We start from the raw sequence: 72,089 nt of genomic DNA, 5'->3' as shown, positions 1-72,089 counted from the left end.
CCCACAAACACTCAAGCCACACCCACAAACAATCAAGCCACACCCACAAACAATCAAGCCACACCCACAAACAAGCCACACCCACAAACAATCAAGCCACAACCGCAAACAATCAAGCCACACCCACAAACAAGCTACACCCACAAACAAGCCACACCCACAAACAAGCCACACCCGCAAACAATCAAGCCACACCCACAAACAATCAAGCCACACCCACAAACAATCAAGCCACACCCACAAAAAACAAACCACACCCACAAACAATCAAGCCACACCCACAAACAAACCACGCCCACAATCAAAACACGCCCACCAACAATCAAGCCACACCCACAAACAAACAAACCACACCCACAAAAAATCAAGCCACACCCACAAACAAACCACGCCAATCACGCCTATGAAATACAGCGTAGGACGTAGCGTGGGACGTAGGTCTCTACAGCGTAGGACGTAGGTCTCTAAAGCGTAGGACGTAGGTCTCTACAGCGTAGGACGTACATCTCTAAAGCGTAGGACGTAACGCAGGACGTAGGTCTCTACAGCGTAGGACGTAGCGTAGGACGTAGGTCTCTAAAATGTAGGACGTAACGTAGGACGTAGGTCTCTAAAATGTAGGACGTAACGTAGGACGTAGGTCTCTAAAACGTAGGACGTAGCGTAGGACGTAGGTCTCTAAAATGTAGGACGTAACGTAGGACGTAGGTCTCTAAAGCTTAGGATGTAGGTCTCTAAAGCATAGGACGTAGGTCTCTACAGCGTAGGACGTACATCTCTAAAGCGTAGGACGTAACGCAGGACGTAGGTCTCTACAGCGTAGGACGGAACGTAGGACGTAACGTAGGACGTAACGCAGGACGTAGGTCTCTACAGCGTAGGACGTAACGTAGGTCTCTAAAGCGTAGGACGTAGATCTCTAAAGCGTAGGACGTAACGCAGGACGTAGGTCTCTACAGCGTAGGACGTAACGTAGGACGTAACGCAGGACGTAGGTCTCTAAAACGTAGGACGTAGCGTAGGTCTCTAAAGCGTAGGATGTAGGTCTCTACAGCGTAGGACGTAACGTAGGACGTAGGACTCTACAGCGTAGGACGTAACGTAGGTCTCTAAAGCGTAGGACGTAGGTCTCTACAGCGTAGGACGTAGATCTCTAAAGCGTAGGACGTAACGCAGGACGTAGGTCTCTAAAGCGTAGAACGTAACGTAGGACGTAACGCAGGACGTAGGTCTCTAAAACGTAGGACGTAGCGTAGGTCTCTAAAGCGTAGGACGTAGGACTCTACAGCGTAGGACGTAACGTAGGTCTCTAAAGCGTAGGACGTAGGTCTCTACAGCGTAGGACGTAGATCTCTAAAGCGTAGGACGTAACGCAGGACGTAGGTCTCTACAGCGTAGGACGTAACGTAGGTCTCTAAAGCGTAGGACGTAGGTCTCTACAGCGTAGGACGTAACGTAGGTCTCTAAAGCGTAGGACGTAGGTCTCTAAAGCGTAGGACGTAGGTCTCTACAGCGTAGGACGTAGATCTCTAAAGCGTAGGACGTAACGCAGGACGTAGGTCTCTACAGCGTAGGACGTAACGTAGGACGTAACGCAGGACGTAGGTCTCTACAGCGTAGGACGTACGTCTCTACAGCGTAGGACGTAGATCTCTAAAATGTAGGACGTAGCGTAGGACGTAGGTCTCTAAAGCGTAGGACGTAGGTCTCTACAGCGTAGGACGTAACGTAGGACGTAGGTCTCTACAGCGTAGGATGTAGGTCTCTAAAGCGTAGGACGTAGGTCTCTACAGCGTAGGACTTACGTCTCTACAGCGTAGGACGTAGATCTCTAAAACGTAGGACGTAGCGTAGGACGTAGATCTCTAAAGCGTAGGACGTAACGCAGGACGTAGGTCTCTACAGCGTAGGACGTAACGTAGGTCTCTAAAGCGTAGGACGTAGGTCTCTAAAGCGTAGGACGTAACGCAGGATGTAGGTCTCTACAGCGTATGACGTAACGTAGGACGTAGGTCTCTACAGCGTAGGACGTAACGTAGGTCTCTAAAGCGTAGGACGTAGGTCTCTAAAGCGTAGGACGTAGGTCTCTACAGCGTAGGACGTAACGTAGGACGTAGGTCTCTACAGCGTAGGATGTAGGTCTCTAAAGCCTAGGACGTAGGTCTCTACAGCGTAGGACGTACGTCTCTACAGCGTAGGACGTAGATCTCTAAAACGTAGCGTAGGACGTAGATCTCTAAAGCGTAGGACGTAACGCAGGGCGTAGGTCTCTACAGCGTAGGACGTAACGTAGGTCTCTAAAGCGTAGGACGTAGGTCTCTAAAGCGTAGGACGTAACGCAGGATGTAGGTATCTACAGCGTAGGACGTAACGTAGGTCTCTAAAGCGTAGGACGTAAGTCTCTAAAGCGTAGGACGTAACGCAGGACGTAGGTCTCTACAGCGTAGAACGTAAGTCTCTAAAGCGTAGGACGTAGATCTCTAAAGCGTAGGACGTAACGCAGGACGTAGGTCTCTACAGCGTAGGACGTAACGTAGGTCTCTAAAGCGTAGGATGTAGGTCTCTAAAGCGTAGGACGTAGGTCTCTAAAGCGTAGGACGTAACGTAGGTCTCTAAAGCGCAGGACGTAGCGTAGGACGTAGATCTCTAAAACGTAGGACGTAACGTAGGACGTAGGTCTCTACAGCGTAGGACGTAACGTAGGTCTCTAAAGCGTAGGACGTAGGTCTCTACAGCGTAGGACGTAGATCTCTAAAGCGTAGGACGTAAGTCTCTAAAGCGTAGGACGTAACGCAGGACGTAGGTCTCTACAGCGTAGGACGTAGATCTCTAAAGCGTAGGACGTAACGCAGGACGTAGGTCTCTAAAACGTAGGACGTAGCGTAGGTCTCTAAAGCGTAGGACTCTACAGCGTAGGACGTAACGTAGGTCTCTAAAGCGTAGGACGTAGGTCTCTACAGCGTAGGACGTAGATCTCTAAAGCGTAGGACGTAACGCAGGACGTAGGTCTCTACAGCGTAGGACGTAACGTAGGACGTAACGCAGGACGTAGGTCTCAACAGCGTAGGACGTAACGTAGGTCTCTAAAGCGTAGGACGTAGGTCTCTACAGCGTAGGACGTAACGTAGGTCTCTAAAGCGTAGGACGTAGGTCTCTAAAGCGTAGGACGTAGGTCTCTAAAGCGTAGGACGTAGGTCTCTACAGCGTAGGACATAACGCAGGACGTATGTCTCTACAGCGTAGGACGTAACGTAGGTCTCTAAAGCGTAGGACGTAGGTCTCTACAGCGCAGGACGTATGTCTCTACAGCGTAGGACGTAACGTAGGTCTCTAAAGCGTAGGACGTAGGTCTCTACAGCGTAGGACGTAGGTCTCTACAGCGTAGGACGTAGGTCTCTACAGCGTAGGACGTAGATCTCTACAGCGTAGGACGTAACGTAGATCTCTAAAGCGTAGGACGTAGGTCTCTACAGCGTAGGACGTAATGTAGGTCTCTAAAGCGTAGGACGTAGGTCTCTAAAGCGTAGGACGTAGGTCTCTAAAGCGTAGGACGTAACGCAGGACGTAGGTCTCTACAGCGTAGGACGTAACGTAGGTCTCTAAAGCGTAGGACGTAGGTCTCTAAAGCGTAGGACGTAGGTCTCTAAAGCGTAGGACGTAAGTCTCTAAAGCGTAGGACGTAACGCAGGACGTAGGTCTCTACAGCGTAGGACGTAACGTAGGTCTCTAAAGCGTAGGACGTAGGTCTCTACAGCGTAGGACGTAGGTCTCTACAGCGTAGGACGTAGATCTCTAAAGCGTAGGACGTAACGTAGGTCTCTAAAGCGTAGGACGTAGGTCTCTAAAGTGTAGGACGTAGGTCTCTACAGCGTAGGACGTAAGGTAGATCTCTAAAGCGTAGGACGTAGGTCTCTACAGCGTAGGACGTAATGTAGGTCTCTAAAGCGTAGGACGTAGGTCTCTAAAGCGTAGGACGTAGGTCTCTAAAGCGTAGGACGTAACGCAGGACGTAGGTCTCTACAGCGTAGGACGTAACGTAGGTCTCTAAAGCGTAGGACGTAGGTCTCTAAAGCGTAGGACGTAGGTCTCTAAAGCGTAGGACGTAAGTCTCTAAAGCGTAGGACGTAACGCAGGACGTAGGTCTCTACAGCGTAGGACGTAACGTAGGTCTCTAAAGCGTAGGACGTAGGTCTCTACAGCGTAGGACGTAGGTCTCTACAGCGTAGGACGTAGATCTCTAAAGCGTAGGACGTAACGTAGGTCTCTAAAGCGTAGGACGTACGTCTCTACAGCGTAGGACGTAGATCTCTAAAATGTAGGACGTAGCGTAGGACGTAGGTCTCTAAAGCGTAGGACGTAGGTCTCTACAGCGTAGGACGTAACGTAGGACGTAGGTCTCTACAGCGTAGGATGTAGGTCTCTAAAGCGTAGGACGTAGGTCTCTACAGCGTAGGACTTACGTCTCTACAGCGTAGGACGTAGATCTCTAAAACTTAGGACGTAGCGTAGGACGTAGATCTCTAAAGCGTAGGACGTAACGCAGGACGTAGGTCTCTACAGCGTAGGACGTAACGTAGGTCTCTAAAGCGTAGGACGTAGGTCTCTAAAGCGTAGGACGTAACGCAGGATGTAGGTCTCTACAGCGTATGACGTAACGCAGGACGTAGGTCTCTACAGCGTAGGACGTAACGTAGGTCTCTAAAGCGTAGGACGTAGGTCTCTAAAGCGTAGGACGTAGGTCTCTACAGCGTAGGACGTAACGTAGGACGTAGGTCTCTACAGCGTAGGATGTAGGTCTCTAAAGCCTAGGACGTAGGTCTCTACAGCGTAGGACGTACGTCTCTACAGCGTAGGACGTAGATCTCTAAAACGTAGCGTAGGACGTAGATCTCTAAAGCGTAGGACGTAACGCAGGGCGTAGGTCTCTACAGCGTAGGACGTAACGTAGGTCTCTAAAGCGTAGGACGTAGGTCTCTAAAGCGTAGGACGTAACGCAGGATGTAGGTATCTACAGCGTAGGACGTAACGTAGGTCTCTAAAGCGTAGGACGTAAGTCTCTAAAGCGTAGGACGTAACGCAGGACGTAGGTCTCTACAGCGTAGAACGTAAGTCTCTAAAGCGTAGGACGTAGATCTCTAAAGCGTAGGACGTAACGCAGGACGTAGGTCTCTACAGCGTAGGACGTAACGTAGGTCTCTAAAGCGTAGGATGTAGGTCTCTAAAGCGTAGGACGTAGGTCTCTAAAGCGTAGGACGTAACGTAGGTCTCTAAAGCGCAGGACGTAGCGTAGGACGTAGATCTCTAAAACGTAGGACGTAACGTAGGACGTAGGTCTCTACAGCGTAGGACGTAACGTAGGTCTCTAAAGCGTAGGACGTAGGTCTCTACAGCGTAGGACGTAGATCTCTAAAGCGTAGGACGTAAGTCTCTAAAGCGTAGGACGTAACGCAGGACGTAGGTCTCTACAGCGTAGGACGTAGATCTCTAAAGCGTAGGACGTAACGCAGGACGTAGGTCTCTAAAACGTAGGACGTAGCGTAGGTCTCTAAAGCGTAGGACTCTACAGCGTAGGACGTAACGTAGGTCTCTAAAGCGTAGGACGTAGGTCTCTACAGCGTAGGACGTAGATCTCTAAAGCGTAGGACGTAACGCAGGACGTAGGTCTCTACAGCGTAGGACGTAACGTAGGACGTAACGCAGGACGTAGGTCTCAACAGCGTAGGACGTAACGTAGGTCTCTAAAGCGTAGGACGTAGGTCTCTACAGCGTAGGACGTAACGTAGGTCTCTAAAGCGTAGGACGTAGGTCTCTAAAGCGTAGGACGTAGGTCTCTAAAGCGTAGGACGTAGGTCTCTACAGCGTAGGACATAACGCAGGACGTATGTCTCTACAGCGTAGGACGTAACGTAGGTCTCTAAAGCGTAGGACGTAGGTCTCTACAGCGCAGGACGTATGTCTCTACAGCGTAGGACGTAACGTAGGTCTCTAAAGCGTAGGACGTAGGTCTCTACAGCGTAGGACGTAGGTCTCTACAGCGTAGGACGTAGGTCTCTACAGCGTAGGACGTAGATCTCTACAGCGTAGGACGTAACGTAGATCTCTAAAGCGTAGGACGTAGGTCTCTACAGCGTAGGACGTAATGTAGGTCTCTAAAGCGTAGGACGTAGGTCTCTAAAGCGTAGGACGTAGGTCTCTAAAGCGTAGGACGTAACGCAGGACGTAGGTCTCTACAGCGTAGGACGTAACGTAGGTCTCTAAAGCGTAGGACGTAGGTCTCTAAAGCGTAGGACGTAGGTCTCTAAAGCGTAGGACGTAAGTCTCTAAAGCGTAGGACGTAACGCAGGACGTAGGTCTCTACAGCGTAGGACGTAACGTAGGTCTCTAAAGCGTAGGACGTAGGTCTCTACAGCGTAGGACGTAGGTCTCTACAGCGTAGGACGTAGATCTCTAAAGCGTAGGACGTAACGTAGGTCTCTAAAGCGTAGGACGTAGGTCTCTAAAGTGTAGGACGTAGGTCTCTACAGCGTAGGACGTAAGGTAGATCTCTAAAGCGTAGGACGTAGGTCTCTACAGCGTAGGACGTAATGTAGGTCTCTAAAGCGTAGGACGTAGGTCTCTAAAGCGTAGGACGTAGGTCTCTAAAGCGTAGGACGTAACGCAGGACGTAGGTCTCTACAGCGTAGGACGTAACGTAGGTCTCTAAAGCGTAGGACGTAGGTCTCTAAAGCGTAGGACGTAGGTCTCTAAAGCGTAGGACGTAAGTCTCTAAAGCGTAGGACGTAACGCAGGACGTAGGTCTCTACAGCGTAGGACGTAACGTAGGTCTCTAAAGCGTAGGACGTAGGTCTCTACAGCGTAGGACGTAGGTCTCTACAGCGTAGGACGTAGATCTCTAAAGCGTAGGACGTAACGTAGGTCTCTAAAGCGTAGGACGTACGTCTCTACAGCGTAGGACGTAGATCTCTAAAATGTAGGACGTAGCGTAGGACGTAGGTCTCTAAAGCGTAGGACGTAGGTCTCTACAGCGTAGGACGTAACGTAGGACGTAGGTCTCTACAGCGTAGGATGTAGGTCTCTAAAGCGTAGGACGTAGGTCTCTACAGCGTAGGACTTACGTCTCTACAGCGTAGGACGTAGATCTCTAAAACTTAGGACGTAGCGTAGGACGTAGATCTCTAAAGCGTAGGACGTAACGCAGGACGTAGGTCTCTACAGCGTAGGACGTAACGTAGGTCTCTAAAGCGTAGGACGTAGGTCTCTAAAGCGTAGGACGTAACGCAGGATGTAGGTCTCTACAGCGTATGACGTAACGCAGGACGTAGGTCTCTACAGCGTAGGACGTAACGTAGGTCTCTAAAGCGTAGGACGTAGGTCTCTAAAGCGTAGGACGTAGGTCTCTACAGCGTAGGACGTAACGTAGGACGTAGGTCTCTACAGCGTAGGATGTAGGTCTCTAAAGCCTAGGACGTAGGTCTCTACAGCGTAGGACGTACGTCTCTACAGCGTAGGACGTAGATCTCTAAAACGTAGCGTAGGACGTAGATCTCTAAAGCGTAGGACGTAACGCAGGGCGTAGGTCTCTACAGCGTAGGACGTAACGTAGGTCTCTAAAGCGTAGGACGTAGGTCTCTAAAGCGTAGGACGTAACGCAGGATGTAGGTATCTACAGCGTAGGACGTAACGTAGGTCTCTAAAGCGTAGGACGTAAGTCTCTAAAGCGTAGGACGTAACGCAGGACGTAGGTCTCTACAGCGTAGAACGTAAGTCTCTAAAGCGTAGGACGTAGATCTCTAAAGCGTAGGACGTAACGCAGGACGTAGGTCTCTACAGCGTAGGACGTAACGTAGGTCTCTAAAGCGTAGGATGTAGGTCTCTAAAGCGTAGGACGTAGGTCTCTAAAGCGTAGGACGTAACGTAGGTCTCTAAAGCGCAGGACGTAGCGTAGGACGTAGATCTCTAAAACGTAGGACGTAACGTAGGACGTAGGTCTCTACAGCGTAGGACGTAACGTAGGTCTCTAAAGCGTAGGACGTAGGTCTCTACAGCGTAGGACGTAGATCTCTAAAGCGTAGGACGTAAGTCTCTAAAGCGTAGGACGTAACGCAGGACGTAGGTCTCTACAGCGTAGGACGTAGATCTCTAAAGCGTAGGACGTAACGCAGGACGTAGGTCTCTAAAACGTAGGACGTAGCGTAGGTCTCTAAAGCGTAGGACTCTACAGCGTAGGACGTAACGTAGGTCTCTAAAGCGTAGGACGTAGGTCTCTACAGCGTAGGACGTAGATCTCTAAAGCGTAGGACGTAACGCAGGACGTAGGTCTCTACAGCGTAGGACGTAACGTAGGACGTAACGCAGGACGTAGGTCTCAACAGCGTAGGACGTAACGTAGGTCTCTAAAGCGTAGGACGTAGGTCTCTACAGCGTAGGACGTAACGTAGGTCTCTAAAGCGTAGGACGTAGGTCTCTAAAGCGTAGGACGTAGGTCTCTAAAGCGTAGGACGTAGGTCTCTACAGCGTAGGACATAACGCAGGACGTATGTCTCTACAGCGTAGGACGTAACGTAGGTCTCTAAAGCGTAGGACGTAGGTCTCTACAGCGCAGGACGTATGTCTCTACAGCGTAGGACGTAACGTAGGTCTCTAAAGCGTAGGACGTAGGTCTCTACAGCGTAGGACGTAGGTCTCTACAGCGTAGGACGTAGGTCTCTACAGCGTAGGACGTAGATCTCTACAGCGTAGGACGTAACGTAGATCTCTAAAGCGTAGGACGTAGGTCTCTACAGCGTAGGACGTAATGTAGGTCTCTAAAGCGTAGGACGTAGGTCTCTAAAGCGTAGGACGTAGGTCTCTAAAGCGTAGGACGTAACGCAGGACGTAGGTCTCTACAGCGTAGGACGTAACGTAGGTCTCTAAAGCGTAGGACGTAGGTCTCTAAAGCGTAGGACGTAGGTCTCTAAAGCGTAGGACGTAAGTCTCTAAAGCGTAGGACGTAACGCAGGACGTAGGTCTCTACAGCGTAGGACGTAACGTAGGTCTCTAAAGCGTAGGACGTAGGTCTCTACAGCGTAGGACGTAGGTCTCTACAGCGTAGGACGTAGATCTCTAAAGCGTAGGACGTAACGTAGGTCTCTAAAGCGTAGGACGTAGGTCTCTAAAGTGTAGGACGTAGGTCTCTACAGCGTAGGACGTAAGGTAGATCTCTAAAGCGTAGGACGTAGGTCTCTACAGCGTAGGACGTAATGTAGGTCTCTAAAGCGTAGGACGTAGGTCTCTAAAGCGTAGGACGTAGGTCTCTAAAGCGTAGGACGTAACGCAGGACGTAGGTCTCTACAGCGTAGGACGTAACGTAGGTCTCTAAAGCGTAGGACGTAGGTCTCTAAAGCGTAGGACGTAGGTCTCTAAAGCGTAGGACGTAAGTCTCTAAAGCGTAGGACGTAACGCAGGACGTAGGTCTCTACAGCGTAGGACGTAACGTAGGTCTCTAAAGCGTAGGACGTAGGTCTCTACAGCGTAGGACGTAGGTCTCTACAGCGTAGGACGTAGATCTCTAAAGCGTAGGACGTAACGTAGGTCTCTAAAGCGTAGGACGTACGTCTCTACAGCGTAGGACGTAGATCTCTAAAATGTAGGACGTAGCGTAGGACGTAGGTCTCTAAAGCGTAGGACGTAGGTCTCTACAGCGTAGGACGTAACGTAGGACGTAGGTCTCTACAGCGTAGGATGTAGGTCTCTAAAGCGTAGGACGTAGGTCTCTACAGCGTAGGACTTACGTCTCTACAGCGTAGGACGTAGATCTCTAAAACTTAGGACGTAGCGTAGGACGTAGATCTCTAAAGCGTAGGACGTAACGCAGGACGTAGGTCTCTACAGCGTAGGACGTAACGTAGGTCTCTAAAGCGTAGGACGTAGGTCTCTAAAGCGTAGGACGTAACGCAGGATGTAGGTCTCTACAGCGTATGACGTAACGCAGGACGTAGGTCTCTACAGCGTAGGACGTAACGTAGGTCTCTAAAGCGTAGGACGTAGGTCTCTAAAGCGTAGGACGTAGGTCTCTACAGCGTAGGACGTAACGTAGGACGTAGGTCTCTACAGCGTAGGATGTAGGTCTCTAAAGCCTAGGACGTAGGTCTCTACAGCGTAGGACGTACGTCTCTACAGCGTAGGACGTAGATCTCTAAAACGTAGCGTAGGACGTAGATCTCTAAAGCGTAGGACGTAACGCAGGGCGTAGGTCTCTACAGCGTAGGACGTAACGTAGGTCTCTAAAGCGTAGGACGTAGGTCTCTAAAGCGTAGGACGTAACGCAGGATGTAGGTATCTACAGCGTAGGACGTAACGTAGGTCTCTAAAGCGTAGGACGTAAGTCTCTAAAGCGTAGGACGTAACGCAGGACGTAGGTCTCTACAGCGTAGAACGTAAGTCTCTAAAGCGTAGGACGTAGATCTCTAAAGCGTAGGACGTAACGCAGGACGTAGGTCTCTACAGCGTAGGACGTAACGTAGGTCTCTAAAGCGTAGGATGTAGGTCTCTAAAGCGTAGGACGTAGGTCTCTAAAGCGTAGGACGTAACGTAGGTCTCTAAAGCGCAGGACGTAGCGTAGGACGTAGATCTCTAAAACGTAGGACGTAACGTAGGACGTAGGTCTCTACAGCGTAGGACGTAACGTAGGTCTCTAAAGCGTAGGACGTAGGTCTCTACAGCGTAGGACGTAGATCTCTAAAGCGTAGGACGTAAGTCTCTAAAGCGTAGGACGTAACGCAGGACGTAGGTCTCTACAGCGTAGGACGTAGATCTCTAAAGCGTAGGACGTAACGCAGGACGTAGGTCTCTAAAACGTAGGACGTAGCGTAGGTCTCTAAAGCGTAGGACTCTACAGCGTAGGACGTAACGTAGGTCTCTAAAGCGTAGGACGTAGGTCTCTACAGCGTAGGACGTAGATCTCTAAAGCGTAGGACGTAACGCAGGACGTAGGTCTCTACAGCGTAGGACGTAACGTAGGACGTAACGCAGGACGTAGGTCTCAACAGCGTAGGACGTAACGTAGGTCTCTAAAGCGTAGGACGTAGGTCTCTACAGCGTAGGACGTAACGTAGGTCTCTAAAGCGTAGGACGTAGGTCTCTAAAGCGTAGGACGTAGGTCTCTAAAGCGTAGGACGTAGGTCTCTACAGCGTAGGACATAACGCAGGACGTATGTCTCTACAGCGTAGGACGTAACGTAGGTCTCTAAAGCGTAGGACGTAGGTCTCTACAGCGCAGGACGTATGTCTCTACAGCGTAGGACGTAACGTAGGTCTCTAAAGCGTAGGACGTAGGTCTCTACAGCGTAGGACGTAGGTCTCTACAGCGTAGGACGTAGGTCTCTACAGCGTAGGACGTAGATCTCTACAGCGTAGGACGTAACGTAGATCTCTAAAGCGTAGGACGTAGGTCTCTACAGCGTAGGACGTAATGTAGGTCTCTAAAGCGTAGGACGTAGGTCTCTAAAGCGTAGGACGTAGGTCTCTAAAGCGTAGGACGTAACGCAGGACGTAGGTCTCTACAGCGTAGGACGTAACGTAGGTCTCTAAAGCGTAGGACGTAGGTCTCTAAAGCGTAGGACGTAGGTCTCTAAAGCGTAGGACGTAAGTCTCTAAAGCGTAGGACGTAACGCAGGACGTAGGTCTCTACAGCGTAGGACGTAACGTAGGTCTCTAAAGCGTAGGACGTAGGTCTCTACAGCGTAGGACGTAGGTCTCTACAGCGTAGGACGTAGATCTCTAAAGCGTAGGACGTAACGTAGGTCTCTAAAGCGTAGGACGTAGGTCTCTAAAGTGTAGGACGTAGGTCTCTACAGCGTAGGACGTAACGTAGATCTCTAAAGCGTAGGACGTAGGTCTCTACAGCGTAGGACGTAATGTAGGTCTCTAAAGCGTAGGACGTAGGTCTCTAAAGCGTAGGACGTAGGTCTCTAAAGCGTAGGACGTAACGCAGGACGTAGGTCTCTACAGCGTAGGACGTAACGTAGGTCTCTAAAGCGTAGGACGTAGGTCTCTAAAGCGTAGGACGTAGGTCTCTAAAGCGTAGGACGTAAGTCTCTAAAGCGTAGGACGTAACGCAGGACGTAGGTCTCTACAGCGTAGGACGTAACGTAGGTCTCTAAAGCGTAGGACGTAGGTCTCTACAGCGTAGGACGTAGGTCTCTACAGCGTAGGACGTAGATCTCTAAAGCGTAGGACGTAACGTAGGTCTCTAAAGCGTAGGACGTACGTCTCTACAGCGTAGGACGTAGATCTCTAAAATGTAGGACGTAGCGTAGGACGTAGGTCTCTAAAGCGTAGGACGTAGGTCTCTACAGCGTAGGACGTAACGTAGGACGTAGGTCTCTACAGCGTAGGATGTAGGTCTCTAAAGCGTAGGACGTAGGTCTCTACAGCGTAGGACTTACGTCTCTACAGCGTAGGACGTAGATCTCTAAAACTTAGGACGTAGCGTAGGACGTAGATCTCTAAAGCGTAGGACGTAACGCAGGACGTAGGTCTCTACAGCGTAGGACGTAACGTAGGTCTCTAAAGCGTAGGACGTAGGTCTCTAAAGCGTAGGACGTAACGCAGGATGTAGGTCTCTACAGCGTATGACGTAACGCAGGACGTAGGTCTCTACAGCGTAGGACGTAACGTAGGTCTCTAAAGCGTAGGACGTAGGTCTCTAAAGCGTAGGACGTAGGTCTCTACAGCGTAGGACGTAACGTAGGACGTAGGTCTCTACAGCGTAGGATGTAGGTCTCTAAAGCCTAGGACGTAGGTCTCTACAGCGTAGGACGTACGTCTCTACAGCGTAGGACGTAGATCTCTAAAACGTAGCGTAGGACGTAGATCTCTAAAGCGTAGGACGTAACGCAGGGCGTAGGTCTCTACAGCGTAGGACGTAACGTAGGTCTCTAAAGCGTAGGACGTAGGTCTCTAAAGCGTAGGACGTAACGCAGGATGTAGGTATCTACAGCGTAGGACGTAACGTAGGTCTCTAAAGCGTAGGACGTAAGTCTCTAAAGCGTAGGACGTAACGCAGGACGTAGGTCTCTACAGCGTAGAACGTAAGTCTCTAAAGCGTAGGACGTAGATCTCTAAAGCGTAGGACGTAACGCAGGACGTAGGTCTCTACAGCGTAGGACGTAACGTAGGTCTCTAAAGCGTAGGATGTAGGTCTCTAAAGCGTAGGACGTAGGTCTCTAAAGCGTAGGACGTAACGTAGGTCTCTAAAGCGCAGGACGTAGCGTAGGACGTAGATCTCTAAAACGTAGGACGTAACGTAGGACGTAGGTCTCTACAGCGTAGGACGTAACGTAGGTCTCTAAAGCGTAGGACGTAGGTCTCTACAGCGTAGGACGTAGATCTCTAAAGCGTAGGACGTAAGTCTCTAAAGCGTAGGACGTAACGCAGGACGTAGGTCTCTACAGCGTAGGACGTAGATCTCTAAAGCGTAGGACGTAACGCAGGACGTAGGTCTCTAAAACGTAGGACGTAGCGTAGGTCTCTAAAGCGTAGGACTCTACAGCGTAGGACGTAACGTAGGTCTCTAAAGCGTAGGACGTAGGTCTCTACAGCGTAGGACGTAGATCTCTAAAGCGTAGGACGTAACGCAGGACGTAGGTCTCTACAGCGTAGGACGTAACGTAGGACGTAACGCAGGACGTAGGTCTCAACAGCGTAGGACGTAACGTAGGTCTCTAAAGCGTAGGACGTAGGTCTCTACAGCGTAGGACGTAACGTAGGTCTCTAAAGCGTAGGACGTAGGTCTCTAAAGCGTAGGACGTAGGTCTCTAAAGCGTAGGACGTAGGTCTCTACAGCGTAGGACATAACGCAGGACGTATGTCTCTACAGCGTAGGACGTAACGTAGGTCTCTAAAGCGTAGGACGTAGGTCTCTACAGCGCAGGACGTATGTCTCTACAGCGTAGGACGTAACGTAGGTCTCTAAAGCGTAGGACGTAGGTCTCTACAGCGTAGGACGTAGGTCTCTACAGCGTAGGACGTAGGTCTCTACAGCGTAGGACGTAGATCTCTACAGCGTAGGACGTAACGTAGATCTCTAAAGCGTAGGACGTAGGTCTCTACAGCGTAGGACGTAATGTAGGTCTCTAAAGCGTAGGACGTAGGTCTCTAAAGCGTAGGACGTAGGTCTCTAAAGCGTAGGACGTAACGCAGGACGTAGGTCTCTACAGCGTAGGACGTAACGTAGGTCTCTAAAGCGTAGGACGTAGGTCTCTAAAGCGTAGGACGTAGGTCTCTAAAGCGTAGGACGTAAGTCTCTAAAGCGTAGGACGTAACGCAGGACGTAGGTCTCTACAGCGTAGGACGTAACGTAGGTCTCTAAAGCGTAGGACGTAGGTCTCTACAGCGTAGGACGTAGGTCTCTACAGCGTAGGACGTAGATCTCTAAAGCGTAGGACGTAACGTAGGTCTCTAAAGCGTAGGACGTAGGTCTCTAAAGTGTAGGACGTAGGTCTCTACAGCGTAGGACGTAAGGTAGATCTCTAAAGCGTAGGACGTAGGTCTCTACAGCGTAGGACGTAATGTAGGTCTCTAAAGCGTAGGACGTAGGTCTCTAAAGCGTAGGACGTAGGTCTCTAAAGCGTAGGACGTAACGCAGGACGTAGGTCTCTACAGCGTAGGACGTAACGTAGGTCTCTAAAGCGTAGGACGTAGGTCTCTAAAGCGTAGGACGTAGGTCTCTAAAGCGTAGGACGTAAGTCTCTAAAGCGTAGGACGTAACGCAGGACGTAGGTCTCTACAGCGTAGGACGTAACGTAGGTCTCTAAAGCGTAGGACGTAGGTCTCTACAGCGTAGGACGTAGGTCTCTACAGCGTAGGACGTAGATCTCTAAAGCGTAGGACGTAACGTAGGTCTCTAAAGCGTAGGACGTACGTCTCTACAGCGTAGGACGTAGATCTCTAAAATGTAGGACGTAGCGTAGGACGTAGGTCTCTAAAGCGTAGGACGTAGGTCTCTACAGCGTAGGACGTAACGTAGGACGTAGGTCTCTACAGCGTAGGATGTAGGTCTCTAAAGCGTAGGACGTAGGTCTCTACAGCGTAGGACTTACGTCTCTACAGCGTAGGACGTAGATCTCTAAAACTTAGGACGTAGCGTAGGACGTAGATCTCTAAAGCGTAGGACGTAACGCAGGACGTAGGTCTCTACAGCGTAGGACGTAACGTAGGTCTCTAAAGCGTAGGACGTAGGTCTCTAAAGCGTAGGACGTAACGCAGGATGTAGGTCTCTACAGCGTATGACGTAACGCAGGACGTAGGTCTCTACAGCGTAGGACGTAACGTAGGTCTCTAAAGCGTAGGACGTAGGTCTCTAAAGCGTAGGACGTAGGTCTCTACAGCGTAGGACGTAACGTAGGACGTAGGTCTCTACAGCGTAGGATGTAGGTCTCTAAAGCCTAGGACGTAGGTCTCTACAGCGTAGGACGTACGTCTCTACAGCGTAGGACGTAGATCTCTAAAACGTAGCGTAGGACGTAGATCTCTAAAGCGTAGGACGTAACGCAGGGCGTAGGTCTCTACAGCGTAGGACGTAACGTAGGTCTCTAAAGCGTAGGACGTAGGTCTCTAAAGCGTAGGACGTAACGCAGGATGTAGGTATCTACAGCGTAGGACGTAACGTAGGTCTCTAAAGCGTAGGACGTAAGTCTCTAAAGCGTAGGACGTAACGCAGGACGTAGGTCTCTACAGCGTAGAACGTAAGTCTCTAAAGCGTAGGACGTAGATCTCTAAAGCGTAGGACGTAACGCAGGACGTAGGTCTCTACAGCGTAGGACGTAACGTAGGTCTCTAAAGCGTAGGATGTAGGTCTCTAAAGCGTAGGACGTAGGTCTCTAAAGCGTAGGACGTAACGTAGGTCTCTAAAGCGCAGGACGTAGCGTAGGACGTAGATCTCTAAAACGTAGGACGTAACGTAGGACGTAGGTCTCTACAGCGTAGGACGTAACGTAGGTCTCTAAAGCGTAGGACGTAGGTCTCTACAGCGTAGGACGTAGATCTCTAAAGCGTAGGACGTAAGTCTCTAAAGCGTAGGACGTAACGCAGGACGTAGGTCTCTACAGCGTAGGACGTAGATCTCTAAAGCGTAGGACGTAACGCAGGACGTAGGTCTCTAAAACGTAGGACGTAGCGTAGGTCTCTAAAGCGTAGGACTCTACAGCGTAGGACGTAACGTAGGTCTCTAAAGCGTAGGACGTAGGTCTCTACAGCGTAGGACGTAGATCTCTAAAGCGTAGGACGTAACGCAGGACGTAGGTCTCTACAGCGTAGGACGTAACGTAGGACGTAACGCAGGACGTAGGTCTCAACAGCGTAGGACGTAACGTAGGTCTCTAAAGCGTAGGACGTAGGTCTCTACAGCGTAGGACGTAACGTAGGTCTCTAAAGCGTAGGACGTAGGTCTCTAAAGCGTAGGACGTAGGTCTCTAAAGCGTAGGACGTAGGTCTCTACAGCGTAGGACATAACGCAGGACGTATGTCTCTACAGCGTAGGACGTAACGTAGGTCTCTAAAGCGTAGGACGTAGGTCTCTACAGCGCAGGACGTATGTCTCTACAGCGTAGGACGTAACGTAGGTCTCTAAAGCGTAGGACGTAGGTCTCTACAGCGTAGGACGTAGGTCTCTACAGCGTAGGACGTAGGTCTCTACAGCGTAGGACGTAGATCTCTACAGCGTAGGACGTAACGTAGATCTCTAAAGCGTAGGACGTAGGTCTCTACAGCGTAGGACGTAATGTAGGTCTCTAAAGCGTAGGACGTAGGTCTCTAAAGCGTAGGACGTAGGTCTCTAAAGCGTAGGACGTAACGCAGGACGTAGGTCTCTACAGCGTAGGACGTAACGTAGGTCTCTAAAGCGTAGGACGTAGGTCTCTAAAGCGTAGGACGTAGGTCTCTAAAGCGTAGGACGTAAGTCTCTAAAGCGTAGGACGTAACGCAGGACGTAGGTCTCTACAGCGTAGGACGTAACGTAGGTCTCTAAAGCGTAGGACGTAGGTCTCTACAGCGTAGGACGTAGGTCTCTACAGCGTAGGACGTAGATCTCTAAAGCGTAGGACGTAACGTAGGTCTCTAAAGCGTAGGACGTAGGTCTCTAAAGTGTAGGACGTAGGTCTCTACAGCGTAGGACGTAACGTAGATCTCTAAAGCGTAGGACGTAGGTCTCTACAGCGTAGGACGTAATGTAGGTCTCTAAAGCGTAGGACGTAGGTCTCTAAAGCGTAGGACGTAGGTCTCTAAAGCGTAGGACGTAACGCAGGACGTAGGTCTCTACAGCGTAGGACGTAACGTAGGTCTCTAAAGCGTAGGACGTAGGTCTCTAAAGCGTAGGACGTAGGTCTCTAAAGCGTAGGACGTAAGTCTCTAAAGCGTAGGACGTAACGCAGGACGTAGGTCTCTACAGCGTAGGACGTAACGTAGGTCTCTAAAGCGTAGGACGTAGGTCTCTACAGCGTAGGACGTAGGTCTCTACAGCGTAGGACGTAGATCTCTAAAGCGTAGGACGTAACGTAGGTCTCTAAAGCGTAGGACGTACGTCTCTACAGCGTAGGACGTAGATCTCTAAAATGTAGGACGTAGCGTAGGACGTAGGTCTCTAAAGCGTAGGACGTAGGTCTCTACAGCGTAGGACGTAACGTAGGACGTAGGTCTCTACAGCGTAGGATGTAGGTCTCTAAAGCGTAGGACGTAGGTCTCTACAGCGTAGGACTTACGTCTCTACAGCGTAGGACGTAGATCTCTAAAACTTAGGACGTAGCGTAGGACGTAGATCTCTAAAGCGTAGGACGTAACGCAGGACGTAGGTCTCTACAGCGTAGGACGTAACGTAGGTCTCTAAAGCGTAGGACGTAGGTCTCTAAAGCGTAGGACGTAACGCAGGATGTAGGTCTCTACAGCGTATGACGTAACGCAGGACGTAGGTCTCTACAGCGTAGGACGTAACGTAGGTCTCTAAAGCGTAGGACGTAGGTCTCTAAAGCGTAGGACGTAGGTCTCTACAGCGTAGGACGTAACGTAGGACGTAGGTCTCTACAGCGTAGGATGTAGGTCTCTAAAGCCTAGGACGTAGGTCTCTACAGCGTAGGACGTACGTCTCTACAGCGTAGGACGTAGATCTCTAAAACGTAGCGTAGGACGTAGATCTCTAAAGCGTAGGACGTAACGCAGGGCGTAGGTCTCTACAGCGTAGGACGTAACGTAGGTCTCTAAAGCGTAGGACGTAGGTCTCTAAAGCGTAGGACGTAACGCAGGATGTAGGTATCTACAGCGTAGGACGTAACGTAGGTCTCTAAAGCGTAGGACGTAAGTCTCTAAAGCGTAGGACGTAACGCAGGACGTAGGTCTCTACAGCGTAGAACGTAAGTCTCTAAAGCGTAGGACGTAGATCTCTAAAGCGTAGGACGTAACGCAGGACGTAGGTCTCTACAGCGTAGGACGTAACGTAGGTCTCTAAAGCGTAGGATGTAGGTCTCTAAAGCGTAGGACGTAGGTCTCTAAAGCGTAGGACGTAACGTAGGTCTCTAAAGCGCAGGACGTAGCGTAGGACGTAGATCTCTAAAACGTAGGACGTAACGTAGGACGTAGGTCTCTACAGCGTAGGACGTAACGTAGGTCTCTAAAGCGTAGGACGTAGGTCTCTACAGCGTAGGACGTAGATCTCTAAAGCGTAGGACGTAAGTCTCTAAAGCGTAGGACGTAACGCAGGACGTAGGTCTCTACAGCGTAGGACGTAGATCTCTAAAGCGTAGGACGTAACGCAGGACGTAGGTCTCTAAAACGTAGGACGTAGCGTAGGTCTCTAAAGCGTAGGACTCTACAGCGTAGGACGTAACGTAGGTCTCTAAAGCGTAGGACGTAGGTCTCTACAGCGTAGGACGTAGATCTCTAAAGCGTAGGACGTAACGCAGGACGTAGGTCTCTACAGCGTAGGACGTAACGTAGGACGTAACGCAGGACGTAGGTCTCAACAGCGTAGGACGTAACGTAGGTCTCTAAAGCGTAGGACGTAGGTCTCTACAGCGTAGGACGTAACGTAGGTCTCTAAAGCGTAGGACGTAGGTCTCTAAAGCGTAGGACGTAGGTCTCTAAAGCGTAGGACGTAGGTCTCTACAGCGTAGGACATAACGCAGGACGTATGTCTCTACAGCGTAGGACGTAACGTAGGTCTCTAAAGCGTAGGACGTAGGTCTCTACAGCGCAGGACGTATGTCTCTACAGCGTAGGACGTAACGTAGGTCTCTAAAGCGTAGGACGTAGGTCTCTACAGCGTAGGACGTAGGTCTCTACAGCGTAGGACGTAGGTCTCTACAGCGTAGGACGTAGATCTCTACAGCGTAGGACGTAACGTAGATCTCTAAAGCGTAGGACGTAGGTCTCTACAGCGTAGGACGTAATGTAGGTCTCTAAAGCGTAGGACGTAGGTCTCTAAAGCGTAGGACGTAGGTCTCTAAAGCGTAGGACGTAACGCAGGACGTAGGTCTCTACAGCGTAGGACGTAACGTAGGTCTCTAAAGCGTAGGACGTAGGTCTCTAAAGCGTAGGACGTAGGTCTCTAAAGCGTAGGACGTAAGTCTCTAAAGCGTAGGACGTAACGCAGGACGTAGGTCTCTACAGCGTAGGACGTAACGTAGGTCTCTAAAGCGTAGGACGTAGGTCTCTACAGCGTAGGACGTAGGTCTCTACAGCGTAGGACGTAGATCTCTAAAGCGTAGGACGTAACGTAGGTCTCTAAAGCGTAGGACGTAGGTCTCTAAAGTGTAGGACGTAGGTCTCTACAGCGTAGGACGTAACGTAGATCTCTAAAGCGTAGGACGTAGGTCTCTACAGCGTAGGACGTAATGTAGGTCTCTAAAGCGTAGGACGTAGGTCTCTAAAGCGTAGGACGTAGGTCTCTAAAGCGTAGGACGTAACGCAGGACGTAGGTCTCTACAGCGTAGGACGTAACGTAGGTCTCTAAAGCGTAGGACGTAGGTCTCTAAAGCGTAGGACGTAGGTCTCTAAAGCGTAGGACGTAAGTCTCTAAAGCGTAGGACGTAACGCAGGACGTAGGTCTCTACAGCGTAGGACGTAACGTAGGTCTCTAAAGCGTAGGACGTAGGTCTCTACAGCGTAGGACGTAGGTCTCTACAGCGTAGGACGTAGATCTCTAAAGCGTAGGACGTAACGTAGGTCTCTAAAGCGTAGGACGTACGTCTCTACAGCGTAGGACGTAGATCTCTAAAATGTAGGACGTAGCGTAGGACGTAGGTCTCTAAAGCGTAGGACGTAGGTCTCTACAGCGTAGGACGTAACGTAGGACGTAGGTCTCTACAGCGTAGGATGTAGGTCTCTAAAGCGTAGGACGTAGGTCTCTACAGCGTAGGACTTACGTCTCTACAGCGTAGGACGTAGATCTCTAAAACTTAGGACGTAGCGTAGGACGTAGATCTCTAAAGCGTAGGACGTAACGCAGGACGTAGGTCTCTACAGCGTAGGACGTAACGTAGGTCTCTAAAGCGTAGGACGTAGGTCTCTAAAGCGTAGGACGTAACGCAGGATGTAGGTCTCTACAGCGTATGACGTAACGCAGGACGTAGGTCTCTACAGCGTAGGACGTAACGTAGGTCTCTAAAGCGTAGGACGTAGGTCTCTAAAGCGTAGGACGTAGGTCTCTACAGCGTAGGACGTAACGTAGGACGTAGGTCTCTACAGCGTAGGATGTAGGTCTCTAAAGCCTAGGACGTAGGTCTCTACAGCGTAGGACGTACGTCTCTACAGCGTAGGACGTAGATCTCTAAAACGTAGCGTAGGACGTAGATCTCTAAAGCGTAGGACGTAACGCAGGGCGTAGGTCTCTACAGCGTAGGACGTAACGTAGGTCTCTAAAGCGTAGGACGTAGGTCTCTAAAGCGTAGGACGTAACGCAGGATGTAGGTATCTACAGCGTAGGACGTAACGTAGGTCTCTAAAGCGTAGGACGTAAGTCTCTAAAGCGTAGGACGTAACGCAGGACGTAGGTCTCTACAGCGTAGAACGTAAGTCTCTAAAGCGTAGGACGTAGATCTCTAAAGCGTAGGACGTAACGCAGGACGTAGGTCTCTACAGCGTAGGACGTAACGTAGGTCTCTAAAGCGTAGGATGTAGGTCTCTAAAGCGTAGGACGTAGGTCTCTAAAGCGTAGGACGTAACGTAGGTCTCTAAAGCGCAGGACGTAGCGTAGGACGTAGATCTCTAAAACGTAGGACGTAACGTAGGACGTAGGTCTCTACAGCGTAGGACGTAACGTAGGTCTCTAAAGCGTAGGACGTAGGTCTCTACAGCGTAGGACGTAGATCTCTAAAGCGTAGGACGTAAGTCTCTAAAGCGTAGGACGTAACGCAGGACGTAGGTCTCTACAGCGTAGGACGTAGATCTCTAAAGCGTAGGACGTAACGCAGGACGTAGGTCTCTAAAACGTAGGACGTAGCGTAGGTCTCTAAAGCGTAGGACTCTACAGCGTAGGACGTAACGTAGGTCTCTAAAGCGTAGGACGTAGGTCTCTACAGCGTAGGACGTAGATCTCTAAAGCGTAGGACGTAACGCAGGACGTAGGTCTCTACAGCGTAGGACGTAACGTAGGACGTAACGCAGGACGTAGGTCTCAACAGCGTAGGACGTAACGTAGGTCTCTAAAGCGTAGGACGTAGGTCTCTACAGCGTAGGACGTAACGTAGGTCTCTAAAGCGTAGGACGTAGGTCTCTAAAGCGTAGGACGTAGGTCTCTAAAGCGTAGGACGTAGGTCTCTACAGCGTAGGACATAACGCAGGACGTATGTCTCTACAGCGTAGGACGTAACGTAGGTCTCTAAAGCGTAGGACGTAGGTCTCTACAGCGCAGGACGTATGTCTCTACAGCGTAGGACGTAACGTAGGTCTCTAAAGCGTAGGACGTAGGTCTCTACAGCGTAGGACGTAGGTCTCTACAGCGTAGGACGTAGGTCTCTACAGCGTAGGACGTAGATCTCTACAGCGTAGGACGTAACGTAGATCTCTAAAGCGTAGGACGTAGGTCTCTACAGCGTAGGACGTAATGTAGGTCTCTAAAGCGTAGGACGTAGGTCTCTAAAGCGTAGGACGTAGGTCTCTAAAGCGTAGGACGTAACGCAGGACGTAGGTCTCTACAGCGTAGGACGTAACGTAGGTCTCTAAAGCGTAGGACGTAGGTCTCTAAAGCGTAGGACGTAGGTCTCTAAAGCGTAGGACGTAAGTCTCTAAAGCGTAGGACGTAACGCAGGACGTAGGTCTCTACAGCGTAGGACGTAACGTAGGTCTCTAAAGCGTAGGACGTAGGTCTCTACAGCGTAGGACGTAGGTCTCTACAGCGTAGGACGTAGATCTCTAAAGCGTAGGACGTAACGTAGGTCTCTAAAGCGTAGGACGTAGGTCTCTAAAGTGTAGGACGTAGGTCTCTACAGCGTAGGACGTAAGGTAGATCTCTAAAGCGTAGGACGTAGGTCTCTACAGCGTAGGACGTAATGTAGGTCTCTAAAGCGTAGGACGTAGGTCTCTAAAGCGTAGGACGTAGGTCTCTAAAGCGTAGGACGTAACGCAGGACGTAGGTCTCTACAGCGTAGGACGTAACGTAGGTCTCTAAAGCGTAGGACGTAGGTCTCTAAAGCGTAGGACGTAGGTCTCTAAAGCGTAGGACGTAAGTCTCTAAAGCGTAGGACGTAACGCAGGACGTAGGTCTCTACAGCGTAGGACGTAACGTAGGTCTCTAAAGCGTAGGACGTAGGTCTCTACAGCGTAGGACGTAGGTCTCTACAGCGTAGGACGTAGATCTCTAAAGCGTAGGACGTAACGTAGGTCTCTAAAGCGTAGGACGTACGTCTCTACAGCGTAGGACGTAGATCTCTAAAATGTAGGACGTAGCGTAGGACGTAGGTCTCTAAAGCGTAGGACGTAGGTCTCTACAGCGTAGGACGTAACGTAGGACGTAGGTCTCTACAGCGTAGGATGTAGGTCTCTAAAGCGTAGGACGTAGGTCTCTACAGCGTAGGACTTACGTCTCTACAGCGTAGGACGTAGATCTCTAAAACTTAGGACGTAGCGTAGGACGTAGATCTCTAAAGCGTAGGACGTAACGCAGGACGTAGGTCTCTACAGCGTAGGACGTAACGTAGGTCTCTAAAGCGTAGGACGTAGGTCTCTAAAGCGTAGGACGTAACGCAGGATGTAGGTCTCTACAGCGTATGACGTAACGCAGGACGTAGGTCTCTACAGCGTAGGACGTAACGTAGGTCTCTAAAGCGTAGGACGTAGGTCTCTAAAGCGTAGGACGTAGGTCTCTACAGCGTAGGACGTAACGTAGGACGTAGGTCTCTACAGCGTAGGATGTAGGTCTCTAAAGCCTAGGACGTAGGTCTCTACAGCGTAGGACGTACGTCTCTACAGCGTAGGACGTAGATCTCTAAAACGTAGCGTAGGACGTAGATCTCTAAAGCGTAGGACGTAACGCAGGGCGTAGGTCTCTACAGCGTAGGACGTAACGTAGGTCTCTAAAGCGTAGGACGTAGGTCTCTAAAGCGTAGGACGTAACGCAGGATGTAGGTATCTACAGCGTAGGACGTAACGTAGGTCTCTAAAGCGTAGGACGTAAGTCTCTAAAGCGTAGGACGTAACGCAGGACGTAGGTCTCTACAGCGTAGAACGTAAGTCTCTAAAGCGTAGGACGTAGATCTCTAAAGCGTAGGACGTAACGCAGGACGTAGGTCTCTACAGCGTAGGACGTAACGTAGGTCTCTAAAGCGTAGGATGTAGGTCTCTAAAGCGTAGGACGTAGGTCTCTAAAGCGTAGGACGTAACGTAGGTCTCTAAAGCGCAGGACGTAGCGTAGGACGTAGATCTCTAAAACGTAGGACGTAACGTAGGACGTAGGTCTCTACAGCGTAGGACGTAACGTAGGTCTCTAAAGCGTAGGACGTAGGTCTCTACAGCGTAGGACGTAGATCTCTAAAGCGTAGGACGTAAGTCTCTAAAGCGTAGGACGTAACGCAGGACGTAGGTCTCTACAGCGTAGGACGTAGATCTCTAAAGCGTAGGACGTAACGCAGGACGTAGGTCTCTAAAACGTAGGACGTAGCGTAGGTCTCTAAAGCGTAGGACTCTACAGCGTAGGACGTAACGTAGGTCTCTAAAGCGTAGGACGTAGGTCTCTACAGCGTAGGACGTAGATCTCTAAAGCGTAGGACGTAACGCAGGACGTAGGTCTCTACAGCGTAGGACGTAACGTAGGACGTAACGCAGGACGTAGGTCTCAACAGCGTAGGACGTAACGTAGGTCTCTAAAGCGTAGGACGTAGGTCTCTACAGCGTAGGACGTAACGTAGGTCTCTAAAGCGTAGGACGTAGGTCTCTAAAGCGTAGGACGTAGGTCTCTAAAGCGTAGGACGTAGGTCTCTACAGCGTAGGACATAACGCAGGACGTATGTCTCTACAGCGTAGGACGTAACGTAGGTCTCTAAAGCGTAGGACGTAGGTCTCTACAGCGCAGGACGTATGTCTCTACAGCGTAGGACGTAACGTAGGTCTCTAAAGCGTAGGACGTAGGTCTCTACAGCGTAGGACGTAGGTCTCTACAGCGTAGGACGTAGGTCTCTACAGCGTAGGACGTAGATCTCTACAGCGTAGGACGTAACGTAGATCTCTAAAGCGTAGGACGTAGGTCTCTACAGCGTAGGACGTAATGTAGGTCTCTAAAGCGTAGGACGTAGGTCTCTAAAGCGTAGGACGTAGGTCTCTAAAGCGTAGGACGTAACGCAGGACGTAGGTCTCTACAGCGTAGGACGTAACGTAGGTCTCTAAAGCGTAGGACGTAGGTCTCTAAAGCGTAGGACGTAGGTCTCTAAAGCGTAGGACGTAAGTCTCTAAAGCGTAGGACGTAACGCAGGACGTAGGTCTCTACAGCGTAGGACGTAACGTAGGTCTCTAAAGCGTAGGACGTAGGTCTCTACAGCGTAGGACGTAGGTCTCTACAGCGTAGGACGTAGATCTCTAAAGCGTAGGACGTAACGTAGGTCTCTAAAGCGTAGGACGTAGGTCTCTAAAGTGTAGGACGTAGGTCTCTACAGCGTAGGACGTAACGTAGATCTCTAAAGCGTAGGACGTAGGTCTCTACAGCGTAGGACGTAATGTAGGTCTCTAAAGCGTAGGACGTAGGTCTCTAAAGCGTAGGACGTAGGTCTCTAAAGCGTAGGACGTAACGCAGGACGTAGGTCTCTACAGCGTAGGACGTAACGTAGGTCTCTAAAGCGTAGGACGTAGGTCTCTAAAGCGTAGGACGTAGGTCTCTAAAGCGTAGGACGTAAGTCTCTAAAGCGTAGGACGTAACGCAGGACGTAGGTCTCTACAGCGTAGGACGTAACGTAGGTCTCTAAAGCGTAGGACGTAGGTCTCTACAGCGTAGGACGTAGGTCTCTACAGCGTAGGACGTAGATCTCTAAAGCGTAGGACGTAACGTAGGTCTCTAAAGCGTAGGACGTACGTCTCTACAGCGTAGGACGTAGATCTCTAAAATGTAGGACGTAGCGTAGGACGTAGGTCTCTAAAGCGTAGGACGTAGGTCTCTACAGCGTAGGACGTAACGTAGGACGTAGGTCTCTACAGCGTAGGATGTAGGTCTCTAAAGCGTAGGACGTAGGTCTCTACAGCGTAGGACTTACGTCTCTACAGCGTAGGACGTAGATCTCTAAAACTTAGGACGTAGCGTAGGACGTAGATCTCTAAAGCGTAGGACGTAACGCAGGACGTAGGTCTCTACAGCGTAGGACGTAACGTAGGTCTCTAAAGCGTAGGACGTAGGTCTCTAAAGCGTAGGACGTAACGCAGGATGTAGGTCTCTACAGCGTATGACGTAACGCAGGACGTAGGTCTCTACAGCGTAGGACGTAACGTAGGTCTCTAAAGCGTAGGACGTAGGTCTCTAAAGCGTAGGACGTAGGTCTCTACAGCGTAGGACGTAACGTAGGACGTAGGTCTCTACAGCGTAGGATGTAGGTCTCTAAAGCCTAGGACGTAGGTCTCTACAGCGTAGGACGTACGTCTCTACAGCGTAGGACGTAGATCTCTAAAACGTAGCGTAGGACGTAGATCTCTAAAGCGTAGGACGTAACGCAGGGCGTAGGTCTCTACAGCGTAGGACGTAACGTAGGTCTCTAAAGCGTAGGACGTAGGTCTCTAAAGCGTAGGACGTAACGCAGGATGTAGGTATCTACAGCGTAGGACGTAACGTAGGTCTCTAAAGCGTAGGACGTAAGTCTCTAAAGCGTAGGACGTAACGCAGGACGTAGGTCTCTACAGCGTAGAACGTAAGTCTCTAAAGCGTAGGACGTAGATCTCTAAAGCGTAGGACGTAACGCAGGACGTAGGTCTCTACAGCGTAGGACGTAACGTAGGTCTCTAAAGCGTAGGATGTAGGTCTCTAAAGCGTAGGACGTAGGTCTCTAAAGCGTAGGACGTAACGTAGGTCTCTAAAGCGCAGGACGTAGCGTAGGACGTAGATCTCTAAAACGTAGGACGTAACGTAGGACGTAGGTCTCTACAGCGTAGGACGTAACGTAGGTCTCTAAAGCGTAGGACGTAGGTCTCTACAGCGTAGGACGTAGATCTCTAAAGCGTAGGACGTAAGTCTCTAAAGCGTAGGACGTAACGCAGGACGTAGGTCTCTACAGCGTAGGACGTAGATCTCTAAAGCGTAGGACGTAACGCAGGACGTAGGTCTCTAAAACGTAGGACGTAGCGTAGGTCTCTAAAGCGTAGGACTCTACAGCGTAGGACGTAACGTAGGTCTCTAAAGCGTAGGACGTAGGTCTCTACAGCGTAGGACGTAGATCTCTAAAGCGTAGGACGTAACGCAGGACGTAGGTCTCTACAGCGTAGGACGTAACGTAGGACGTAACGCAGGACGTAGGTCTCAACAGCGTAGGACGTAACGTAGGTCTCTAAAGCGTAGGACGTAGGTCTCTACAGCGTAGGACGTAACGTAGGTCTCTAAAGCGTAGGACGTAGGTCTCTAAAGCGTAGGACGTAGGTCTCTAAAGCGTAGGACGTAGGTCTCTACAGCGTAGGACATAACGCAGGACGTATGTCTCTACAGCGTAGGACGTAACGTAGGTCTCTAAAGCGTAGGACGTAGGTCTCTACAGCGCAGGACGTATGTCTCTACAGCGTAGGACGTAACGTAGGTCTCTAAAGCGTAGGACGTAGGTCTCTACAGCGTAGGACGTAGGTCTCTACAGCGTAGGACGTAGGTCTCTACAGCGTAGGACGTAGATCTCTACAGCGTAGGACGTAACGTAGATCTCTAAAGCGTAGGACGTAGGTCTCTACAGCGTAGGACGTAATGTAGGTCTCTAAAGCGTAGGACGTAGGTCTCTAAAGCGTAGGACGTAGGTCTCTAAAGCGTAGGACGTAACGCAGGACGTAGGTCTCTACAGCGTAGGACGTAACGTAGGTCTCTAAAGCGTAGGACGTAGGTCTCTAAAGCGTAGGACGTAGGTCTCTAAAGCGTAGGACGTAAGTCTCTAAAGCGTAGGACGTAACGCAGGACGTAGGTCTCTACAGCGTAGGACGTAACGTAGGTCTCTAAAGCGTAGGACGTAGGTCTCTACAGCGTAGGACGTAGGTCTCTACAGCGTAGGACGTAGATCTCTAAAGCGTAGGACGTAACGTAGGTCTCTAAAGCGTAGGACGTAGGTCTCTAAAGTGTAGGACGTAGGTCTCTACAGCGTAGGACGTAACGTAGATCTCTAAAGCGTAGGACGTAGGTCTCTACAGCGTAGGACGTAATGTAGGTCTCTAAAGCGTAGGACGTAGGTCTCTAAAGCGTAGGACGTAGGTCTCTAAAGCGTAGGACGTAACGCAGGACGTAGGTCTCTACAGCGTAGGACGTAACGTAGGTCTCTAAAGCGTAGGACGTAGGTCTCTAAAGCGTAGGACGTAGGTCTCTAAAGCGTAGGACGTAAGTCTCTAAAGCGTAGGACGTAACGCAGGACGTAGGTCTCTACAGCGTAGGACGTAACGTAGGTCTCTAAAGCGTAGGACGTAGGTCTCTACAGCGTAGGACGTAGGTCTCTACAGCGTAGGACGTAGATCTCTAAAGCGTAGGACGTAACGTAGGTCTCTAAAGCGTAGGACGTACGTCTCTACAGCGTAGGACGTAGATCTCTAAAATGTAGGACGTAGCGTAGGACGTAGGTCTCTAAAGCGTAGGACGTAGGTCTCTACAGCGTAGGACGTAACGTAGGACGTAGGTCTCTACAGCGTAGGATGTAGGTCTCTAAAGCGTAGGACGTAGGTCTCTACAGCGTAGGACTTACGTCTCTACAGCGTAGGACGTAGATCTCTAAAACTTAGGACGTAGCGTAGGACGTAGATCTCTAAAGCGTAGGACGTAACGCAGGACGTAGGTCTCTACAGCGTAGGACGTAACGTAGGTCTCTAAAGCGTAGGACGTAGGTCTCTAAAGCGTAGGACGTAACGCAGGATGTAGGTCTCTACAGCGTATGACGTAACGCAGGACGTAGGTCTCTACAGCGTAGGACGTAACGTAGGTCTCTAAAGCGTAGGACGTAGGTCTCTAAAGCGTAGGACGTAGGTCTCTACAGCGTAGGACGTAACGTAGGACGTAGGTCTCTACAGCGTAGGATGTAGGTCTCTAAAGCCTAGGACGTAGGTCTCTACAGCGTAGGACGTACGTCTCTACAGCGTAGGACGTAGATCTCTAAAACGTAGCGTAGGACGTAGATCTCTAAAGCGTAGGACGTAACGCAGGGCGTAGGTCTCTACAGCGTAGGACGTAACGTAGGTCTCTAAAGCGTAGGACGTAGGTCTCTAAAGCGTAGGACGTAACGCAGGATGTAGGTATCTACAGCGTAGGACGTAACGTAGGTCTCTAAAGCGTAGGACGTAAGTCTCTAAAGCGTAGGACGTAACGCAGGACGTAGGTCTCTACAGCGTAGAACGTAAGTCTCTAAAGCGTAGGACGTAGATCTCTAAAGCGTAGGACGTAACGCAGGACGTAGGTCTCTACAGCGTAGGACGTAACGTAGGTCTCTAAAGCGTAGGATGTAGGTCTCTAAAGCGTAGGACGTAGGTCTCTAAAGCGTAGGACGTAACGTAGGTCTCTAAAGCGCAGGACGTAGCGTAGGACGTAGATCTCTAAAACGTAGGACGTAACGTAGGACGTAGGTCTCTACAGCGTAGGACGTAACGTAGGTCTCTAAAGCGTAGGACGTAGGTCTCTACAGCGTAGGACGTAGATCTCTAAAGCGTAGGACGTAAGTCTCTAAAGCGTAGGACGTAACGCAGGACGTAGGTCTCTACAGCGTAGGACGTAGATCTCTAAAGCGTAGGACGTAACGCAGGACGTAGGTCTCTAAAACGTAGGACGTAGCGTAGGTCTCTAAAGCGTAGGACTCTACAGCGTAGGACGTAACGTAGGTCTCTAAAGCGTAGGACGTAGGTCTCTACAGCGTAGGACGTAGATCTCTAAAGCGTAGGACGTAACGCAGGACGTAGGTCTCTACAGCGTAGGACGTAACGTAGGACGTAACGCAGGACGTAGGTCTCAACAGCGTAGGACGTAACGTAGGTCTCTAAAGCGTAGGACGTAGGTCTCTACAGCGTAGGACGTAACGTAGGTCTCTAAAGCGTAGGACGTAGGTCTCTAAAGCGTAGGACGTAGGTCTCTAAAGCGTAGGACGTAGGTCTCTACAGCGTAGGACATAACGCAGGACGTATGTCTCTACAGCGTAGGACGTAACGTAGGTCTCTAAAGCGTAGGACGTAGGTCTCTACAGCGCAGGACGTATGTCTCTACAGCGTAGGACGTAACGTAGGTCTCTAAAGCGTAGGACGTAGGTCTCTACAGCGTAGGACGTAGGTCTCTACAGCGTAGGACGTAGGTCTCTACAGCGTAGGACGTAGATCTCTACAGCGTAGGACGTAACGTAGATCTCTAAAGCGTAGGACGTAGGTCTCTACAGCGTAGGACGTAATGTAGGTCTCTAAAGCGTAGGACGTAGGTCTCTAAAGCGTAGGACGTAGGTCTCTAAAGCGTAGGACGTAACGCAGGACGTAGGTCTCTACAGCGTAGGACGTAACGTAGGTCTCTAAAGCGTAGGACGTAGGTCTCTAAAGCGTAGGACGTAGGTCTCTAAAGCGTAGGACGTAAGTCTCTAAAGCGTAGGACGTAACGCAGGACGTAGGTCTCTACAGCGTAGGACGTAACGTAGGTCTCTAAAGCGTAGGACGTAGGTCTCTACAGCGTAGGACGTAGGTCTCTACAGCGTAGGACGTAGATCTCTAAAGCGTAGGACGTAACGTAGGTCTCTAAAGCGTAGGACGTAGGTCTCTAAAGTGTAGGACGTAGGTCTCTACAGCGTAGGACGTAAGGTAGATCTCTAAAGCGTAGGACGTAGGTCTCTACAGCGTAGGACGTAATGTAGGTCTCTAAAGCGTAGGACGTAGGTCTCTAAAGCGTAGGACGTAGGTCTCTAAAGCGTAGGACGTAACGCAGGACGTAGGTCTCTACAGCGTAGGACGTAACGTAGGTCTCTAAAGCGTAGGACGTAGGTCTCTAAAGCGTAGGACGTAGGTCTCTAAAGCGTAGGACGTAAGTCTCTAAAGCGTAGGACGTAACGCAGGACGTAGGTCTCTACAGCGTAGGACGTAACGTAGGTCTCTAAAGCGTAGGACGTAGGTCTCTACAGCGTAGGACGTAGGTCTCTACAGCGTAGGACGTAGATCTCTAAAGCGTAGGACGTAACGTAGGTCTCTAAAGCGTAGGACGTACGTCTCTACAGCGTAGGACGTAGATCTCTAAAATGTAGGACGTAGCGTAGGACGTAGGTCTCTAAAGCGTAGGACGTAGGTCTCTACAGCGTAGGACGTAACGTAGGACGTAGGTCTCTACAGCGTAGGATGTAGGTCTCTAAAGCGTAGGACGTAGGTCTCTACAGCGTAGGACTTACGTCTCTACAGCGTAGGACGTAGATCTCTAAAACTTAGGACGTAGCGTAGGACGTAGATCTCTAAAGCGTAGGACGTAACGCAGGACGTAGGTCTCTACAGCGTAGGACGTAACGTAGGTCTCTAAAGCGTAGGACGTAGGTCTCTAAAGCGTAGGACGTAACGCAGGATGTAGGTCTCTACAGCGTATGACGTAACGCAGGACGTAGGTCTCTACAGCGTAGGACGTAACGTAGGTCTCTAAAGCGTAGGACGTAGGTCTCTAAAGCGTAGGACGTAGGTCTCTACAGCGTAGGACGTAACGTAGGACGTAGGTCTCTACAGCGTAGGATGTAGGTCTCTAAAGCCTAGGACGTAGGTCTCTACAGCGTAGGACGTACGTCTCTACAGCGTAGGACGTAGATCTCTAAAACGTAGCGTAGGACGTAGATCTCTAAAGCGTAGGACGTAACGCAGGGCGTAGGTCTCTACAGCGTAGGACGTAACGTAGGTCTCTAAAGCGTAGGACGTAGGTCTCTAAAGCGTAGGACGTAACGCAGGATGTAGGTATCTACAGCGTAGGACGTAACGTAGGTCTCTAAAGCGTAGGACGTAAGTCTCTAAAGCGTAGGACGTAACGCAGGACGTAGGTCTCTACAGCGTAGAACGTAAGTCTCTAAAGCGTAGGACGTAGATCTCTAAAGCGTAGGACGTAACGCAGGACGTAGGTCTCTACAGCGTAGGACGTAACGTAGGTCTCTAAAGCGTAGGATGTAGGTCTCTAAAGCGTAGGACGTAGGTCTCTAAAGCGTAGGACGTAACGTAGGTCTCTAAAGCGCAGGACGTAGCGTAGGACGTAGATCTCTAAAACGTAGGACGTAACGTAGGACGTAGGTCTCTACAGCGTAGGACGTAACGTAGGTCTCTAAAGCGTAGGACGTAGGTCTCTACAGCGTAGGACGTAGATCTCTAAAGCGTAGGACGTAAGTCTCTAAAGCGTAGGACGTAACGCAGGACGTAGGTCTCTACAGCGTAGGACGTAGATCTCTAAAGCGTAGGACGTAACGCAGGACGTAGGTCTCTAAAACGTAGGACGTAGCGTAGGTCTCTAAAGCGTAGGACTCTACAGCGTAGGACGTAACGTAGGTCTCTAAAGCGTAGGACGTAGGTCTCTACAGCGTAGGACGTAGATCTCTAAAGCGTAGGACGTAACGCAGGACGTAGGTCTCTACAGCGTAGGACGTAACGTAGGACGTAACGCAGGACGTAGGTCTCAACAGCGTAGGACGTAACGTAGGTCTCTAAAGCGTAGGACGTAGGTCTCTACAGCGTAGGACGTAACGTAGGTCTCTAAAGCGTAGGACGTAGGTCTCTAAAGCGTAGGACGTAGGTCTCTAAAGCGTAGGACGTAGGTCTCTACAGCGTAGGACATAACGCAGGACGTATGTCTCTACAGCGTAGGACGTAACGTAGGTCTCTAAAGCGTAGGACGTAGGTCTCTACAGCGCAGGACGTATGTCTCTACAGCGTAGGACGTAACGTAGGTCTCTAAAGCGTAGGACGTAGGTCTCTACAGCGTAGGACGTAGGTCTCTACAGCGTAGGACGTAGGTCTCTACAGCGTAGGACGTAGATCTCTACAGCGTAGGACGTAACGTAGATCTCTAAAGCGTAGGACGTAGGTCTCTACAGCGTAGGACGTAATGTAGGTCTCTAAAGCGTAGGACGTAGGTCTCTAAAGCGTAGGACGTAGGTCTCTAAAGCGTAGGACGTAACGCAGGACGTAGGTCTCTACAGCGTAGGACGTAACGTAGGTCTCTAAAGCGTAGGACGTAGGTCTCTAAAGCGTAGGACGTAGGTCTCTAAAGCGTAGGACGTAAGTCTCTAAAGCGTAGGACGTAACGCAGGACGTAGGTCTCTACAGCGTAGGACGTAACGTAGGTCTCTAAAGCGTAGGACGTAGGTCTCTACAGCGTAGGACGTAGGTCTCTACAGCGTAGGACGTAGATCTCTAAAGCGTAGGACGTAACGTAGGTCTCTAAAGCGTAGGACGTAGGTCTCTAAAGTGTAGGACGTAGGTCTCTACAGCGTAGGACGTAACGTAGATCTCTAAAGCGTAGGACGTAGGTCTCTACAGCGTAGGACGTAATGTAGGTCTCTAAAGCGTAGGACGTAGGTCTCTAAAGCGTAGGACGTAGGTCTCTAAAGCGTAGGACGTAACGCAGGACGTAGGTCTCTACAGCGTAGGACGTAACGTAGGTCTCTAAAGCGTAGGACGTAGGTCTCTAAAGCGTAGGACGTAGGTCTCTAAAGCGTAGGACGTAAGTCTCTAAAGCGTAGGACGTAACGCAGGACGTAGGTCTCTACAGCGTAGGACGTAACGTAGGTCTCTAAAGCGTAGGACGTAGGTCTCTACAGCGTAGGACGTAGGTCTCTACAGCGTAGGACGTAGATCTCTAAAGCGTAGGACGTAACGTAGGTCTCTAAAGCGTAGGACGTACGTCTCTACAGCGTAGGACGTAGATCTCTAAAATGTAGGACGTAGCGTAGGACGTAGGTCTCTAAAGCGTAGGACGTAGGTCTCTACAGCGTAGGACGTAACGTAGGACGTAGGTCTCTACAGCGTAGGATGTAGGTCTCTAAAGCGTAGGACGTAGGTCTCTACAGCGTAGGACTTACGTCTCTACAGCGTAGGACGTAGATCTCTAAAACTTAGGACGTAGCGTAGGACGTAGATCTCTAAAGCGTAGGACGTAACGCAGGACGTAGGTCTCTACAGCGTAGGACGTAACGTAGGTCTCTAAAGCGTAGGACGTAGGTCTCTAAAGCGTAGGACGTAACGCAGGATGTAGGTCTCTACAGCGTATGACGTAACGCAGGACGTAGGTCTCTACAGCGTAGGACGTAACGTAGGTCTCTAAAGCGTAGGACGTAGGTCTCTAAAGCGTAGGACGTAGGTCTCTACAGCGTAGGACGTAACGTAGGACGTAGGTCTCTACAGCGTAGGATGTAGGTCTCTAAAGCCTAGGACGTAGGTCTCTACAGCGTAGGACGTACGTCTCTACAGCGTAGGACGTAGATCTCTAAAACGTAGCGTAGGACGTAGATCTCTAAAGCGTAGGACGTAACGCAGGGCGTAGGTCTCTACAGCGTAGGACGTAACGTAGGTCTCTAAAGCGTAGGACGTAGGTCTCTAAAGCGTAGGACGTAACGCAGGATGTAGGTATCTACAGCGTAGGACGTAACGTAGGTCTCTAAAGCGTAGGACGTAAGTCTCTAAAGCGTAGGACGTAACGCAGGACGTAGGTCTCTACAGCGTAGAACGTAAGTCTCTAAAGCGTAGGACGTAGATCTCTAAAGCGTAGGACGTAACGCAGGACGTAGGTCTCTACAGCGTAGGACGTAACGTAGGTCTCTAAAGCGTAGGATGTAGGTCTCTAAAGCGTAGGACGTAGGTCTCTAAAGCGTAGGACGTAACGTAGGTCTCTAAAGCGCAGGACGTAGCGTAGGACGTAGATCTCTAAAACGTAGGACGTAACGTAGGACGTAGGTCTCTACAGCGTAGGACGTAACGTAGGTCTCTAAAGCGTAGGACGTAGGTCTCTACAGCGTAGGACGTAGATCTCTAAAGCGTAGGACGTAAGTCTCTAAAGCGTAGGACGTAACGCAGGACGTAGGTCTCTACAGCGTAGGACGTAGATCTCTAAAGCGTAGGACGTAACGCAGGACGTAGGTCTCTAAAACGTAGGACGTAGCGTAGGTCTCTAAAGCGTAGGACTCTACAGCGTAGGACGTAACGTAGGTCTCTAAAGCGTAGGACGTAGGTCTCTACAGCGTAGGACGTAGATCTCTAAAGCGTAGGACGTAACGCAGGACGTAGGTCTCTACAGCGTAGGACGTAACGTAGGACGTAACGCAGGACGTAGGTCTCAACAGCGTAGGACGTAACGTAGGTCTCTAAAGCGTAGGACGTAGGTCTCTACAGCGTAGGACGTAACGTAGGTCTCTAAAGCGTAGGACGTAGGTCTCTAAAGCGTAGGACGTAGGTCTCTAAAGCGTAGGACGTAGGTCTCTACAGCGTAGGACATAACGCAGGACGTATGTCTCTACAGCGTAGGACGTAACGTAGGTCTCTAAAGCGTAGGACGTAGGTCTCTACAGCGCAGGACGTATGTCTCTACAGCGTAGGACGTAACGTAGGTCTCTAAAGCGTAGGACGTAGGTCTCTACAGCGTAGGACGTAGGTCTCTACAGCGTAGGACGTAGGTCTCTACAGCGTAGGACGTAGATCTCTACAGCGTAGGACGTAACGTAGATCTCTAAAGCGTAGGACGTAGGTCTCTACAGCGTAGGACGTAATGTAGGTCTCTAAAGCGTAGGACGTAGGTCTCTAAAGCGTAGGACGTAGGTCTCTAAAGCGTAGGACGTAACGCAGGACGTAGGTCTCTACAGCGTAGGACGTAACGTAGGTCTCTAAAGCGTAGGACGTAGGTCTCTAAAGCGTAGGACGTAGGTCTCTAAAGCGTAGGACGTAAGTCTCTAAAGCGTAGGACGTAACGCAGGACGTAGGTCTCTACAGCGTAGGACGTAACGTAGGTCTCTAAAGCGTAGGACGTAGGTCTCTACAGCGTAGGACGTAGGTCTCTACAGCGTAGGACGTAGATCTCTAAAGCGTAGGACGTAACGTAGGTCTCTAAAGCGTAGGACGTAGGTCTCTAAAGTGTAGGACGTAGGTCTCTACAGCGTAGGACGTAACGTAGATCTCTAAAGCGTAGGACGTAGGTCTCTACAGCGTAGGACGTAATGTAGGTCTCTAAAGCGTAGGACGTAGGTCTCTAAAGCGTAGGACGTAGGTCTCTAAAGCGTAGGACGTAACGCAGGACGTAGGTCTCTACAGCGTAGGACGTAACGTAGGTCTCTAAAGCGTAGGACGTAGGTCTCTAAAGCGTAGGACGTAGGTCTCTAAAGCGTAGGACGTAAGTCTCTAAAGCGTAGGACGTAACGCAGGACGTAGGTCTCTACAGCGTAGGACGTAACGTAGGTCTCTAAAGCGTAGGACGTAGGTCTCTACAGCGTAGGACGTAGGTCTCTACAGCGTAGGACGTAGATCTCTAAAGCGTAGGACGTAACGTAGGTCTCTAAAGCGTAGGACGTAGGTCTCTAAAGTGTAGGACGTAGGTCTCTACAGCGTAGGACGTAACGTAGGTCTCTACAGCGTAGGACGTAGATCTCTAAAACGCAGGACGTAGCGTAGGACATAGGTCTCTAAAGCGTAGGACGTACGTCTCTACAGTGTAGGACGTACGTCTCTACAGCGTGGTACGTAGATCTCTAAAACGTAGGACGTAGGTCTCTACAGCGTGGGACGTACGTCTCTACAGCGTAGGACGTAGATCTCTAAAACGCAGGACGTAGCGTAGGACATAGGTCTCTAAAGCGTAGGACGTACGTCTCTACAGTGTAGGACGTACGTCTCTACAGCGTGGTACGTAGATCTCTAAAACGTAGGACGTAGGTCTCTAAAACGTAGGACGTAGGTCTCTGAAGCATAGGACGTAGGTCTCTACAGCGTAGGACGTAACGTAGGACATAGGTCTAGGTAGCCTTTAAAGTGCAATAGCTCCTCCCACAAAGGTCAGAAATAAAAGTTAGTCGCGTCCACGCGTAGCTATCGATAAGACGAACGCGATGATATGTGGCTCGCTTCTGGTACTCAATTTTAAATTCAGCATTTCAACCAAAAACACATTCTTAGCATCGGTAACCCTATAAACCTTTCGATCAGGTAAAACTAGGGTTATCTAGGGTTAGGGTTAGGGGCTACGGGGGTCGCACGACAATGGCGGACATATCAGATCGTAGGCCTCGGAAAGCTGGAAACGCCAACGTCAATTACTTGTCTGACGGACGTATCGTTCAAGAGCTATCGCGCGTTGAAAACTAACCCTAACCCTAGCCAATTAAGAGAACCGTAAGTCCGTGTGCTGGGAAACACATATCAGCGCGTTCGCCTCGCCGTTCTGAGTCGGAAAAGGGTCTCGGTTTTTTACAGAAGATTTCTGGCGGCTAAGTGGCTAGTACACCCACTTCCCGACATCGTAGAGACACGAGACCACCACGGCTGTATTCAGCGGGAAAAAGTGAGTCTAGGGAGCCCGCTCCCGACGCTCAAAGACACTCGGAAGACCCAAAGGTCAAGCGTTGACATTTAAGGCTTTAATTTGCGGCCTCCCAGCTTTAAAATTCAATAAGATATTCAAAAAAATTGCTGTCTTCACAAACAAGACTGTTTCTAAATGTTTGAAGCGTCCCGAATCCGATGGAAGTGGTTTCGTAGCTCTCCGACACTGCTAACTCTCCGCCAAATCAAAAGAGACACGTTTTTTCAGCCCCTAGAGCTCAATTATTATTATTTTTTTTCAAACAACACATTTTCTGAATCACTTTTTCATGCCGGATTTAATGGAATTGGTCCCGTTTTCCACAACATTTCGGGGGGCTGGGGACAGGAAGTGGGCGTTTACACCCACTTCCTGACGTCGTAGAGAGATAAGACCACCACCGTTGGAATCGGGGGGAAAAAGTAAGTGGGAATACATGCCCCTTGATTGGAAAAAATCACAGGAAATATGTCCTTTTTGGATGCAAAGGTGACATTTTTACAAACTTTAGCGCCCTTTTTCACCACTTTCCCAAGGTCAGACAGTCTCGTCGTTGATATATTCGGATTCAGCGGGAAAAAGTGAGTCCAGAGAGGTATCTGTCGGATTAAAAAAAAAAATGCACAACACTCCCTGTAGCCACCTTTAGGCCCTTTCCAAAAGTCCTTTTGTTTCAAACAAGACATACTTTTGTTCAGAAGGTGAAGCTGAATCTGGGGAACCTGCTCCCGTCGCTCAAAGACACTCCTAAGGTCTAGGGTCAAGGTGTGACCTTGACAGGCTTCAAATGCGGCCTCCCAGCTTTACACCGGTGTGTGTGTGTGTGTGTGTGTGTGTGTGTGTGTGTGTGTGTGTGTGTGTGTGTGTGTGTGTGTGTGTGTGTGTGTGTGTGTGTGTGTGTGTGTGTGTGTGTGTGTGTGTGTGCGTGTGTGTGGGAGTGTGTGTGTGTGTGTGTGTGGGAGTGTGTGTGTGTGTGTGCATGCGTGCGTGCGTGCGTGCGTGAGTGTGCCATCATCAAATTCATAGAGTAGTGTGGTCACTGGTGTTTCTCAACCTTGTCAGGGCGTGACCCCATCCAAATTAATCACTTTTGAACTGGGGACCCTGACAAGAACATGGGATGCATTCCCTTTTGCTTGACTCCCGGTTCCACAGGAATAGGCCTATTTATATAGTGAAATAACCATCCATCATTTCCCATTTTTGTCTTGATCAGTGTTTGAACATGAAGTTTTATAGTAGGCTATTCTTCAATAGTATGCATTGCAATTATTTGAAAACCGTGTATTCATATTTGATGGTGTGCATGGTAAATAATTGGATGGCCAAAACACATTTATGTTTTATGTTTTACTTTTGGCTGTCTGCTAATCACAAGGTCATAAAATATCTCATATTGCTTTCTCTAGGCCCCCCCTCCCCCCTCTCTGTGTCTGTAACTGTAAAGAACCCAAACACGTTTTCTACTGAACTTTTCTATATTCTGGGTGAACAGACATTGTTATTATGACAATGTTACTTATTGTGAAACAAGTCGTTTTCCTTTGAGCCAAATGCTTTTATTTTGAAGGGAGTTTTGTGGGACATAGCTGTCGTGTATTGGTTACTGAAGTCACATGACCAGGAAGCAGGTGACGACAATACTCTATGGTGACGACAGGTAACAGAAATGTATAGGGAAACCATCCGGCAAGTCGACAGGAGCAGTCACTACAATAAAGCAACCAGAAAGACAATATGGGGTATATGATTCAATTCAGTAAGGATATAAGAACACAACAATAGCTACCTGCGCACCGGAAAGAGGAAGTATTACATAATAACCAGACAAGAGAGAGAGGAGACGCGTGTTTTGCTGCTGCTAAAAAGTAAACCGCTTTTTGCCATTGAGACTTTCAATGATTGTTTTAGCACCCCCGAAGAGGCATAAGGTTGGTACACTTGGACTGTGTTTGCAACATACAATACAACACGTTTGTGGAGCTAAATTACCTTTGATAAAGTGCACTGTTCAGTTTTGGTATATGGAATGAAAAACGTATTTCTGCAGCAAAGGCTCACAGTGCTACAAGGATAGTGCACTATAAACCAAAGTTTGGTTTGCTACTCTTTCTGTCAAGTGTGCTGTAAAGGAAAGGTTAGAAGTGCACATGCAAAGGAAGGATTGTTATCACTGCATTTCATACATTTTGGATAAAAAGGTCTTTATTTCATGTCATTATATTTACACTTAAAAAAGGTTAAAAGAAGGTATTTCATTACTCCATAGTTAAAACAGCTGCTAAAAAGGGAAAAACTAGTTCAATATAATAAGTGCTTGGTGATGTTGAAGTCATCAATTAATTGTAATATGTTACAGTGATTCTGATTGATGGTCAAAGCCATTTAAAAAGGAAATTGTACTGTTTTGAATTAGCATGGTTTACTTTTGGAGCTTCTTGAGCTGTTAATATTTGGTACTGTCATTGCAAAAGTATGTGAAATTAACAGTATTTTTTTGTTTTTACTGTCCTGTCAGTTCTTACGGTGGTTTATGGACTTAATAAATTCACTACCATCAGTTCAAGTCTTGACCTTTGTAGCAAATAGACCCTTACACGTCCATTTGGTTCCATGTAATGTAGGTGATTTGTTCAAGGGGTATAAATTGGCAGATTGACTGAACAGGCAATTTATTTTTCAAGGGTCAACCATCTGTTTTTTTTTACCGTGCATTTTTACTTTTGTGTTGAGGAAAGGTGTCGAGGACAGCCAGCATGCACGCAGACGTCGTCACATCCACAGGGGGAAAGGTGTGGAGGACAGCCAGCGTGCACGCAGACGTCGTCACATCCACAGGGGGAAAGGTGTGGAGGACAGCCAGCGTGCACGCAGACGTCGTCACATCCACAGGGGGAAAGGTGTGGAGGACAGCCAGCGTGCACGCAGACGTCGTCACATCCACAGGGGCAGAGGTCCACTTCTGTTTACTTCACTGCCAGCCAGGGCAATGCCAGCATGTATGAAGGAGGGTAGGTGTCTGCCATTTACATTCAGTACCACAGTACTACTACATACACAATGTTCAAGGAAAACATTAGTACTGTAGGTCTGAATAGCATGTGTGGCAGCATAATACAAGTACTTCCAGTACTTCTCTTACAATCAGATGGTGGCGTCCTTCAGGTTAGGGCTCAATTCATCCACTCTGTCTGTTCATCCATCCATCCTTCCATCCACACACTTTAGGCAATTTTAACATAGGATATATGGACAGAGGGTTGGTGGGCGGGCAGATCGTGGTCACAAACGTAACATCCGGACATAGGACCCACATCGTTGCTCCGATCTGTACCAAACCTGGCACAAACTCTGTTCGGGGCTGCCACCACGTTAGACGGTTAGAGGCAGGCACACACACGTGTTCAAGGGTCCTTGAGCAAGACACTGAACCCCAAATTGCTCCTTATAAGGGTGGTTGCCACCAATGTCGGAGTGATGAAAGTGCGTTTGAAATGTAACACACATTGTATTGCACTTTTTTCTTTTCTTTTCTTACACAATTTCCTTCACTCTGTTTTCCTCAGCTATATCTCTGTGAGGCTGCTGGAGATCTGTCTTCCTCCTCCCAAGATCTTCATCAGGAACCTGGGACCATCTAAAGCCAACATGCAGCAGTTTCTATGTCAGTCGTGCTTAGATTTTTCAAAAATAGCAGACCTACAAGTTCGTAGCGCGCTATGAGCTTGTATATCTGCTATTTTTCAATAAATAAAGCATAACAAAAGGGGTTCCCCATTTGGCGGGAACCCCTTTTGGTGTTTCAAACTTTAGCTGTTGAAAAATAGCAGACCTACAAGCTTGTAGCGCGCCACTCGGTAACCACAATTAGCATTGTATTTGTGCATTTGCCAGACTGTGCTTTTTATGAAACTTTATGGATCTTGCTTCCTTGTTTCTCACTGTATGTAGTTAAAAACATGCACAAGCCATACATGACATTTCATTGGCCGAAAGTAGCCGGGTAGACGTACAGTATTACTGATGTCATCTCAGCTATCATTTTAGGCCGTTGAAGTTTCAGGTTTGGTAAAAATGAGAGGGGACTCAAGGAAATAAGCAAGGAATTGAGGTGCCACCTGTGTCATTGATGGGGATTGAAATCTTGTTGTGTGTAATGACTCGTATCCCAAGTCCCAGGGCTGTGTGTTCCAGACCAACTGCTGTGTTGTAATGGTCAGCTTCCTAGATGGAAGGCTTTGGTCAGTGAACTAGCTACTGACGAACAGTCAGACACACTAAAGACAAATACATGTACAGTGACAAATAGACATGGTCACACACTTGACACATACGTAAGGTTACCTTGCTGGCTAGCAAATCGCAGTCTTTAGTGAAAAGTTGCTCAGAGAGATGCAAAATAGGAGATGATCATTGATGCGCCCTGTCCAATCCAGTGTACAACCAGTTACTTACAAACTATAACGGCACAATATGGTTCCTTAGCAGTAGCACCTTGTCCGCTCCCCAGTATGTGTTAGTTATTGCCCACTGTTCTGCGTTGTAATTTTGTTAAATTTGTAAGCTTTAAGGCTGTTCTCGTTTTTGTTTGTGCCTCCTACACACATGTGTGTAGCTTGTATGATCTACAAGCTCATAGCGCGCCACCGAGTGGCGCGCTACGAGCTTGTAGGTCTGCTGTTTTTGAAAAATCGAAGAACGACTGACATTTTTAGAATCTGATCTCAGGTCAGAATGGGCTAATCAGACCAGTGTGTGTCCAGTGGAAACCTCGTATGAATCTGATCTCAGGTCAGAATGGGTTAATCTCTAGGCGTTGTGTTTTGCTTGGTCAAAGGAGCACTTCATCCATTTTCAACAGTGGTGTCTTGCTCGTAGAACGCAGTACCATGCCGTGGTGACCACGCTAGAACGTCCCGTCCCGTCCCGTCCCCCCCTAGATTCAAGAGAAGATCATCCACCTCGGGTCACCAGACTTTCCAAAACGCACCACGTGCCCTGCAGTGGTCTAGGTTTACTGGCGGTGGGCGCGGCCCCCTATTTTCACACGTCGTGTATACGTATAACAACAGGTTAAACTGTTTACCTGAACGCACATTCTCATACACGGTAAAAGCAACACAGAGCACAGCAGTATGGCTCCAGTAGGCTACAGCTTCTGTGGTGTTCTGCACGCAACGATAATGCCTCCTCCACCGTCGAAGCAGAGATTTGTCCGATTCCAAAGCAAACTTTTTAGTTTCGCTATATACTGCAGCACAGTAAAGAAGTTTGTCTGACTATTTTAAGTCTACTTTTGTGTTTGTTTTTTTTCAAAATTTCAAAAAACATGGGCTATAAGTTATAGCCCATGTTTTTGAAATTTTGAAAAAAAAAGTTAGCCTCGTTTCTCATCATTTTGGACCGTGGGCTATAGCCAATATCGTACGGCATACTATGGCACACCGTTTTTCATCATCCAGGCCCATGAATTAGAGGATAAAGCTCACATGTTACCCAAATAGTTGAATACACAAAAGCTAAGGCACTGGTGTCGTACTTCTGGTTTACCGGAACGGGGTTCAACTCCCTACAGTGCCCTGCTAAATGTGTTGTATTTACCGGAAAAAATTAGTGTTGCGGAGGATGAGAAACATTATCAAGTTGCCGAAAAATTGCGGAGTTTTACGTATGAATTGTGAAAAATTGCGGAAAAAACGTTTGGTTATAGCACATCGTTTTTTGAATTTTTGGAAAAATTGCGGAAATTGCGGAAAAAACGATGGGTTATAGGCCATGTTTTTTGAAATTTTGAAAAAAAAAGTTAGCCTCGTTTCTCATCATTTTGGACCGTGGGCTATAGCCCATATCGTACGGCATACTATAGCACGCCGTTTTTCAACATTTTTGAGGATTTGAAAAAAATGAAAAAATGAAAAAAACGATGGGTTATAGCCCATGTTTTTTGAAATTTTGAAAAAAAAGGTTAGCCTCGTTTCTCATTATTTTGGACCGTGGGCTATAGCCCATATCGTGCGGCATACTATGGCACGCCGTTTTTCATCATTTTTGAGGATTTGAAAAAAATGAAAAAATGAAAAAAACGATGGGTTATAGCCAATGTTTTTTGAAATTTTGAAATTTTTGAAAAATTGCGAAATTGCGGAAAAATTGCGTAGTGTTTCCTAGGAATTGTGGAAAATTGCGGAAAATTGACCAAGATGGCTTATATGCGATCGTTTTTTGAATTATTTGAAAAAAAAAGTTCAAAAAAATTCAACAAATAATTTACTATAACCCATCGTTTTTTCCGCTCCTTACTAAAAAGAAAAATAGAAAAAAATCAAGTACATATCTTGGTCAATTTATCTCTACTAAAATTGAACGTTATGGGAAATAAAAAACAACATTTAGCAAGGGGTCAAGGGGAAAACTCTGCCACACTCAAAGAAGAAAGGGAGACATTTTCTCATAGCAATTGGATTTTTAATTCAATATTTGTAAGATATAAAAATCTTCATCTTATCAACTTTATAGTACAATAACATCTTGCCATTTTAATGCATTTCCTGTATTCAACGAAGGGAGGCGTTTACAAGAATTCTGATCCCGTGAGTCAATGATAGTTAGTTCATGGATTATTTAGCTACTCAGCACTTCCCTTGTATAGGTGTACAGTATGAAAGATGCTTAGGAACAATGTGTATATTCCACATACAGTAAGACATTCAGCCTCACCTGTAGGCCTCGGCAACAAACTTAAAGCATTACCTACACCACGAAGCTACTTACAATCAAACAACTATCTTGTACTAGTAGTAAAATGGACACCAGGTAGCTCCCATTTGCAACGAGTAATTTTCGTGGTAACATTTTAAGCACTAAGTCACTTCCTCAGACTTCTCAAGCCTTTGTGCTCTGAAACGCCTGTGAAAATAAATCTTTACAAAATGGGAGCCATCTGGTTCTAAGGATCTTATCTTTTCTACGTGGTGAACTTTGTTGATCCAGTGACCTACCTAGTAGGTGCGAGTCTTTTGCACTTTTGTAGTACTCGTTAGGAAAAGGCTGATGCACACCTCGAAAAGTTGGTGACGGATGCTTAGGACAAAGTGCATATAATCAAAAGGGTATCTCTGAATTAACAAAGAATAGGACCTGTACACGGTCAGAAACGTGCAAAAAGAAATGTTGCCCTTTATTACGACGTTTCAGTCGTTAGACCTACATCATGACGGACAATACATGAGAGTGTCTTTGGTGATTGGGAGTACCTGTGCATCTCCGATGACTTACACACTGGGGTGTAGCCTATAAATGTTTGGTGGATATTGTGCTCTGTACTCTGTCCTGATGAAGGTCTAATGACCGAAACGTCGACATCGTTTGCACGTTTGTGACAGTGCGGGTCCCATTCATTGTTATTCAGAGATACCCTTTTGACTCTTGTAGTACTAAAATGGAACATATCACCAAGTAAATGGTGCACGTTTTGTCACAGATCATTTATTGTTATTGTCAAGACAAGGAAAAGCCCAGTCCGCTGGGTCGACGGAATCAAGTACCCAGACCGCAAGGGAGCGAGCTAAAGGAATTGACGGAAGTTAAGAGTGCACAGTAAAATCCTCAGGATTAATTTATCCATTTGATCACATTTGTATACTCTTGGCGTGAAACACTCAGGATTGTACAGTGTATAAGAATATTTCAAGGTTACCAAGCAAGTGCTTGTCTGAATATAGATAACCAGTGACTATAGACTAGTTCATGGGAGAGAGTAAATTTAAGTGCTGGCCCTGCCTCCCCCTAAAACAGCAGAAGAGAACATGTAATGGCATCTAACTCCACAGACTGATATCCTGTCATGGGCTCACCAATATCAAAATCACCACTTACATTTTTGGACTGAAAATAACCCAAACAATAAAACAAAAACAATCAACGACAAAAGCAGCCAACACAGGAAAACGGCATTCAATATGTGCATCTTCCAAGAAACACAGTGACCAGAAAAAACGAAATACAACAAAGAAAAGATATTAAGAGAATTCAACATGCCACATTGTTCCTGGGGCAAGTTTCTTTCACAGAAAGCCACCTATTCTTTTTTTTTGTTTTTGTTTAATAAGTAGTAAAAAAATATGAGTATGTGATAAATAAACCCTTCTTGAGTCTTGAAATAATAGACATTTCTCAAACCAGTTGCCAGCGGATCGACGAAGCAGTGAGGAGGGACAGGAGAGGAGGAAGCCACATGACGACATCACGGCACTAGACCATGCATACATGTTTGATCCTGCGAGACAAGACACATACACGCACACACCCACGTGTGTACAGGCACACGGTACGTCATGCAACTAACACATACACACAGACTCTCCATCAAACTAAATATAAAGCATCGATCGACATCAACCGAAAACATTAGCATTTGACGTTTCCCAGAATTCTGGTTGTACCAAAACCAAAGAGGCATTTATGGCAGAAATGGTTCATTACCCTTTATTTTCCCTCCTCAAAATTCACGTTTTGTAATGTTTTTTTGAAAACATATTTAAACAGCAGTTGGACCTTACCGAGTTGAATTGGCAGCACTACTGATATATAAAGCTCATCAACTGGAGAAAATAAATCTACAAAAGGACAGATGACCAGACAGGCAGATGAGGCGTGCAGCAAGCTGAATGACAACCAATCACAGCAATGATGAGAAAACAGTTTGAGTATCACCACCAAAACATGGCTGCATTAAACCGTGTGGCAGATTACACGCGCGCGCACACACACACACACACACACACTCACACTCACACTCACACTCACACTCACACACACACACACGCACACACACGGCGCTAACACATCTGCCAAGAACCTGCAACCATTCAGGTCTCAGTGCCCCCATCCACCTTCATGTCGTTTTGCTAGTCTAGTGAGATTGACTAACAGTAGACATGCCCATATAAGAGGAACGAATCAACGATAGCGAGATGTCACAAGGTGGGAACGGGACCATAGTCATGGTTCCTTGGCTGGTAGGAGGGGGGTGGTCCTTAATACTCCTCCGAGCAAAGCTGATTGATTGAGTGGTTTTAAGCCAGGGGTGTGTGGTTTTGGTCAGTCTCTCCAGTGAGCTAATTGGCTGTCTGGAATCTCTACAGTGAGGTGGATGGAAGCTTCTTGACGCGTCTCTGGGCCAGGAAGGAGCTCTCGATGGGCTTGAGCTCTGGAGTGGGCTGGGAGTTCTTCAGAGCCAAGTAGGTGGCTGCCATCGCACCCTGTGAATGAATGTATGAATTAATGCATCTTTATTTTTATGTCTTGTCATAAAGACCCTTCCCTTACGGGATTATAAGACACCAATAACATAAATAAACAATATCACATTCACTTCCCACACAGAAACAACACAAAATATTTGGTCAAAACAAAACAGAAATACATGGAACTCATTCTCACATATCGTTTATATCACAGTAAGTGCAAATCCGTTCTTCTTCTATAACTCCTCTATATCTACCAGTCTCAAGGTGCAGGGGCAAGATCCCAGAACGAAGTTGGGCACATAGAGAACTTTGTCTTTTGGATAATGGAGCTACTTTTCACTAGCATAACAGCTTTTTATCGTAACAAATGTTCTCCACTTTGGTTTGTACAATATGCCCTGATATAAACTATATACTACATCATTGGAATGCCGTCCCGACCAAGAAGCTGTTGGCGTGGATGATGCGGCCCGGGGGCTGGAGCCTGCATCAGATCCTGCCCTACGCAGCATGCGCTGGAAGAGGAAGCAGGTCGGGGCATGAAGCCTGGGGCTGATCGATCGGCTGTTTCGAGCACACACCTGGCGCCTATGCTGAGTTCAGGGCAAAGTGTTGTTAACATCGCGCCAGCGGGGAGTATACCTCCACCTCGTAATGGAGACGGGGCCGTGGCGACTGCCTCTGGGTTCGAGATGGGTCCAACTGGACCGGAATTATCATCACATTCATTTTCCCCACGGTGGAGTGAAGTGGCTAAACGAGGCCGGCCCCAGTAGGGGTCGGGGATTGCCGCTACTCAGAAGAGATCGAGAGCCGCTGACAATACTGGACGGGCCAGGAGGCCGGGTGCTGTTCCCATTGTCGGCACCAGTGCTGTGAGTACAATCAAAACAGTGCAGACCAAACTTGTCAGTGTATTTGCATCTAGATTCGCACCAGAGCTGGATGCTGACACGCTATCTGCGTATTTAAAAACTTAAGCGGGAGGTCGCCTGTCAGAAAATTGTCAGTGCACAAAGCCGATTTGGCTCTTTTTAAGTGACAGCGGAGTGTAAAGACGTTGGTGAAATGTACACTCCCGAGCTCTGGCCTGGCTGTGGCTAACGGGGCTAATCTGGAGCTTGCTACTGTGGATGTAAATAGTGTGCAGAAGGAGGCTACGGCCAGACCATCCACCTCCTAGGTAATATTATGCGTGTTGGATTTTATAACTGTCGGGGGCTGCGGCTTGGTAACAGTGCAGGAGACTGTGCCAGGCGTTTGCAACTTGTTGCTAAAATGCGATATCCTTTGCCTACAAGAAACGTTTTTAGCCAAGCAGGACTTGGGACAGTTGAACTGTTTTAATGACAATTTTCACGGAGCTGGTGAGTCCACAACTGACCTCACGATGGGTATAGTGAGAGGAAGGATTGCAGGAGGAGTGGCTATATTGTGGCGCAAAAACTTGGACCCTGTGATAAATGTCGTCAGGCTCGACACTGACTGGTGTATTGCTGTGCAGTTTAGGATCAAGAACAAAGTGTTCACTATACTCAATGTATATACACCACATGAATGTCAACAGAATGAGGATGAATACTTAAATAGATTAGCTTTTATAAACTCTTTTATTTCTGATAATCACTCTACTAGTGTTTATATCTGTGGTGATCTGAATGCAGACATCTGACAGACATTCATTGTTTGCTAAACATATGATCCATTTCTGTGAGGAAAATAACCTTATAATATAAGGTTATTTTCCTCACAGAAATGGATGAAAAGCTACTGTATCTGCAGGTAAGAGCACCTGACTGGATAATATTATTATTATAATATTATATATAATATAATATTATATTATAGCACCTGACTGGATAATATTATTATCCAGTCAGGTGCTCTTACCTGCAGATACAGTAGCTTTTCATATATGCACTGTATTGTATTGTTTTCTTTGACCTGTGAAGCACTTTGGTACGACGAGAGTCGTTTTTAAATGTGCTATACAAATAAAATTGATTTGATTTGATATATAAGTGAAGCCTGGCACTCAACATCTTGGCTTGACCACTGTATAAGCACCGCTGATGCTCACTCTATTATACAATCTATGCAGATTGACTATGAGGCATCTATGGCAGACCATGTGCCTGTGATATTAGTGCTTGATGTGGACAGTCTGCCTGAGTTGTCCCAAGATGTAGATAGCATCAGTAAGGGGAAGATAGATTGGTCTAAACTCACCAATGATGATTTCTTGGCTTATTATGAGAGAACTGATGTTGCGCTGAGCGATGTATATTTGCCCTATGATGCAATTTTATGTTCCAATGTCAACTGTAATAAAAAAACGAGGACCTTTGTACCCTATATGAATGTATTGTGGGGGCTATGTATGAGGCTAGTAGACCTTTTCTTTCTTTTCATAATAGGAATAAAAATATTAGGCCTGGTTGGAATAAGCATGTGGCTGCATATCATGCAGAGGCAAAGAGGGCCTATAAGGCTTGGGTCTTAGCAGGTCGGCCCAGACAGGGAACTCTCCTGGACCATAAAAAGCAAACTAATGCCAGGTATAAATATGCAATACGCTTCGTTAGCAAGCAGGAAGCGACGATGAGAGCGGACTCTATGGCTGAAAAGCTCCTTGACCATAATGCTACAGGGTTCTGGAAGGAGGTGAGAGCTCTGAACAGAAATAACACTCCTTTGCCATGCAGCATGGAGGGTGTCTCTGGTGTGGACAATATCCCAGAGGTGTGGAGGCAGCACTACTCTGATATATTCAATTGCGTTAAGAGTGACCCCTATGAAGTGGGAATTATGCATGACAGTGATGCTGTTGGTGTCACAGCCAATGAGGTTCTCCAAGCTAGCGGCTCAGATCAAATAACAGCAGAGCAACTTAAACATGCCAGCCCTAAGGTTGCGGTTCTACTTGCCATATGTCTCACTGGTCTCATGACATGGATTACTGCCACACTCTATGTTGTCTGTCACTTTGGTACCAGTTATCAAGGACAAGGCAGGAAAAGTGGGGAGCTTGGATAATTATAGGCCAATTGCTCTTGCCAGTGTATTGTCCAAGGTCCTTGAAAGGATCCTATTAGATCCATTAGGCTCCTTTTTTACAATCAGTTTGGGTTTAAGGCTAAACATGGTACTGACCTCTGCATATGCCTTAAAAGAAGTGGTTGATAACTACAAAAGCCATAACTCATCTGTTATAGTTGGTTTTATTGATGCGTCCCGTGCCTTTGACAGGGTCTGTCATCGGAAGCTGTTCCTAAAACTGAGGGAAAGGGGGGTGCCCGACAGCATCATAAGAATCCTGGAATACTGGTATGCTAACCAGAGCATGCAGGTTAGATGGGGAAGTGGGGTCTCGGCTCCTTTTACTGTTGGTAATGGGGTCCGGCAGGGGGGGTTACTCTCCCCAGACCTATTTAATCTTTATATGAATGATCTCTCTGTTCAGCTGAATAACTGTAGCACAGGGTGTATGCAGGGGGGCAGTCAGACGGATATTTTGTGAAGCCACTAAGGAAATGAAAGTTCATATAATGGCCTGTTGTGGCGCTCTCATTGGGCTCAAAAAAACCCATAGCCCCATAGAAGTCCATGTATTTGGGCCCAACTTCACCTAGACTGTATTACCTTAATAAACATGGTCATGAATACTTTTTGCTTCCAGTCACTAGTTTAAAGTCTCATTTCTAATGTCATAATATTCTTTTTGGAAAATTATGGTCCCATTTATTAGAAAAATGACCATAAAGTTGCGCATGTTCTGAGGGGCGTGGCTACCGTTACAGTCTATGAACGGGATCCCCCACCCACTCGAGTCAAAATAAAAACCAACGAAGAAGAAGGGGGAAGTCCCGCCTCGTTGTCTGGGCCAGCCAATGGGCCAGCTGGCCTGAACTGGGCCAAAACGGATCTAGAAAGATGGCTACTTCCATTGCAAGGACTGACAGGCTTAATTTTACGTTCACGTTCCCGCGGGACGCTTTGTCCATATTTTTTACAGTCTATGGGTGTATGATACTGTACTCCCCTCTATACCGCCCCCTTGTGGGTTAAATTTAAGAAAGCGAGTCTGTATAAACTGCAGGTTGCCTATGATTGCATGCGTATACTATTGAACAAACCAAGGTGGAGCAGTGCAAGTGAGTTATTCTGTAGTGTGGGAGTTTACACCTTTCATGCCCTACTGAGAAACTTGATGTATAAATGTACCGGTATGTGTCGGCTCAATGAGTCTAAAAACTGCATAATTATGCTGCTATGTAACCCCAGCTTCAGTAGCACCAGGTACCGGTCTGCTTTTTGGAAGCACTGGTATGAATGTTTATTGTAAAAAAAAAAAAAATGTTTTCATGGGTTAGGGGTGTTTCTTCTCTGTATGTAGTGTTTTATGTTGTCTGTTATTGGACCCTGAGTCTGAACAAATAAAGTTGATAGATTGATTGATAAAGCTACCATGCTGCATCTCCACTTTATCTCACACGGCTCCCATCCCATGTCTCCTGTTATTGCCAATACAGGCATGAATTTATGCACTCCCAGAAAATACTGTATGGCCCTATTCTGGACCATGTGTCCTTTCATATTTATATTTGAGCCACATATACCTGCCATATAGTCCATGACAGGGCAGACACACGTGTGAAACATTTTGGGCAGCATAAATTGGGGTCCCAGGGATAGAAATGCCATTAAATAGTAGACTAATGCATATCAAACTGGGGGTCCTTGAAATTAAACGGGTTGAGAATTACTGCTAGAGCCGTAAAAAATATTCTCTTATGGGGTGCCTGGCATATCTTTTTCAAATGGGGGTCTGCGGGCTAATTAGTGTCAATTTGGGGGTCCTTGACACTAAAAAGTTTGGGAACCCCTGTCCTAGATTACCCAGCTGTTTGGTTTTATACCACCTAGAGCCCTGTGTGTTAACACAAGTACAGTAATGTTAAGCACGTGAACCCTATTCTAAAATAGCAATACCTGAAAGAGGTCAAAATACTAGTTGATGTGCAGTGGTGGAAAGTAACTAGTAAGTACATTTAATTAAGTACTAGTACTTAAGTACAATCTTGAGATATTTGTACTTTACTATTAGTATTTCCAATCTCCAATAGTTTTACTTCTACACCACTTCATTTCAAAGGAAAATATTGTACCTTTACTCCACTACAATTATATGAAAACTTTAGTTACTAGTTACTAGTTACGTTTTGTACTTATTATTACAAAACGTACAGTACACTAACCACATATAGTTTGTCTATTTTCAAAAGATATATATACATTTTGAACTTCTGCACAATGACTACTTTCACTTTTGGTATTTTAAGTACATTTTGATACCAATACTTTTGTAGTACTATTACTCGAGGAAAGCAATAGGATACACCCGCACACTGTGTACTTGCTCGGTACATGAGTATTTTTTAATGAAGCAACGTTTCGGTCCCTCCGGACTCCATTATTAGACCGTGTTGTTACATTTCGGCAGAAAAACCTTTGATCGACATCGCTGTAACCCATTAAAACTGGGAAAGCATCCATGTCATTTAATGGATCATCTGAGAACGCCATTCATTACCTTGACCAGTTTGGGGTCCTGGTGAGGTAGCTGGCTGTTGGGCAGTTGGTCTCTCCGGACCATCCAGGGGTGTTTGAGGACTTGCTTGGCTGTCAGTCTCTGATGGGGGTCCACGTGGAGCATCTTGGATACCAGGTCCTGGACACACACACACACACACACACACACACACACACACACACACACACACACACACACACACACACACACACACACACACACACACACACACACACACACACACACACACACACACACACACACACACACACACACACACACACACACACACACACACACACACACACACACACACTATGTTATGCACGCGCCGGCAGTACAGTATGTTATGCACACACACGCAGTACAGTACGTTATGCATGTACAACTGACATAGGAGAGAGACCAGGAGTCTGTGTTCATATATTCATATTGAAGAAATAGTATTGATAAGTCTCACCATAGGGTGTCAAACTAGGGTTTTTTCATAATTCTGAATCCATTCCAAGCATTTGTTTTGCACGAAAAACACTTTACTTGGGCTAAAAATGGCCATAGACACAATGATGAAACCCCCCTAGTTTGACACGTCACATGCTACTTAAAGCATAATGAGAAATTCCCCTAGGGTGGTTGAATATAAACCAATGTGGGATATGTTAGTAGACACCTTTACAAACACATTGGTGAAGAAAATTATTGGTAAGAAATGAATATCCCCCGACTATAAACATTGTATACTTTGTTGAATTGAGTCCACCATACTATGGCCCCCCCCTGTTTTCCCCTCTTACACCAAATGTCTTAGGCAGCGACATCGTGCCGCAATGAGACACGTTGTGGATCTTGTCGATCGGCTATCTCTGCCGGATCTGCTCCCCCGCCAGAATAGGAATGCTAGGGCTCATATGGTTCAATGTTTAACCCATTCTGACCTGAGATCAGATTCATACCAGGTTTCCACGGGACACACACTGGTCTGATGAACCCATTCTGACCTGAGATCAGATTCTAGAAAAATGTCAGTCGTTCTTCGATTTTTCAAAAATAGCAGACCTACAAGCTCGTATCGCGCCACTCGGTGGCGCGATATGAGCTTGTAGATCTGCTATTTTTCAATAGGTAAAGCATAACATGATGCCAACACCAAAATGGGTTCCCGGTCAGAATGGGTTAAGATCTTGCTTGTTGTATAATGGGTTGTATAATGGGAAAGTTTGGCTTGACTTGCTGTACCTTGGCAGCGTCAGACACAGAGTCCCAGTTGCCTCCAGTCAGCCTGAAGTGGCCGCTGCCTATTCGGCTCAGGATCTCATTTGGCGTGTCCTCAGGTCCATTGGCAAATGGAGTGAAGCTGGTGAATAGAGGACAAGACAGAGCATTTAGCGGGTATGACAGAGAGGTGACTGTAATGTTTTTAAATGAGCGAGTTTGTGTGTAAGTAAGTGATCCTATATACCCAGCAAGCATCGTGTAGAGTAATACTCCTAAACTCCAGATGTCACAGCCTTCATCGTAACCCTGGCGCTTTAACACCTGCCAACACAGACGTAGGTGAGAGTAGTATCATACAGTGCACATGTCACACTTTAATGTCTGAGACTTTAACAAAACAATAAGGCACACACATCCACTCACTAAAAATCAGGTTACTAAAAACCGCACACTGGGTCACACTACAAAGCTTAAACACTATTTTGGTTCCTTTTTACACTATTGGACATGATGTTTCAAGCCTACCGGCTCTTCATCCGACACTCACTAAGACTTACATTATACTTCTACATTACTAGTACAATTAGTGACAGAGGGCACACTTACAATGTTTCACCATTTGTGGCCACGACACCCATTAACAGATGTGATGGTGGTGAGATTAAGCCACTCACTCACAACCTCCTTTTGGCTGGAGATTCAGCTTACCTCAGGAGCTACGAAGTTAGCAGTGTAGCATGGGGTCATCAGCAGACCATTGTTGGCTCGCAGCTGCTTGGCAAACCCAAAGTCACAGATCCTGATGGACTCAGGGTTCCCCGACTCATCTACATACAGAATGTTACTGGGTTTCAGGTCTCTGTGCACCACCTGGAGGTAGAAGAGAAAGGATGGAGAACATAAAGGAATGAGGAAGAGTTTGAGAAAGACCGATGTGAAAGAAATCAAGATCAATCTAATAATGCCATGGTATCTATGTCAAGAATCAAACACAGATACAAGGTTGAAAGTTTAACCAGAAATGGCCACCAGAGGGCAACAGAAGTCCCAAACTAATGTCTGGAAGTCCCCAAAACATGATCAATCATTGGCTATTAATATAATATGTTACTGCGGTATGTGAGCAGTTTGTGAATTAAGCCACATCAATATATTTGTCTACAATCAACTTTCTTCAGGAGCTTCACTTTACTTCACAGCAGCAGCTGTGTTTGGTCTACATTTGAGTGTGACAGATATACACACATAAATACAAACCTTGTTCTAGAAGGCTTGTCCTATGTCCACACTATATAAAAGACTACTATCCCTACAATAGCCACATTGTTCCATTTTCAAATCCGAGATGTTTTAGTTCACAGAACAACAGATATATATAACCAATTTCCTTCTAGTAGTCAATTTACCTTGACTGTACCATATATCATTGTATGAAGCTTCATGCTTTGCAAGGTATGACATTCCAAACTCAATGGAGTTTGTAATGTATGACAGTGCAAACTCAATGGAGATTGTACTGTTTGGACATCTACTGGATCAGTTTCTCACCCCTTGTGAGTGGAGGTACTCCGCCGTTTTGGTGATGGTGTGAAGCACAGCGCTGGCCTCCCTCTCAGAGAAGAACTTCTGTTTGAGGATCCGATCCAGCAGCTCTCCTCCTCTCATCAGCTCTGTCACCATGTAAACTTGCTTGCCATTGTCGTACACCTGAGATACACATAAACTAATGCCGTCACTTCTTAAACATGGTTCCTTAATATCACAGGCCTTAGGGGTGGGTGGGGTGTGTGTGTGTGTGTGTGTGTGTGTGTGTGTATGTGTGTGTGTGTGTGTGTGTGTGTGTGTGTGTGCGTGCGTTCATACTCACATCCTTCAGTGTTATGATGTTGGGGTGCTGTCCATATCTCAGGAGAATCTCTATCTCCTCAGAGGGATCGGCACTCGTCTTGTCAATCATCTGTCCAACACACAAAAGCACCCATAACCCACTGGGACCCAGGTTTGAGGCGTTCACAGAGACATGCCAGATGTATCGATGCAGGTGCATGCCAGGATTTAGCCTCAAAATCAGCGCCATCAATTATTTATTTTCTTTAGAACATTCGGTTGTTTTGAGATCATATTGTGTAAGAAGGTTGGAGCATAAAATATGTACTTTAGATCAGATGGCCCTAGCTAAGCATAACTCACTTTTACACTATTATTGGCATGTGAGGGGCAGTCATTAATGCTGGCTTTGCCTTTCCAGACCAAAAAATCTGCCTCTGTGTGCTTGCCAGAGTTGCGGAATAAGAGGTGTCACACCTCAATTAAAAAAAAAAAAAAAAAAACCCATTGTGTACAGAAAAAGAGGCTGAAGGTGCATACTGTACATACTGTAACTCCACGTACAAGTGCAGGTTTCATGTAATCAATTCCCAACAGAACCCCAAACCTGTTGTTTGGGGGAGCGCTGGTTTCAGTTATATACTTCATCGCCCGACAGTGTTGCATACAGAGAATAGCTGACATATAAACTCACAACACGACGTGGATGCGACTGCTGTGAGCTTGAAGGTCTGCTATTCTCGGCCGTTCTATGCATGTGACGGAGCATAAATTAGGCTGGGGGTCTGCAGCTACGTGAGCAAGCAGTCTCTGCTGCCATGAGGGAGCGCTCCCTCTAGTCTGTTCTAATGACAGCAACTGGAGGTCGGGTTTGAAGGACAACTGCTTTTAGAATTGCCATTGTTTACACACAACGGAAACCAAAGAGTTTCTTATGTGTCAAGTAAGAGTGGGACATCACAGTAAACATCCTAAGCACTCTTCCTCCACACTAGGAGGAAAACAGCATCTTAATGTTTGATGGGATGCATCTTTACACACGAGTGCTGTGACCATTTTCCATTGTCTCTTATGAGCGGCAGGGTGCTTTTGGTCGCCTGCCTGCGTGCGCATACTGGTTCTCATCAGTGTGACATTGTGTCTGATAAGGGGTCTATCAGACGCCGTTTCACTGTATGTGTTCTGACCTTCACAGCGTATTCCGTGTTGGTGGCTTTGTGAACACAGCGTTTGCAGACAGAGAAAGAACCCATTCCGATGTCCTCCTTCAACACATAGCCATCACTGAAGCACAGGTTCTTCCCATGCAACTGCTACAGAGAGAAAGAGAGAGAGAGAGACACCAAGCGTTATGGATTTAAGCATACCTACTGTAGTAGCGTTGCCTGGCTCCCACATACATACAGGTTTGTATATTACTATACTTTTTTTAAGCGATTTTGGCCATTTTTAACCATAAGCCTAAAGAAACTGCTGATCTACAAGGCACCAATGCGCTGTGTGCTGCATTGTGAGCTTGCAGATCGGCTATTTATCGGTGCACAACACCAGTGAGCAACCAAGTGTAAATCATCATCTATCTCTAATCCCAAAACTGAGTGAATCTTTTCGGAATTGTAAACTCTATTTTTTTTGTTACCATAAAACCCAATTCCTCTTGTGAGGATCAGGAAACCGGTCCTCACAATGTCTATCTCTTAAATTCTACTATACTTGTGGAGACACGAGCACACCCCTACATAGCCAAGCATGGAACAGGATCTACAGATGTTTACTGCAGTTTATTCCCAAATTAGTACTGAATTATTGAATTCACCTCATCCCCCAGTCTGGCTCATCCTGTTTGAAATAATTTAATGAGTCATTGCAGTCATTCCAGACTGGGGTACTCAGTCTGCCTTTATTTAGCTTCTACCTACCTGTATGAGTGAGTGACAAATATACCTCTCCTGATTCTTGATTTATATATCATTATTTGCGTACCCTTTATGTTACTTATTATGCATGCAACTACACTTCATAGGAAGCTTGGACAAAAAAACCCATTTTGCCCGTTCTTTTACACAAATTGTGATATGACACAACACTGTGCTCAAACCTCATATGAATGCGCTGTTCACTCACAGAATCAAACTATGGAGATGTTGATATATAAATATACACATATACACATTGTGGACCACAGGTTTGGTTACATTTGTACACTCAGCCAGGGACCCTGAGGGTCCCTGGAAGTGGTGGGCGTGTCCCATGAGTGAGTGACAGCTGACCTGGACCACTGGGTGTGGAGCGGGCTTGGCCGTCTCGTCTAAGCCCTCCTCCTCCAGCATGGTGGAGGCCACAAAGCTGAAGCCTCTGAACAGATTGTGGGCTCCGGCGCTGGGGGGCACACCTGGGGAGTCTGGAGGGTACAGTAGCAGCACATGGGTTAGGGCTAGACAGGGGTACTTTACACTACCTACAGACGCTAGTATGTATTATGTAAGACAGATCCAATGTATTGCAAACATATCAAGACCCATATCTAAGGAATGGTATAACAAATCTGGGAAAGGCATACTATGCACTTTGTCACAGCATTCTTTCTATATAGAATATTTTCATTGACATTTTCTTTGGTAACATACATTACATACACTTACACTATCACAGACATAATTATAGCCTTGCACTTGCCCAATTATCAAAAAAAATACCCCAAAAAAACAATAACAATACATTAATTAATTAATTTAAATAATAATTAAATATCTTTACCATATGAAATCTATATTTAACCCAGAGACTTTTAACCGCTGACCTTTTGGCGTACGCGAGGTGAACTCTGGGTCAAAGTAGAAGGTGTCATCTGGGCGTGCCACGGCTGGTTTGAACGGAGGGGGGAGCTCTCTCCTGAAGAGTTTCTGAAATTAAGACGTGCAGTAGATAGAAATAGAGAAGACACGGATATTGATTGTAAGACTTTTGACATTTTCTAATAAAAACCATAATCATTAGTATGTAAATTGTGTGCAATTCAAATAAGTTCTACTACTTCTATGGCGTGCGTGTGTGTGTGTGTGTGTGTGTGTGTGTGTGTGTGTGTGTGTGTGTCTGGAGCTAATATCGCAAACCGCTGGATCAATCAGCAGCAAACTTTGTATGAACTGGCCACAGAACCGACACTATTTCTTTAAATATGATTTATACTTAAAAAAGAAAAAAGTGAAAGTAGTAAAAGTAGGTAAGAGAATGAACGTATATACGGGTCACTCACATTCCAGTCGATGGTGGAGAAGAAGCAGTGGCGTTTGATCTCTTCTGTCCCGTCTGCTCCAGACCCTGTCAACCCAACAGTACCATAATGAGCAGCAAGTACCTCCACTAACACTTCATTCAATTTAACATCAAACACTTCCGTTGCCACTGCTGCATGCACTACTATATATATATATATATATATATATATATATATATATATATAGTCGATGTCGGGTGGAAAGCTTGGCATTCAGAGAAAATCATCCTTAATGTTGAAGTGGGCATAACATTTATGATGATATGAATGAATGTGGAGTTGTTGGTACTAACCCAGCCTGTTGGCAGGGTTCCTCTTGAACAGAGCTCGGAGCAGAGACTGGGCCTCAGCGCTCAGGAACTGAGGCATGCCCAGACGTGCCCTGCAGAGGATACAAACATACACAGAATTGGGAATTTAATTAATCTATTAATTATTCACCCGATTCACCCGATGAACCCTAGCATCCCTATTCTGCGATAACATTAGTTTAAAATATTTAGTGTGGAGCAAAAGCAGGAGGAGCCCACTGTAGCATAAAGCCTAGTATAGAGTTTAAGTGGTTAAAACTTTTATTCTGTAACAATCAGGCACGTGCAGAGGGGGGGGGGGTCTAGGGGGGCTTGAGCACCTGCCTTTTGCAGGAAGTGCCCTTTCTCACAAAAAAAAAAAAAAGGGTTTATTTTTTTATATTTATTTTGAGGGAAAGGGCAAAAAAATCAATATGAGCTCATGTGGGGGGCAATAAGGGCTTGTGGGGGGGGGGGGGGGGGGCAATAAGGGCTTATGTGGGGGACCAATAAGAGCTTGTGTGGGGGGGAAACAAGGGCTTATTTGGGGGGGCAATAAGGGCTTGTGTAGGGGGGCAATAAGGGCTTATGTGGGGGCCAAAAAGGGCTTGTGTGGGGGGCCAATAAATGCCATTGGCCCTTCAAGACGAAAATGTAATGATAAATTCCACTATCATAATGAATTATCTTTTAATCTGCCATCAGTCCGTTTTAGTTTCAGACTAATGAGAACATATTGCTTATTTTACTGTCCAATGACATGAAATGGCACAAGGGAAGGACTCCACAAAAAGACCACCCCCAAAAATTCTGGAGTTTGAACCCCGGCACCCCCAGTGCTCTCTGCATGGCCCTGGTAACAATAGAACTTCAGTGTGGCATCCCCACCCTGTGGAACGCTCTCCCAATGGAGATTCGCCATGCTCTAACATTGGACTCTTTTAAGGCTGCCTTGAAAAAACAGAATGTGGAGGGGTGTTGTCCATCAGGGTTTCTTTTGACTGCTAGTTTTTTGTGTTTTTTTTTTCTTTTTCGTTTGTTTTCTCTTGTCTTTTTCTTTTGTGTAAGTCATGTGTAGTTTGTATGCTTTATTGTAAAATCAATGAAAAAAACTTTGATGACAAAAAAAGGTTGCCTTGAAAAGACTAGCTATTCTCTCAGGCTTATGGCAAATAGTTGTATGTTGTTTGTTCATTGTTTTTTAAATGTAAAGCATCCTTGAGTTCATGAAAGGTGCTATATAATTCAAGCTATTATTATTACTAGTCAGTGTTGTTTATTCTGCAACTAGATGGCTGATGTACTTTTTACAAGTCACTCACTTCAGGATCATGCTCATAGTTTCTTTGCGGTCCTTCCCTTGGAATGGCAGTGAACCTGTTAACATCTCAAACTGGGACAGAGAACATAATGACGGTATTGAATCAATATACACATGCAATGGAAACAGAGTTCTGTAAAGCATATAATTGCATTGACTTTGCATTTCAGGATATGATGTGCTATCAACTCATTATCTGTATGACTGGACCTAGTGCCTCACCATCAGTACTCCATACGACCACCAGTCGGCGCTGTGGTTGTGGCCCTGTCTGTTGACGACTTCTGGTGCCATGTACTCCACAGTACCACAGAAAGAGTAGGCTTTCTTCTCATGGTCAATGGCTTCTTTGCACAGGCCAAAGTCTGAAAGATACACATACTTATATATCATAGGTTTAATAACATTATGGTGGCAGCAGCCTAATAGTCCACTAGCCAGAATGCTGAATCTATTCCAAGCTTTAGTTTTGCACAAAAACACTCCTTGGGCGTTTTTAGCCTTATGTGTAATTATTTTTGTAAAACTAATGCTTGGAATAGATTCAGCATCATGAAAACCCCCTAGTTTGACATGTCACATGACATTTTGCATTTTTTTTTGCCTTCTATAGGTTGTTAATGGTATGGTCACATATTATGCCAATATGAAAATTGCTCAACATATCCAAGTTAGCAGTTTCTACATGCTGGGGACCCATACTCAACATTTCTAACATAAAACCTTTGTGTACTCAACATGTCCGGGTTCACAATGGGGATCTATGGACTGTACACTATAAGGCCCTGTTTATATAAAACCAGGGTTGACAACAGGATGATTGTTGGCCTGATTTATTGCAACTGCAAGGAAAATATAGTTTGAGGGTGGTGAACAGACGCCCTTGAGCAATGCACAGCAGCAGTGCAGATAGCTGCTTAATGGCCAAGCATTTTGATTGTGAAAGTGATATTGAGGTTCCAAAACATAATGTATGCTATATTTATGTTTCCATAATGTTTCAATTCCTCTTTGAAATCCATTAGGTCAGTTTGATTCCAGTGGCAGGCCCAGAGGTACTGATATAAGGGAGGATAAGATGGGGTGTAATGATTAACTAAAATAAATAACACACAAACCCTATCTGGATGGGGAACGATAAGACTGTCAACACTGACTAATGATGAAGGTCAACAAGGGAGGCGCCGCGAACAAGTGTCTGTGTGTGTGTGTGTGTGTGTGTGTGTGTGTGTGTGTGTGTGTGTGTGTGTGTGTGTGTGTGTGTGTGTGTGTGTGTGTGTGTGTGTGTGTGTGTGTGTGTGTGTGTGTGTGTGTGTGTGTGTGTGTGTGTGTGTGTGTGTGTGTGTGTGTGTGTGTGTGTGTGCGTGCGTGCGTGCGCGCGCGCGCGTGCGTGCGTGCTTGTGTGTGTCCAAGATACACAAATAATGAACGAGAGTGAGATCAAAAGGAGAGAAAGTGAACTTACCTGTGAGTTTTATATGTCCCTCCTCATCCAGCAAAATGCTACAACACAGACATGGTGTAATGTTACAAACATATATTGTCTAATTATTTTATTGCATACATTGTCTATGTCAGTGGATCTCAAAGGGGTCCTTCAGGGTGTTCCAGGTGGTCCCCCAACAGACATTTTATTTTCATCTACAGACTCACATGTGATGCAAATGCAATACATTGTAGGCTTGAAGATCTGCCATTAAAAATAACTAAGGTATCAAACTGAGCGACAAAGGAATGAGAACCACTGGTCTGTGTGGATGGATGGTATGGTATGGATTGGTTGTAGGGGTGGTAGCCTGGTAGGTGTGTGGGAGGGAGGGTGTGTAGGTAATTATTGTAACCGGTTGGTATATATTCTACAACCTGTATTAAAAATAATATATAGAAAATAAAAACAAGAAAATGTGTGAGTACATTAGTCAATTTCTTAGACTTTTCTACTGTTCTACTACTAAAAATAATAATAATGGACTAGTTCCAAGCAGTGCATTAGGAAACTGAGAAAAAAGAGGGGGGAAAGGGGGGGGAAAGCTCTGCCAAGCGATTTATTCATGTACTCTGTTAATGCACCGGATATCAGATTACTCTGATTAAAACGCGGCACATCAAAGCTTTTTTCTGAGTGCACTGCACTGCACTGCACTCCCTCTGTTGCACTGCACTCCAGCAGGGATTCTTTCTTTCTTTTTCATAAAGCCAGCAACATGCATATTTCATATTTATTTTCCTTTAGCCGGGCCATCCATGGTAAATGTATACCTTAGATCCCTTTTAGACTCTAAAAGGGGTTAGTGGGTTTAAGGTGGTGTTATGAACCTGCTGATGCAATAAACATGTAATATCACACCTTGGATACAAGCCACGGGTATGTGGGCCATGATTCACAAAGTGTGTGCGCGTGCTTGTACAAAACTTGTGAGGTCCAAATGTCCCCACATAACATGTACAGTAGAATGACCATTTTCCTGATCCTCACAACGAAAATGCTATTTTGTGGTTTGATTGATTGACTGATGGTAAATGGTGCATTTATATAGCAGCTTTATCCAAGGCGCTTTACAGAGATTGTGCATTACATTCACCCAGTCACACCGGAGCCAGAGGAAACCATGCAAGGCACCAACCTACACATCGGAAGCAATTAGGGGTTCAGAGTCTTGTTCAAGGACACTTCCACACCAACTCTGGGGGAGCCCGGGTTTGAACTGGGTTTGAACTTTCGTTTTCTAAAAGTGTCACTCAGAAAATTACCATCCTAAAATGTTGACAGCCCACACATCCAAACAAATGACTTTAAACAACATAAAATTCACTTTGTCACTCACTTTGCCACTCGATCTGTCATTCACTTTATGCATGCGCATACCCTCTATTGTAATACAAACGCGTGCGTGCGTGCGTGCGTGCGTGCGTGCGTGCGTGCGTGTGCAACAGTGCATGCATTCACTTACTTTTCAGGTTTGAGGTCTCTGTAGATGATGCCCAGTCCATGGAGGAAGTCCAGTCCTAGTAACAGCTCGGCTAAATAAAACTTCACATCCTCCTCTGTGAACATCACCTGGGATACAGATATAGACGAGATAAAATAAGCAACTATAGCCTGATGAATCCAAATGTTGATCTGCAATGAACAATGGGAGCTACTGTAATTAATGTATGCAGACCATTTCTATGTCGTGGCTATATCCGGAGCTTTTTGAGATATTTAACTTTGATTTTATAAGCATATTATGTTATGTATAATATCATCAATAGGGTTGTGATCGGGCTGAAACCTTGCAGAAATTTGGAGTCCTAAGTTATAGATACATCATAGACAAGTAGTCTCACAAGCCAGACTGTTAACTTGACTTGCCTCGCACAATTAAAAAATGCTTCCGTCGTACAATCTGGAGCACAGAAGCTTTGAAAATGTTCCGGGCCTAAAACAGATGTGACGCCTCCTCCCCGTTTCCGTTTAATCGTTACAGTCGTGCAAATTTGTCCTAATATAAATCAGAATAATCAAAGCCTAAATACAGCTATATAAGCAAAAATGGAAAATGGAAATCCAAAAAGCTTCCTTTCTCGGCTTTTGGGATGTGTAGTTCCAGACTCTGTATAGCATTCAGAGATTGTGTAGTAGCGGTATGGCTACACGAAACAAATAAGACAACTGACATGACAGATGACTGACGTCAAAGGCTGTCCACATGAAGTCCCAGATCCACATGGGAGCCATGCCACTCCCATGTGGATCCCAAGATCAATATAATTAGATATTTTACTATTCTGATCTTCTTTTCGTACCTGATTGCAAGAGTGAAAGTGCATGCATTTGACACTGCTGTTTTTACAGTACATATAATGACTTCTGCACATTTTGCAGAAGTGGCAAATGCATCACTCTTGATTCTCTTTATGTTCCTTATTTAAAATGTCAAACTATACCTCATCATCAAAAACAAAGTGACCCACCTCCTTAGACAGCCTGGTGAAGAGATCTCCACCTCGAAGGAAATCCAGGATAAGGTAGAGTTTCCCCTCTGTCTGGAAGGCTAGACACATTCACAAACAAAAAAAGTATTCTATCAAAAGAAAATACCAGTAGTACTAGTAATAATAAGTAAGTAATACAAATTAAATATAAAAGCAAACTACAAAAATGTGCTCCTCGGAGCACAGCTAGGTCTCCACCAGGGCAGATAGCTTATGGTGGGCCAGCAATGTTTCACGGAAATTCTGTTCAAAATGGACCACTCCTGCAAAATGTGGAAGCTAACCAGGATGGAATATGAAAAATCATCACATGACTGTAGAGATAATGTGTACAGATTGGCATGATGTTTGGACAAAATTTGTAGGGAGTATTATTTAAAAAATATATATATGTTTTGCCAAAATCGGCCTCCTGGTGGAACAGGCCGGTGTGAGAAATGTGGTTTCTACTTGGCCTAGGAGTATGTGTACACAGTTTAATGCCAATCGGGTCAGTGGTTTCGGAGATTAGCTGCTCACAGACAGACACAAATACGGACTGACACACGGACGGACATGGCAATAACATAGTCTCAGCCACACCTTCGGCATGGCGAAGACAAGATTACACTTTACAACAGTACAACAGTCAAGTGCATTCAGGGTTTCATGCAAGGCTGGGCAATATATAAAATATTGTGTATGGGTAACAGACCTTGGAAATGTGTGCGCTGAAGCCGTTTATTTAAGACAAAAAGATAACTGAGACACAGTAGGAGGTTCATCTGTGTGTGAGGGCTTTATACTTGTACGGTAGATATAATAATATTTATATAATAAATATAGATGAGGGTCTCTCCTTTCAAGAGATGGCCAGCACTCATAGATTTCCCCAGTAGGAAATCTAAATAGGGGATGGTATGCAGCACCTACAGTAGGGGTGGTATGATGGTATCACAGATAGCACAGTAGCTGCTACTGTTGGACTGAGAACAGAGGTATGCAGCTCAAAACAACCCGTCGTGAGCATGTGGATCTCCTATTTAATCTAAGTGTAATTAAGCATAATGCTCATCAGGGCCAGGCTGACTTACCATAGTGCAGTTTGACAACAAATGGGTGATTGACATCTGCCAGGATGTCCCTCTCCATCTTGGTCCTCAATCGGTCTCTCACTGTATAGAGGGAAACTCCGTCAGTTTGTGTCCATAATGTATGTGTGTGTGCATACAGTATGTACCGTTTCATCCCATCAGGAGAAAGAAACCATTTATCAGCCTAAATGTTACAGTGGTCCATTTCCATTCCAATGTTGTCCTTTTGTTTCTTCACTTCCGCTCTTTTATCCTGTATGGCTGCATCTCCTGATGAAATTGGTATCCCGACTTGGAAAATGTACCATATTTTCTGTTTACTAAAGAGCTGGAGAAAGGAGAGACCCCTGCTACAAACACTATTATGAATCTATTTAACACTAATTAATCACACTGTACATCAATGTATCCGTGTAGTCGGTAATGATGTGGAGATAATCGATGCAACTGGTGTGCAAATAATGCCAATCGCATCATTTCATCTTGATGGCTGTGTGAACAAATCAGTTCCCATGGTGTTTATTACAGAATCAAAGCCTCCCAGGGAGACCGCAGCACCTGTAAGCAGAATGGGAAAGCGAACGTTGGCCAGCCTACCGTAATGAAACAGCCAGACTACATCTAGGTCTCTTTTACACACACACACACACACACACACACACACACACACACACACACACACACCCTCTCAACTGAAACAGAGTGCTTCGCCAATGTGGTTAAACATCACAAAAGGAAGAAACTGAAAGCGTTGCCAACTTGGATCAGTCAAACTTTAACCTCTTTCAACATTTTGTTGTAATTTGTTACTGTATCCCAGTCCCAGATCTCTCTTGTTTTTGTTTTTCTGTTGCTGTTGTGTTACCCGTTTGTATTGTATTGTCATACATTTGAAATTCAAGAGTTAAAAAAAAATATTTTCATAAATGACAACATTTTCAGAAATTAGCTAAAGTAGTAGATCAATAACACATTGTGATGCGCTGCACTGCAGGCTTGTAGATTCGCTAATTTCACCATGTGACATCATTGTACTTCAATGAGATATACATATTTTTTTACATGCCGACTGTTTTTCAGAGAGGTCAGAATGCAGAACCACTACTGGAAGGCATTCAGCTTCATACACAAGGACACCATATGGGGTCATCTCTAACCAGTGTGAGGCAACCCACAGGTGTACCACAGGGTAGCGTACCTTTAAGTGTGGCCTTCTTGAGCACCTTCATGGCATAGAGCTGGTTGTCATCAGGAGGGGTCACCTTTCGCACTAGGAACACCTACCCCCCCCCACACACACACACACACACACACACACACACACACACACACACACAATGACCCTCTGTGCCTCTGAGAAAGCAAGGATGTGAGGCACGGAGAGTAGAGACAGAGGCCTCTGTCTGGAGGGCGGCATTCATGTTTATTCGCCGCTACTTGATGGGTTCCCCAAGTTTGACGTGCAACAGTGGAATGGGTAAAGCTGGTGCCAGTATTTGCCAGTTAGATATGGCTGGCATTGGTCAAATAGTATCAGTAGAATATTTATACCATTACTCAGAATCTCTGTGCTGATAGGAGATTGTTAGCACCTGCATGGAACTCAGTCAAAATAGACGTGCAGAGGAGTTGTTGGCAGAGTGCACCAGTTTACCAGTTCACCAGTGTGTGTGTGTGTGTGTGTCCAAGATACACAAATAATGAAGCCAGCTTTCGAATCAAGCCAGCTAGGAAAATATTTGCCACTTTTGAGCTCCAAGAATGTGTGTCATACACTATCACACGTCACAGGAACGGAAGAAGAAGAGCGGTCCAGAACAAAAACAACAGTATCAAACCGTCTCGGCTCAGGAGAAATATTGGTATTGGTAAGATGTATCTATTAACCACACATGACCTGTGATGAACACATTCAAAGATGTGAAATCAAGATGCAATTTTATGAACCATATGCATCCCTCTCCTGGACATTGATAACACTGGCAAAAAGTAATGGAAAAGAGGGGGCAAAGTATACCCAGGTCACCTAACATAAGTATATAGAATTTAAGTGGCCAAATTCCAATAACGCAGCTATGACTTGAAGCGTCAAACACCAAGCCAGAAACTGTCTCAAAAAGTAACAAGGACATGTTATTAGTCAAGGGAAATTCTACCTCTATCTCGCCCTGGACCTTGTCCTCTAGCTCAGTCACCAGAGCGTAGGGGTCAGACTGGACCGAGTCCTGCAGAGGAAAACAATCAATGTCAGAGACTAGTATGACTTAATATTTCAGTCAGGATATTTGGGAGCCGTGTCCAATCTGACCTCCTCCTCCTCCTCCTCCTCCTCCTCCTCCTCCTCCTCCTCCTCCTCCTCCTCTGATGAGCTGCTGTCTAAGGGTTTTGCTGCCTTGGCGGGTCGCGGGGCCTTGGGACCGTTCAACTCCTTCACCCTAATAGAAATGACAAGAAAACCCAATCAAGAGGTGAATTGTATCTGTATGCATGGCCATTCTGTGTATATGCATGGTAAGGGTCAGGTGTAACGATACATGGTTGATGACAATGATTTAAAATCCACAGTAACAAAGAAATTAAATCAGTGTGAAACGTGTGGATAGTGCAGTTTTCTTTTAACCCATTTAGCTCCCGGATTCAAAGGTACCAGGCACCAGGTCTAAATGGGTTAAGGGAAACATTATGGATATACATAAGTAAACAGTGGTTCTCTGGCATACATGGACATTGTAATTGAAGTAACTAACATATGGACCAACCCACACCTTGACATGAACAAATACACATTTATCGATAGACAAGTGTAGCGATATTGAAAAGTAATTAAACCTTTTCTTAAAATGTCTAAATACAATGCACACGTACTTAGTATTTTGATCAATAATTGATTTATTTGCATTGCAAAATGATTTGATACAAAGTTAAACGATAACCCTATAACCCTATATACAGTCTATATACAGTCTAGCACCGTCTATATACAGTCTAGCGGCGTCTATATACAGTCTAGCGGCGTCTATATACAGTCTAGCGCCGTCTATATACAGTCTAGCGGCGTCTATATACAGTCTAGCGGCGTCTATATACAGTCTAGCGGCGTCTATATACAGTCTAGCGGCGTCTATATACAGTCTAGCGGCGTCTATATACAGTCTAGCGGCGTCTATATACAGTCTAGCGGCGTCTATATACAGTCTAGCGGCGTCTATATACAGTCTAGCGGCGTCTATATACAGTCTAGCGGCGTCTATATACAGTCTAGCGGCGTCTATATACAGTCTAGCGGCGTCTATATACAGTCTAGCGGCGTCTATATACAGTCTAGCGGCGTCTATATACAGTCTAGCGGCGTCTATATACAGTCTAGCGGCGTCTATATACAGTCTAGCGGCGTCTATATACAGTCTAGCGGCGTCTATATACAGTCTAGCGGCGTCTATATACAGTCTAGCGCCGTCTATATACAGTCTAGCGCCGTCTATATACAGTCTAGCGCCGTCTATATACAGTCTAGCGCCGTCTATATACAGTCTAGCGGCGTCTATATACAGTCTAGCGGCGTCTATATACAGTCTAGCGGCGTCTATATACAGTCTAGCGGCGTCTATATACAGTCTAGCGGCGTCTATATACAGTCTAGCGGCGTCTATATACAGTCTAGCGCCGTCTATATACAGTCTAGCGCCGTCTATATACAGTCTAGCGCCGTCTATATACAGTCTAGCGCCGTCTATATACAGTCTAGCGCCGTCTATATACAGTCTAGCGCCGTCTATATACAGTCTAGCGCCGTCTATATACAGTCTAGCGCCGTCTATATACAGTCTAGCGCCGTCTATATACAGTCTAGCGCCGTCTATATACAGTCTAGCGCCGTCTATATACAGTCTAGCGCCGTCTATATACAGTCTAGCGCCGTCTATATACAGTCTAGCGCCGTCTATATACAGTCTAGCGCCGTCTATATACAGTCTAGCGCCGTCTATATACAGTCTAGCGCCGTCTATATACAGTCTAGCGGCGTCTATATACACTCTAGCGGCGTCTATATACACTCTAGCGGCGTCTATATACACTCTAGCGGCGTCTATATACACTCTAGCGGCGTCTATATACACTCTAGCGGCGTCTATATACACTCTAGCGGCGTCTATATACAGTCTAGCGGCGTCTATATACAGTCTAGCGGCGTCTATATACAGTCTAGCGGCGTCTATATACAGTCTAGCGGCGTCTATATACAGTCTAGCGGCGTCTATATACAGTCTAGCGCCGGCGTCTATATACAGTCTAGCGCCGGCGTCTATATACAGTCTAGCGCCGGCGTCTATATACAGTCTAGCGCCGGCGTCTATATACAGTCTAGCGCCGGCGTCTATATACAGTCTAGCGCCGGCGTCTATATACAGTCTAGCGCCGGCGTCTATATACAGTCTAGCGCCGGCGTCTATATACAGTCTAGCGCCGGCGTCTATATACAGTCTAGCGCCGGCGTCTATATACAGTCTAGCGGCGTCTATATACAGTCTAGCGGCGTCTATATACAGTCTAGCGGCGTCTATATACAGTCTAGCGGCGTCTATATACAGTCTAGCGGCGTCTATATACACTCTAGCGGCGTCTATATACACTCTAGCGGCGTCTATATACAGTCTAGCGACGTCTATATACAGTCTAGCGGCGTCTATATACAGTCTAGCGGCGTCTATATACAGTCTAGCGGCGTCTATATACAGTCTAGCGGCGTCTATATACAGTCTAGCGGCGTCTATATACAGTCTAGCGGCGTCTATATACAGTCTAGCGGCGTCTATATACAGTCTAGCGGCGTCTATATACAGTCTAGCGGCGTCTATATACAGTCTAGCGCCGTCTATATACAGTCTAGCGCCGTCTATATACAGTCTAGCGCCGTCTATATACAGTCTAGCGCCGTCTATATACAGTCTAGCGCCGTCTATATACAGTCTAGCGCCGGCGTCTATATACAGTCTAGCGCCGGCGTCTATATACAGTCTAGCGCCGGCGTCTATATACAGTCTAGCGCCGGCGTCTATATACAGTCTAGCGCCGGCGTCTATATACAGTCTAGCGCCGGCGTCTATATACAGTCTAGCGGCGTCTATATACAGTCTAGCGGCGTCTATATACAGTCTAGCGGCGTCTATATACAGTCTAGCGGCGTCTATATACAGTCTAGCGGCGTCTATATACAGTCTAGCGGCGTCTATATACAGTCTAGCGGCGTCTATATACAGTCTAGCGGCGTCTATATACAGTCTAGCGGCGTCTATATACAGTCTAGCGGCGTCTATATACAGTCTAGCGGCGTCTATATACAGTCTAGCGGCGTCTATATACAGTCTAGCACCGTCTATATACAGTCTAGCACCGTCTATATACAGTCTAGCACCGTCTATATACTAAACCTAACCCTAACCTCAGTAAAACTATACCTAAACCTAACCTCAGTAAAGCATACCTAAACCTAACCTCAGTCAAACTAACGCAGTGGCTGGGGGGCGTTTCCAAGAACCCGAATGCGAAACGGATACCATATTAGCGTTTGTGGGACGTACGGTTGACGTAGTGTTGCTCCTCGTGGGACAGCAGGCTAGTCAGGTGGGCCCCGTGGACACGACACTCCCTCTTGGCCGCGTCCCAGCTCTTCCTGGTGGGGAAGTAGCGTAGCAGTGACCCTGGAACTTGTGCCATCCGTAGTCACATGTCTCCGTGTCTGGTGAGAGGGAGAGAGGAGGACATGTGGCTCATGAGTTTACCTTCTTCGATGTGTTATCCTGCATGGACTTAAGTTATTTAAACAAAGGAAAGGAAAGTGGAAAGTGGAAAGTGTGTGTGTGTGTGTGTGTGTGTGTGTGTGTGTGTGTGTGTGTGTGTGTGTGTGTGCGTGCGTGCGTGCGTGCGTGCGTGCGTGCGTGAATTCTTAAAGCTGCACTTTTGAATCCGGGTCTCCTGTGATGAGTGCTGAAATGTTTACCTGAGCTGCTCAGGAGAGAACTTGAATTTTTGTGTGTAAAAGTTGTGTCAAACCAAATGAATACAGCGTCAAAAAGTATACTGTAAATATAAACATTACATTTATATTTGTGTATATACAACACTATTGATTTCATTAATGTAAACTAACAACTTGTAGGCTATTTAGCTTCCATGTAGGTCAAGTTTGTTGAATGAATAAATATATAATCCATGCTCGCGTGACATACCTATCACGGTCACCGTAGATTCTATTAAACTTTACATGCAGAGCAGAGACTGACATAGATCCGACCCTGAGCAAGCAATTTTGCGACAGTGGTAATGTCCAAAATTGTTACTTTTCAGGAAATGTTGTCACAAGCTTGTGTTAATATTGACTTGTTCATTGGAAAGACCGGTTCTCAACCAGACCTCCCTATTTTAGGCATTGGTGGGAAATTGCCAAGACCCCATGTCTAGAGCTCTCTTCTGGAAAGGTTGCCCCCGCGACACAACTCCAGATAAACGGTTGAAGATGGATGGATGATTGCATGGACATACAAGGTTTTTTTAGGTTTCTGCTGTATGTGAGGTTAGAAAGCTCACATGCAGCATTCCAGGCCAGAGCAGAACAGACTAAAGCTGAGGCATTGCAGTTGAACAAGGCATTTGCAATAGTCAAGACAGATATAAGAGCTGGAATGATGCGTGTGTGAATCATGGAGAGAACGTGCTCTGTGGGAGCTACTCTCAGTGCGTACTGTACCTGTTTCACAGCGGTCTCCGCGCACAGCCGCTTGACTGGATGCTGCCCGTCTTGAAACAAGTTCCTCCATTCAGACAAATGTTCTCCGAGCATGAGTGAACGTCTGACGTGGTGACGAGAAGAAAAGAGAATTCACAAATCAAATAGGTGGGGTCTTTGGAGAATGTTCCATTAAAGTCAGCGAGCTTCCCAAACCCTATTCCTTAGTTTCCCAAAACAGGTACCCATATGCGGGTCGCACACCAATGTTACACGAATGTAAGTCTTGTAAGAAACGAGCGATCTAAAAACAAAGGTTCCGCCTTAGCGAACTTTGGTTCCTACCTAAATAAATTACATAAAAATACTGCGCTGACTGACACAGAGGTTGTTCCA

The 72,089-nt window shown here is 46.7% G+C and overlaps 1 protein-coding gene across 1 annotated transcript; it reads right to left on the bottom strand.

Moving 5' to 3' along the window:
• Positions 1-43,596: 43,596 nt before the first annotated feature.
• Positions 43,597-66,245, bottom strand: LOC308312177 (ribosomal protein S6 kinase alpha-1). Its single transcript, XM_080794565.1, has 19 exons — positions 66,168-66,245; positions 64,970-65,050; positions 63,876-63,955; positions 62,870-62,976; positions 61,384-61,421; positions 60,141-60,283; positions 59,920-59,990; positions 58,601-58,689; positions 58,287-58,351; positions 57,831-57,933; positions 57,301-57,431; positions 56,218-56,343; positions 55,071-55,160; positions 54,752-54,910; positions 53,912-54,073; positions 53,448-53,524; positions 53,225-53,342; positions 51,989-52,126; positions 43,597-46,407 (listed from the first exon to the last, which is right to left on the bottom strand). The coding sequence occupies exons 1-19, from the start codon at positions 66,196-66,198 to the stop codon at positions 46,285-46,287; spliced, it is 1,932 nt and encodes a 643-aa protein (XP_080650691.1). The 5' UTR covers positions 66,199-66,245; the 3' UTR covers positions 43,597-46,284.
• Between the last annotated feature and the right edge of the window lie 5,844 nt (positions 66,246-72,089).

The sequence above is a fragment of the Protomyctophum bolini genome (genome assembly GCF_963924005.1).
Source record: "Protomyctophum bolini genome assembly, contig: SCAFFOLD_195, whole genome shotgun sequence".
Lineage (NCBI taxonomy): Eukaryota > Metazoa > Chordata > Actinopteri > Myctophiformes > Myctophidae > Protomyctophum > Protomyctophum bolini.
This window is presented reverse-complemented; position numbering and strand designations above follow the sequence as displayed.

Coding starts and splice junctions, on each gene's coding strand:
- LOC308312177 (XM_080794565.1), bottom strand. CDS start 66,198: ATGAAGGTGCTCAAGAAGGCCACACTTAAAG. Junction 58,352..58,600: donor GAACCCTGCCAACAGGCTGG/GTTAGTACCAAC, acceptor TTGGGTTGACAG/GGTCTGGAGCAGACGGGACA. Junction 53,343..53,447: donor CTCTACACGATGCTTGCTGG/GTATATAGGATC, acceptor TCTATTCACCAG/CTTCACTCCATTTGCCAATG.